Genomic DNA, 72,089 nt, shown 5'->3' on the forward strand with positions numbered 1-72,089 from the left:
ACTACAGCATGGGATTCTACAAAAGGGGGTTAAAAAGATTTTTTCTAGATCGGCAACCCGCGCATAATACCTCTGGTATTGCAGGCGTTCAGTTCAGGCTGCGGTAACCGCTTACCATCAGGTGGGCCGTATGCTTGTTTACCACCTCAATGGTATAAAAAAAATTAATTACGATGTTTTCTAGAGGACTCGCAGAGGTGGACCTCGTATTGGTCCGGTTGTGACTAAATTTTGACCTTATATTGAACAGAAACAGGCTTCGTCACTGACAATCCAATTCTCTCATAGAAGTAAGGTGTTAAATACGTCTTTTCAGCCAACTTCAAAAAGAAGGTATCGGTTGTATTCTTTTTACGTGGCCTCATAACTCCAACAACTATTTATTTATTTAACTCTTTATTGTTAAAAATAAATAATGGCATATACAATCCATTGCAGACAACCTTTCGTTAAAGGAGAACAGATAGAAGGCATCACTATTAGTACCTTGGGTAGGTGGCGCAAGACAGTTCAAAACCGATTTAAAAAAATATACTTTTCTGTTCCCATAGTATTATCAAAAACAGTCCAGTAGTTTTTAAAACAAAATAACTGGATTTGCCATAACTAAAATGGTTTTTTTTTTTTTGGGACACAATCTTTAATTAATTACGTTATAAATTGTACTGGCAACTTTATCCCTCAAACGGATCACTACTAACTCTCAGGAATGACAACGCATGTGGGGTATATGGGCGTAATAAAACATTTTGTGAAGTCCAGTCCATGGTGCTATTTTAATAAAAATAATAATCACGAGGTGACCGAAATATGGGGGGTGGCGTCCATTGAAATCATGCCAATCGTTTTGTCGGTGAACGGTCTTATCCCAACCAGTCTGGAACAACATCTCAGACGGTTGGCATTCCGAGGCGGCTCACTCCCGGGAAAGATGCAGAAAGCAGTGTTCTTAGATACTGCCCGCATTGTACGCCGGTTTCTCTCCCTGGGGCCCTGAACCCCGGCCGACTGTGCTTCTGCCGGGGGTTAGTTGCCATCTCCTCTCTTTAAGAGAGGAGATGAGAATTTGTGTAAAAATTATAAAATAATAATAAATTTATTGCCATTCTTTACAAATATGGTACAGAGATTATAATGAGATTATAATTAAATATAATATAAATAAATAAATAAATACGTTGTGCAATACCCGTATATAATAGCAATAGGTACAAACTCAACTTTTGCTGGACCGATGTGCGTTCAGCGCTGATGATTTTATGGTCTTTTTTTCAATGGATGATAGTGGAATGGTAACACCGCTTGAGCTAACGGTATACGCGGTGATAGGTGAGAATAAAAGGGCAGGTCAATTAGCCCATCGTGATGAAAACACATGGAATTCAACACGATAGTTTCCAGGGGGGACCACGTGGAGGTCAACCTGATAGGGTATATTGCTAGCAATGGGACTGATAGTCCGCATTACTAACAAACCCTCCCCCCCCCCTCGCTATTTATGCATCCATTTTACCACTTTGCATCAGCTTATTTGGTATTTCAAGTTACATAAAAAGATTGGTAAGCCGATGGTACCTGTCCATAGGAGACACAAAATAACCAGTGGCTGGAGTGGGAAGTAAAGTATTTTTTATGACCATATTGTATCTGGGAGATGCGTTGGAGTATGCCGTGCATACTATCTTGATTGGCAATCAGCATGCTGGCAGATAAATTATCAATCATGCGCAGCACGCGAGGGCAAGCGCTAAATAGGTAAGCGCTTATCTACTTAATTCATCTATTTTAACCGACTTCAAAAAAGGAGCTTTTTCAATTTAGTTATTTTTTTATGTTTATTACCCTCATAACACCGTCAGTCATAAACATTCTAAGAAGATTGTTTTTCTTACCTAAAAAAATATTCTTAAAATCAAAATAAATTATTTTGCCACTAATGAAATAGTTTTTTTTTTTTTTTATCAAACACAATCTTAAACTTGTGCTTGACAGAGTCTAACTTTTTGTTTTAATTTTTATTTCTTATTCGTTGTTTTAAAAACATTTATTACTTTTTTCAAATACATAATTTTTGGGGAGGAAAAGTATTGTTAGTACTGGAGACTGAGAATCCCATTACTAGCAATAACACAACCAGGTCGACCTCCTCGCGATTCCCTCTGGAAACTATCATGGTTAATTCCTGACGAATTCATCATGATGGGCTAACTGGCCTGTTTTCATTCTCATCTATCACCCTTCACTGGTGCTCCGCCAGCGTATCCCGTTAGCGCAGGCGGGGTAACCATACCATTTACACCCATAAAAAAAAAACCATTAAATGCTAGAACATTTTATTCATACTACTCAAGGTTTCGGCTTTTAGATTTACTGTTAGATTGACTTCCTTTAAATAACCAATAATAAAAAATTAAAACCATAAGCCAAACTGCGGTTGTCAAACTCCCTCCCCCCCCCCCCCCCGTGTAAACTGCGATTGGAACGGCCCCGTTCCCAGTGGCGTAACAATAGGGTGGCAGGGCTCGCAAAATGCCACGAGCCCCCAACCTGAGTATTTTATTTTACGTGAAAAGTTTTTTTTTATTAATAGGACCCCATCAAAAGAATTTGCCACAGGCCCCAAATGATATAGTTACGCCACTGCCCGTTTCTTCAATTTGCACTATCGAATTGGCAAATTCCCCTAGGATTTGCAAATTCGACAGTTTATAGGAGAGACTTATGTTCAACAATGGATAAACAAGGTATATTCTTTATTGCACTTGTAAGTTACGTATAAAATAATCTATTTATGAATGTTGTGAGCAAGGGTGGACTTATCTCTGACAGAGATCTCTTCCAGTCAACCCAGTAAAGTGAGAGATACCGCGTTACAGTACAAGGTACTGTAACGCGGACCCCTAAAAACGCCACCGCGCAACGACCGCGAGTAATTCCCCTTTCCGATCGTCCTCCCCGCGCGCGTCGCCCTCCCGTGCCCTACCGTTTTTTTTTTTTTAATGGGTGATAATGGAATGGTAACCCCGCCATGCGCTATCGGGATACGCTGGCGGAGCACCAGTGAAGGGTGATAGATGAGAATGAAAACAGGCCAGTTAGCCCATCATGATGAATTCATCAGGAATTAACCATGATAGTTTCCAGGGGGAACCGCGAGGAGGTCGACCTGGTTGGGTATATTGCTAGCAATGGGGCTGTCAAACTCCATGCTAACAATCCTTTTCCCCCCCACCGTCTACCGTTAGCTTAGCGGCGCCGACGCCGCTGGCAGTTACGGACCGGCTTTTGGGGCGTCTCTATATGACGCACCGACTCGCGCGCTTACGCCGGGAATTCAAAATGTAATTCCATTTCGATAGTAAACGTATGATGTGAAATTTATGGTGTTTCTATTCGATGCCCACACACTACAGTACTAAGACGAAACATCTTAGTCCCCAAGTAGCCCAAACTAAACTAAATAAGTTAATATTATAATTAGGATACACTTACGCGACTCTGCGAAGACCAGAAGTGGGATGCTGGAAGACAGAGAATACAACATTGTACAAATATTAAAATAATTTATAATTTAATATTATAAATGTAAAAATTAATTTATTTCCTTTTAGCGCCTTGACGGCTTAACCAATTTATGAAATTTGGTATACACGAAATATGTGGGACGAAGAGGGATATAAGCTACTATTAATTCCGACCAGTAAATATATCCTGGCCACGCGGATGAAGTCGCGGGTAAAAGCTAGTGTTGTGTTAGTGAAAAAACAACAATTGGTATCTGTATTATTGTTTATAAGGTCTGTATCTCGCTATGGATATCTACCAATGAAAAAAATAACTATTATATATATTTTCATATATTACTGTACATATGCAAATAATAGTTTTTTTTATTTATTTCACAAATGTGTCAACGACTGTACAGGTCAATGTACTGTTTCTGGTAACCTGTAGACGCCTGCACCATCAGAGGTGTCAGGTGCACGTTCTCGACATATAAAAAACCATAATACCTTCTTTTTAAAGACTGTATTCTATAGGGTAAGCTTCGTTAGGGAACTCACTCCACATTATTCATAAATATACACACAGACAATACCTTATAGTTACTTTGTAGTGAGTAAAGAAGTCTTATTATACGATTTCATCTGTCACAGATATACAATCTGTGGTGGTAGCCGCAAAAGATTTTTTTTTTTTTTATTTTGTATCCAAAAGGGTAGTCGGTAGTTCAAGTCGCATATCATACGACAATGCAGCACTTATTGCTCATTCTACGATTAAAGATTGTAGTCCACAAAAACCTCGAATTTCATTCTGACAAAACCAGGCATTTTGATTTAAAAACTAAACAACTGAACTGATTTTGATAAAATTTCTATTAGACGAATCTGCATATAAGATAGATCTGACTAAGTTATAAGATAACAAACTTAAAAACACAAGCAAATTGAAAACCACCTATTCTTTTAAGTCGGTTAAAAACTGCTCTTTACTATGCCGCATGACTTTAGACTTATTAATAATAAATATGGAAATATAATTGTTTGTTGGTAGGTATACGAGTATAACTTAAAAACGACAGAGATATTTTTTTAAATACTTATTAGGACAAGAACAATTTTGAATTTGGATAGAACAATACTTAATTGGACAGCGAATCGAATAGTTACTCTCATTTTAGAATCGAACCTAGAACTTTAATCAAACTACATCATAAACAAGACTATTCAAATAAAAAATATTTCTTCCATCCTGTCCTACTCTAACACAATCACATTCTAAGACACATTTATGTCAACATCAAATAAAACAAGTACTAAAATCTCACTGTACTTTAATATTAAAATATATATTTGGCACTAACCATCCAACTAGGAAAGCAGTTTGCTCGAAGATTTTCCAAATCGTTGGTTATATCTGTATCAAGTGGCTGTACTTTTGTCTCTTGGGTTACATTTATCATAGCCTTCGTTCCATAAACAACAGCATTATGCCTCCAACAACAAGTATTCAGTATAAATAAAAAGGATAGACTATCTTAATCCTAGTATTTGATATAAAAAAAATAATTTCCATATTTGTTTAAAATAAAATTGATAGTAGTATACTGTATACTGTTCAAAAATCATGAAAAGGTCGCAGAGTCACAGGTTTTCTGTCTGAAAAAGTCCATCTTTCGACAATAATAAATACAGTATACTTTCAGACTGACAACAGTTCTGCTCTGATATTCATTTACAGCACAGAGCATCTATGCAGAAATATACTTTGTAAATGACTATGTCTTGTACTTCTGAGTATTGTGAAAAAAAAAGTACAAATACGACACTCCCATCTCTGGTTCATAGTTATTCCAGCACCGTAATAAGACAGCTCTTTTTAACTATAAATCGCAGAACACTAATCTTTACCAACCAGTGTCTGTACAACGCATTATCAACTTTGTGGCTTCAATACATTGAGCTCATTTCCCTTGTACGAGTAAGCTTTGAATTGTCCAATTTTCTTTCCATCTTTATACAGATACATTTTGAAACATTTATCACAGAAGAAGGCCGGGTCGAATGGCACTCTGTCGCAGCCGACGACCACCCATTTGGCGCCGAATTCGGCGCAAGTTGTGCAGTACACCGTTTGGTTTTGTGATATTTCTGTGTGGCAAGGGTACTGGGACAGCTTGAGTGGGTCCGATGCGTTTAGTAACCGGATCTCGGAGAACGTAAACAGGTGTTCGCAGTTACCTTGGTGGACATATACCTGGAATATAGATTACATAGTTAAATTTCCATAAATGCACATGATATTTTAACTGTAAGAAAAACGGGTTTCTTTGACGGTACAATTATTGTTGAAACGTAACCTGACGACTAGGTCTTAACGCATGATAATAGAATGGTAACCCCACCTGTGCTACAGTATACGCTGACGGGGGACCAGTGAAGAATGATAGGTGAGTATGAAAAGGCTGGTCAGTAAGTCCATCGTGATAAATACACTTGGAATTCAGCACAATGGTTTCCAAGAGTAACCACGTGGAGGTGGACCTGGTTGGGCATATTGCTAGTAATGAGACTGGTAGTCCGCATTATTGGCAATCCCCTCCCCCTTTGACGACTAGGTCATGGCACAGCAGTATGTCTCACCTCTGGGTGTCCAAGGCGGATGGGCAGCTCGTCGAGCCTGACGTTCAAGTCCCGACGCGGAAATAGACCGATGCCGCGCCGTGACGCCCACTGTCGCACCGGCAAACTAATGTCACGACAGCCCTCGCGTGTGTCCACGTAGAAAACGTTGTTTATGAACAGGAACCCCGATGGGAACAGCTCCTGCGTATTTAAAATAATAATAATAGCAGTATTCATGTGACATGATAACGACGCAGAAAAAAATGCACATGCCAGATTTTATGGATAATTAGAGATAATTGATGGGGAAAATAATTGTTAATAATGGGATCTAATGACCGCATTGCTAGCTATATACTCTATCATTTCAATCGCCACGCGGTCTCCACTAGAATTTACTTCTGTACCGAAACTCACTGGTACCTCTCCAGCATGTTTTTTTTTATATCACAAAGGTGGCAAACAAGCATACACGTAAACAATCACTGTAGTCTATGGACACCTTCTACACTCTATAGACGCAGGCAGGGCTACCATTCCATTACACATATACCCATTAAAAAAATTAGTACCAAGAGTGGGAGACCAAACAACAAATATGATATGAGTATATTAGTATGTTAGTTATATTGTACTACAGGCTAATTTTGTTTATGAAAATAAAGTTATTATTATTATTAAAGTATATGCATCATTTAGAACACAAACTTACACAAAGGTACTAAATGTGCCCTGACCAAGAATCTAATCCAAACCACAGACTGTGCAGTAGTGATGCTACTGTGATACAATAGTCGTAAAAAATAATGTTACCTTAGCAGAAGACGGCGGTAAATTGTCCGGTCGTTCTGAGACATCGACGCGCATATCAATGTCGTTAGGGCACACCATGCGGTCTCGGAGAGCCGCAAGCTTCTGCCGGCCCAGCAGCACTACGTCACAGCTGAGCAAGAGCTGCCGGCGGCCGCACTGGAATATAATTGAAATTCATTATATCATAACAGCCTTTAACTGTCCACTGCTGAACATAAGCCTCCCTCTTAGGAGGTTTTGCTAGTAGTCGTCGCGCTTGGTAAGCGGATTGGCAACAGCAATTTGGCTTTGAAGATGTTCTAAAAAGGACGCTGCTGTCCATCCCTCGCCCTCCTTTAATCGCATCTTACGACACCCACAGGAAAGATAGGAGTGACCTCTTCTATGCCCTATTCTACAAAGCAAAAAGTTAATAATTGGAATTAGTATAATATAATCTATCTCAGCGCCGCATTGCACAAAGGGTATGCAATAACAACTATTTGCATAGAAAGCAACCAGTAAATAGGATCCTATTCTGTACCATGCTCCAATACCAAATCAATAGTCAACCAAAATAAAAAGAGATCTCAGTGTTGTTAATTTCCTTAGTACAAATTAAATAATATTATTACCAAATTAATACCAAGAAAATGTATTTAGAAATACCCGAGTGAAATTACGTAGTCGTAAAGTGAACCTAAGTTACACAGCAGTCTACAACGATAGTGGGTCTTAAAAACATATAAAACAATATTGTACTTACCATTTTCTCCTTGGGGCTAAAAGCGAACGGTCTATATATTCGTATACGGTACAGCAGATCCTTTCCAGGTTGCAATGGTTCTCCCAATGTTACTGTCATATTCATTTCATCATCCTTAAAATGTGAAAAGTCATATTAAAATGTAAAGATCAAAAAAATATATTTATTAAATCAAATTACACAGAATATTTTTTTTTTTTTTTTTATATATTTTTTCTTTATTTGAAAGTGCACCTGCCTGATTCAATTAAATCTTATGATTGCCTAACTTTGTAGTAGTTACTGTGTGCCTAGCGTTTGATTAATTAAGGTTATTTGTATGGTACTTGACTTTTTAAAAATGAAAAATAATTTTAAAATTTTTGTTCTATATCCAATCTCCATTTTATTAAGGAATGATTAGATCATTGAATAAACAAAAAATAAATACAAACATGAGTTCTGCTGAATATATTAAATAGGGGCTATAAAGAACAAGAAACATAGTCAACTGTGAGACTACCAGGACAAGGGATGCTCTCCAGTATAGCCTAAAACAGAAATGGAGATACAGGGAGATGTAGCTAGAGTTAAGGATACAAGATGGACCCATCAAATAACAAAATGGCTGGGCCCTACAGGTAAAAGATGCTTTGGAAGAAAAAGATGGGTTGACAAAATCAGAAAAGAATTCAATTGTTGCTGCGGATTGAAATGGATGGAGTATGATGGAGAAGGCTTTTACTCATGTGGGATTTTACACCATAACGCAAAAAAAATCTTTAATATTGAAAAATTTACCCTTAAATTACTTTACAAGTATGAAAAATTAAGCTATAATAATAAAACAGACATAGTATTATTTGTCAGAAAAATCTGACTAAACTTATTTGATCAGATTGATATCATCAAATTTGCTTAATGAAAAAAATAAACAGTAACCCAAACCTCTTGCATCAGCGGCATCATTTTAATTCCTCGGTACTTCATCTTTTTGAGATACAAATACTTAAAATCACTATCCAATCTGCGCTTTTGTTTTTTCAGAACACACAGGTTGGGCTCATCCTCGTTACTGGGTTCATTTTTGCGAGCCTTTATCTCCGATGCACTAAGCCCGTGTCCAGGATGATTTGTTATCATCATAAGTTCCTTTCCTGTTTTAAGACGATCTGGCCTGAAACAAATTGGTATCATACTGTTCACATAGTCCAGCCTTTCCCAAGGTGTAAACGCTCCCTTGTGGGCGCTGCAGGTCTAAAAGGACCCAGAAAAATAAATAATTAATTTACAATATTATTGATTAATTTAATTTGAAGTAATAGTGGTTTTTAAGTAGGTGAAAAAATGGGGGCGCTAAAAATTAATTAGTTTTCAAAGTGAGCAGTAGACAAAATAAGTTTGGGAACCACTGACATAGTCTATTATCTCAATTTACAGTGATTACTTCAAAGCATTGCAGCAAGCAATGCAGACCATCTACATAGGATAGGTAAGCTGAAGTGGTAATGGGCTGGTTGCATAGCTTGAAGAACCAACAACTGAGAAAAAAGGTTCTCAAGTGGCAAACCCATATGGGCAAACACAGTATAGGACGCCCCGTCACCAAGAATGACAACCTCAAATGCATTGCAGGAAATCAGCGTATACAGGTGACTCAGAACTGTTATTTAAGGCAGTCTGTGAAGGAGGCCCATATTCAGCATTGAACAAATAATGGCTGTGATGATGATGAGATGATTGTGGTCTGCATTTAACACAGGTAAACAAATTTCAACTACTGTATCCATTTAAATTTATAATATTAAAATTAGTACTGTAACTTAAGAAACTACAGTTAGGTTTTTATGAATAAAAATCTTATCTCATTTCATTTCACTTGAAATGTCAATTCTTTATAGATAATAAGGTGGAATAATACACATGGCGATGCTAATGATATAGAAACAAGTGTCCAGTAAAGAAGAAAAAAATAAGAATAAAGTCTGATCAGTTGGGCATCATAAAAAAATTATCCAGAATTAACCACAATGGTTTCACAAAGAGGAAAGTTTGTGGAAGTCAATAGCACTAGATAACTAAACTAAAAAAAAAAGAAAAAAAAAACATTAGAGAGGGGAGAGGGATTGTTTATGAGACCCAACAGCCCCATTGTTAGCAATATACCCTGGTCAGTCAGCATATACTTGTAGTACAGTAAGTTTATTATAGCACCATTTTTACCATTTAAAAAAAAAGGTAAGCGCATCAAAAAAAAGTCAACAATAGAAATCTAATCCAGACTGCTTTAGTGACTCACTACTACTTTAGTGAATAACAAATCATTTAGTTAAAGACATTATACCCAGCTTAAATCTAATAAAATTGAGATTATAGACTTCATCTTTAATATCATCAATCACAAATCAATATCATTACTACAAATTGTTTTTTTAGCAGCTAAATCACTTGCTCTTTAATATACAATTACCTGCAATAATCTGCTATGTCCTTAAACTCTTCATCTCCCAAGTCACATCCAACAAATTCCCTTATTTTATTATTCTGAAACTCTGGAAGTTCAGCCTTACTTTTCGATCTACCATAAATTGGTAAATAACTAAAGGCAGCAGGCAAATTCTTTGGTATCAATGTTCTGCTGACCATGCTGTCATTTATATGATAAATCTTAGGTCCTAAATCTTCACCGTAGAAATTATTTTTTTTAACTTTATGTAAATCTATATCCATATTTGTATTTATCTCAGCATTTGATCTTGTATTACATTGTACAGGCTCGTGCTCTGGGATGTCTAAATGAGATACGTTATCAGATTGTGATATTCCAGCAATATTGCTCATGGAGGGTTGGTTTTCATCAAAATTTCTAGTAAGTGGAACAGACGTAGTTTCATATTGTGATATTTTACTAACCAAATCTCGATTACTAAATTCAGAAGCAAAAATCTCAACTTCAGACTGAATTGCATTTGGTAAATTATTTACTATTGTAAAAGGTTGTGAAACTGAACTACTGCCGGTTGACTCTTCAAAATTTTGTTCACTGTTCTCTGTTATTAGACGAAGATTTGTACTTTCATAATTACTCTTTTCAGCCATCTCTAACTCTTCAGTATTAGTTACTTTTAAATTTAAAACAACTCATTGAAATTATTATTCTGGGAAATTCCGAGTTCCGAGAGGTTAAATTCATTTCTAAATTAATGAATGAGTGATTTGTATCCTTATTAATTCCATTCTTTAAATATTAAATTTAGACGCCTTACTATTTTTCAAAAATATATAAAAAAAATTAATAATAAAAGTTTAAAATTATATAAATAACTATAAAAAAATACAAACATCACCAAAAAACCACAGATTAGACAGACTATGTCCAAAAAAAAAAACAATCGTGAACAACTCAGAACCATAGAACAAGGAATTACAAATCTATTTCGAAATCTGTGCTCAGAACGAAAAGACCACAGATTACAGATACTAGAAAAACGCATTGTATGTCAATTCTAAGGCGACATTTCTCTAAACTTAAAATTTCAATTATATAACACAGCGAAACCTTTTGGTAAAGACTATTTATTTATTTTTATTCATTCATTTATTTTAATATATTTAAATCAAAATTATTATAATATTAGTTTATGATGGTGCATGAATCAATAATTTCGGAAATTTATCAAATTTAAATACAAGGTTAAAAACAAGACTAAAGAATTAAGGGATCAGAACCGGTACTGATACTATAATTATATTTGCCAACTTTGCAACATCAACTCTTCATGGCTATAATGCGATTACGGGAGCCGATTTTGAAGAGCAGTTTCTCTAAATTTATCTCCTAACTTAATATTTTAATTTTATAAAATTACTGCTTCATGTACAATGTATTAGAAATTTAGTTCATACTAGCCGTTAGAATAAAAATTTCGCTCTTGGCCGTAAGGGGGAGTATTGAGGGGCAATGCCCTACCTTAAAAGGCCTAATACCCTACCCTAAAATGAAAAACCCGATAAACTATAAATTAAACAAATTCTAAAAAATTCTTTTTAAAATTATTTAAAATATCATAAAATGATATAAAAGGTAAAATAAAAACAGGATTGAATCGAAAATTGCATTACTTTCTATATTTTGCTGACCGTATAACACTAACATTCTTGTGTTAGTCACAAGAAGAATTGTATTTGTATTGATTTTAAATTACATTTTTGTAATAATGAGCAGATGATGAAACACTGGATCGATTTTCTTCAAAATTGCTGTATAATGTCGCAGATATTTCATAATTCTCGTACACGCTGTTAAATCAATTGGAATTACAAACTTCTTCCTTTTTGAATTTTTTATAAAAATACTGAAACATGCTTCCCATCTTTTTATTTCATACCAAAGAGAGAGAGAGACTCTTTGGTATAGATGATACCTAGTATACCTAGAATATTGTAATTTCTTATAAGAATTACAATATTCTAATTAAAAATAAGATCGTTCAAATGTAAGTTGAATTGGTGCGTCGAAAGCTCTGTACATAATATAATACCTAAATCTGTTACTGTTGTCATAAAACAAAACTTTATTACATGTAAGTAAAATACGATATATACAAATGTATTTATTGTGTTTTCGTTTTTATGTGTGATAGATCCCTAATAATAATTAATCTAGTAGGCCTGTTTAAAAATGTTGAGTTCGCGTTTTCATCTCTTAACAAGTCGATAACATTTGCAGTTGTTGAGATATAACATTGTGACAGACAGATAGACGGATGGACAAAGAGACACCACAAGATTTCCTTTGTACTGTTTTTTGTTAACGCATCTTAAAAAATTGATGATCTTATACAAATTTTCAGCTTCTTAGGAGTTCAGTTTCCAAAAAAATATTAAATTACCTACATGTTTTTTAAGTGACAGTGAAGTGAAAGTAAATTGGTTACTGTAGATCGCCCTTTGATAAATCCATGTTGATCTATGATAAAGGGTTTGTTTAGTGCATGATAGAGTTGTCTGTGGACAATTTTTTCCAAGGTTTTAGCAAAATGACATAAAATACTAAAATATGTCTACTTTAGTACATGTAAATATTTTTTTGTACAAAATCAAAATGTAGTAAAAAAAACCTATATTTTCTTATTTCTACAAATTATTAGTTTCTTAAAAAGAGGTTAAAAAACTGTTATTGAAGCATATCTCTTAAAGTCGCTTATATGATGAACCTCGATTGTAGCTACAACCCTGATTCTACTGTGATGTCATAACGATTGAATTTTTAATTTTACAGATAGGTTTAGAGAAATGGAACAAGGAATTACATAGGAGTGATAAAATTGGCAATTCATAGTGGCATATTCATAGGCTAAATGTTATACGGCCGTATAACCCTATCAAATTCAGATACAACCTGCTTGCATACTTTCTACATAAACTGTGTTGAATATATAATCTAGTAATTTAAAAATCATCATTGACAAATAATTGACATATTAAACATTTACTACACACTAACCAGCTATAAATTGAGAAAAATAGCAACTGATGATGTATCTTTCGTCCTCTTTTTACTAATTATATTTGCATAAGAAGAAAGGAGGCAACCATATGATTTACAGTTTTTATTTTATGAGTCCTATGTAATTCCTTGTTCTTATAGAAATGACACCTCAGAATCAACTCTAGTGGCGAGTTCAGAGTTCCAACGTCAACTAAAAATTTTTTAAATTATATAAGAGCCAGCACTGTCTTTATATTGATGACACTGGAAAATAAGTCTATGTAAACATCTGTATTTACCAATTTCATAAAGAAATAAATATTCATTATGTTATGCAACTAGTTATTTACAGAAATATCGTAAAAATTACCGCATCGATAATAAAAGATTCAAATACCTATTTTATAATCAAAAATTTTCAAAGTCAATGAACTGGTTACATAGAGTTACACAAACATTATCTTTGATGATTTCGACGCGGGGCTGATTTTTTTATTGAGACTTTTGAAATTCTGTCAACATTTTAAGATTTATGTTTATGCCATGTAGTTTCATCTTCAAAACTTCATAATAATTAATATATATTTACTTATATTTGCAAATAATATTTATTAGTTTTATTTAAACGTTTGTTATTATGTTAACATTGTGGAATTTATTTGAAGCGACATTATTATGTCTTAACGCAGTATGTGTATTACACGAAGAACGATTTATGCAAAAAAGTAAGTTTATTAAATCTTTAACCTGTGGAGGAGGATTGTTAGTAATGTTGACTACCAGTTTCAATGCTAGCAGTATACTTTGTCAGCTCAATCTCTCCGTGATCCCCCTGGAAACCGCTGTGCTAAATTCCAGATGCATTCATCACGATGTGTTAATTGATCTGCCTTTTCATTCTAACCCATTATCCCTTACTGATGACCTCCAGCATATACTATTAGTGCAGGCAAGGTTACCATCTATTCACAGCAATTCCATTATCATCCAAAAAAACCTTTAACCTCATTAATTTTCTTAGACAATCCAACTTATCACATTAAGTGGCCAGAAGGTGATAATGGTAGTATGTATATGTAAATTCTTTGTTATTTAAAAAGTATGCTATGTATTATTGGCATGTGAGTGAATTTTGTATATGTAGATAACTACTAATTGACTTAATAAAAAAATAGGAGCAACTGAAATAATATATGTGCTCCGTTTCTATATATTATTATAAAATATTACAGTTTCATTTACAAAACATATAAAATGAACCTTTTTACATAGATACTTGTCTACTGTGCTAGCTTCATTGTATATGATTCTTTTCACCCTACTGCTGCTACTGTCGCCCAGTGGTAGAAATTCGACCATAACATATATTGTAATAAATGAATTTATTTTGGTTATGTTTTCCATTCAATAAACTATAGACAAAGAATATTAATCTGTTCTCAATTTGACCACAGACTTTAACAATAAATAAAAGAATATATATGCATGTGTGTGTCAAATACATGGTAGTGTGTGGAAAGTTTTTTTTATTGATGTAATGTATTTTTATGCCTAATTGTAAAAAAATACAATCATACAGTCCACACAATTTTTGTAAAAAGGAATACAAAGTTTTTACTTCTCATACTAATATATTAATTGGTATAAGAATTATATAATTTTTTACTGTTAAATGTTAATTTTACAATAACAGTGTGTAAAATTGTATTGTGTAATTTCAGTGGGATGGGGAGCAAATCGTCCAAATCAGGGTTTTGAAGACCAGTCGTCTATTAAATTTCAGATATTAAACTTAGTCAGATCTATAAGGACAGTAACAAGAAGTAAGTAATGGTAAACTTTTAATAGTTTTAGAATTTTAAACAGACATATAAATGAACATATATAATATGAAAGGGCATATTTTATTCAAATATATTTTGTAAGTATGATTATTTGAAATCAGTCATTTACCTTCTTAATAATATCATGCTGTTTGGTATTCAATGATTAAATTCCAACATCAACACAATATTATTTATATACCTAATGTTGATTATAAACTGAACAAGTTATTTAATGATATGTGTCAGAAGTCCAATATTATAACACAGCAATTTCTAAAGTAAGATCCGTGAAACCTAGGGGTTCTGCAAAAAGTCACTAGGGTTCAGCGAAATTATTTATACAGTGAAACAATTTCATTCATTTCACATGAAATATTAAACAAAACTATTAAATACTATACTTTTAAAATATTCCTAATAAAAGCTTTTGTTTTTATTTAAATTACAGTGTTTGAATTATTTTGATTTGGAATTATTTGATATGGGGTTCCATAAAGTAAGAGATATTTGATGGGTGTTCCGTTATCTTAAAATTTTAGGAACCCCTGCTATAACAAACACCCTTATAATTAATTAGTGAATGCGTAATGTAATTTTTCTTTATTAAATTATACAAATGAACTTTACACTCTACATTACACTAGTGACTGAATTAATTTATTCAGTGCTTGTAAACTTGGGAAATTAATGTTCTTTTATAATTTTTTTTGTTTCAGTTCCATTGATTCTTCTGAACATATTGACGATAATATTTAAATTATTACTAGGATAAATTACAGAAGTATTCATTGTCTATATATAAATACACTTTTAATCATGTGTAACATTATCTTGTAAGACTACATAACAAAATATAAATTTAAATTTAAATAATTAACTGTGTAATCATTTTTTATTTTATAATTTACCATCATTTTCTTTAAAAGTACCTTTTCTCTGTCTATGGTGTAAGCTTATATTACATAGGTATAAGCATTCAATGATAAAAATCTATCAAAAATATAACGGCTCCGGAATGATAATAAAACCATTTTTTCAGTGTCGCAAATAATTGAATTAAAAATTTCCTAGATCTATCCTTAATCTATGAATAACAACAAATACTTCATACTTAAACTGTCAAAATGTGGCATTACATAGGATAAATGCTTTCTAATCCGAAGATTTAATGGATCATCAAGACGTCTCTTATCAATTAATATCGCCTTTGCGAAATAACAACATAAGAGATAATTGGATCTTAGTAGTAATTTCAGTTCCTAAATTATTCTGAAGGGGCACTATCAACAACTACAATAATTTTCGTAAATTTAATACTAGAAATTTAATAAATAATTCAACACACAAAATCAAACTAAAAAAAATAATATGGCTGTCTAATTATCTTGTCCAGTCATGTTGAAAACGAGTAAAGAAAATATACGTTCCTAGTTTATGGTACAGAGACCGCCATATTTGCCAAAGACAAAGGCCGGTCTTTTCCGCTCGAAGCGTCTGTTGTTTCAACGCGGAAAATTGGTAAATGATGGCAGCAAATAATTATTTTGGGTTTACTCATGGAGGAACCCAATATGGGTAAGTTTTTTACATATTATTTGCAGTAAAATATCAATTTATATGGTACATTAGTTTTAAAGTATATTTGATTGCTGAGCTATCTCGTCCTCATGTTTCTGATCTAGTCAAAATGGCGTCTAGTCTGTATTGATCGAATTTATTTTGCTATTCGACTTGTTTTTACCTTCATTATTGATATGAGAGTGTATTTTTAGTGCGGCGACTGCTGGAGCGGCATATGGCGGTCAAACAGGTTACGCTGTAGCCCCAGCAGCCACCGCTGCAACTTATGGTACACAGCGTGCCGCAGCCACTGGGTACGACACTGCGTATCAGGCTGCAGCAGCTACTCAAGGTATGTTTTTTGATGATAAATGGGTAAAAATCTCGCATTGTTTACATCACAAACAGGCCTAGATGTTTATAAACTAAAAATACACCTACTTGTGTTTTTACGTAGTTATCCTTCCTTAGTTTTCTAATCGATAGCACTGCGACACGATTTTACATAATTGAATTACACGGCAATCCGTTTATTCACTATACCACAATTTAATATTTATGTTGAGAGCTATGATCAGTAAATGCGCCTAGTTATTCTGTTGTTTATAAATTTTTGCTAAAATTGTCGAAAATTTTTATCACTCGTGTAATTAGCTAACCAGTCACTTAATAACAATTGAATTAATTAAAGACTATTTATTTAGGGCTTTATATAGTTCATGTAGGTATCTGGATTTCTTTAGCCTGTTGATTTTAACCAATGCCTATTAGTTGGCAAATGATCAAAAGTTGTGTGAGATATATGTATACTTGCTATAAGAAATAATATCAAATTTATCATTTGGATATACTGAATTTATCCCATTTTGAAAATATTTATTTGGTTATTATTTTAATAATGTATTTAAAATGATGATAGATGAAAAGTGAGGTTACTTGTTAGATGAAAAATATTTATACTCGTATATGATATTCATTGTTTACAGTGGTCATGAAATAATTCAGTTGATTTAATTAAACAGTACATCAAATTTGTGCAAAAAAATTCTATTTTGTGTTTATCAGTTCTGCCATAATTATGGTAAATTGGTCTTAGCCATTACGTTATATTTGGAGTAGGGTAAAACATAGTAACTTGTATCTATGACTAATGGAACAAATAGATAATTAAATAAAATTGATATTTATCATTATTTATATGAGATAAGATTTTATAGTTTCAAACAAATGTAAGATTATCTTGTATACATAAATATATGGAAAAGAGTAGCTGTGAAGTGTCTTGCGCATTTATTTTCAGCACATCGCTATATTATAAACACTACAATAGAATTGTAAAAATTGACTATTTAAAAGAGTTTCTAAACAAAATAGAGAGTATTTCTATTCTATTTTAAATAAATCATGACACATACAATGGTCCAAATGAGAGGCTAATTGTGGAAATAGGAATTCAATGTACAAATAAATCATGAAGTAAAATTATTTATACCTGTGACTTTGTCTGGGTTCTGGCCTATGATCGGGATATGTTCACTGACTAGGTAAAAAATAACTTTTGTTCTTTTCCATCTCATAGTATTTACCATTCATATTTTATACCATTTTATAGTCATTTGTTAAGTTTGTTAAGGCATTGGGAAGTAATAAACAAATACTTTCATATTTGTAATATTAGTAAGGACTTGGAAGGATACTATTTAATGATATATACTTAAGACCGGGTTTAAGTAATTTTTTGTAATATTTTGTTGTAATTGACACAGAAACATAGCAATGGACAGGTAATAACTGAGCTGATCACAGAAACACTATAAATGATATTGAGAAACAGATTGAAACATTCAATCAACTAATTGATTTTTTATTTGTACTATTGTTAATGGACATCTTTTGTTCTAACCTGTTATTTGTTTATACAGTAAACCCTCTATATAAGCAACTCATTTGAACCAATTACAATAAAAAAAGTTTCTTATTGGGAAAAGTTATTTATAGGGAAAAAAGGAGTATAAAAATACCATCTGGAAAATATTTTTATATATTGCTTTTACTAACTAAGTTGAGTAGAATAATTAAAATACAAAAAATATTGCTTACAGAGAGCTTGCTTATATACAGGGTTCACTGTATTTATATTAACTTCTACTGAAACGGGCAATAGTTTTATATACATTTGATTTTTTATTTTTTCAATATATAATACTAGCTTTTCCATTGATTTATTTATTTATTTTATTTGGGATAACAATAGCTTTTTACAAAATTGAATACATATTACATTGCATTTACTACATGCTAGCCAATTATAGTTATCCACAGTGCAAAACATAAGCACTCGTTAAGGGAATAAAACCAGAGGGAAACTTTGTACAAAAGTCGATTGCTTGAGTACCTCTGTCCCATTTGTGTTTCTACCATGAAGCAGTTGTGTTTGCATGGCTGTGTTTCGATTTGAAGGGTGGGATACGGTGTTAATTTATAGGGTACAGAGGAATAACACCTGAGTCCTCAGGAATAACAACACATGGGGGTATCATGGGTGAAACAGTGTGCTCTGTTATGACCATGGTACTGCTCATGTCTATAGGCGACAGTTACCACTTTCCATCAGGTGGGCCGTCAGCTTATTTGCCATTCTAAGTCGTATAAAATAATAATAATAACAATAGTAGTATGGTGCATCTGCTACAATGTTCGCACTGTCTGTATAGTGTGTGAATATTACAAAATTTGATTAAATCAAATATACACAGTATAGTCTAGTTCAAAGTCCTAGCAATGCTTTGACATTGATATACAAAATGTTTCTCTGATTGAAATCAAGTTATCCAGGACCAGGAATAGGTTATCAAACAATGTGGCACACGATCTCAAGATCTGAATATGTCTATTGCTATCTATTCATATTTTGTAAATAAACTTAACATTTTGTTTTAATGTAATTAGTCATAGAGTAAGTTGATGGGAAATAATATCAAGTCACACTTGTCCCCTATTGGGCTAGTTAGAAACAATAGAAAGTCAAGTGTTCCAATTTAGATACAATCACAATAATACGTAGATTATATATTATTAATATAAACAGCTTAACTGTTGTAATTCTACTAAATATTATATTAAAAAAAAGTGCCAAGATTCTTTTTTTTTTTAAGGGAGTTGACAATGATTATAAAATATATCTTTTCTTTACCATATTTATAATAATTAGTATGAAACTAATTTTTATATTATAATTTTTAGTATATCTCAGCTTGGAATTTAATTCATCAAGCTATTAAGCATAGACATCGCGCATGTAGCAATGGACATATGTTTGAATAAGATATAGGTAGCAAGACGAGGTTTGAGATGTTACCATAACAGATGTTTATGCAGCGGCGGCGCACGCGCACGCTCATGCGGCGGTGGCGGCGGCGTCGGCGTACGACGCCAGCAAGAGCGCCTACTACCAGCAGGCCGCCGCCGCCTACCCAGCCGCCGCGCCGCCCCAGCCGCAACCCACCTACGACGCTGCCGCCGCCAAGCCCGCCTACTCCACGCCCGCCACCTACACGCAGGTATTGCGCTACTCTACTCCACTACACCGCTCCAACACTACACACTCTGTGACCTTCCAATGTGATTAGTAGCTCCATTGCTAGTGATATACCCTGTCAGGTCGATCTCGTGGTTCCCCCTGGAAACCATTGTGATTGATTTATTGTTATATTCGTCACGGTGGGCTAACTGACCTACTTCATCCTCACCTATCATCGCTCATTAGTGACCCGCCAGTGTATACTGATGGGTTTACCATTCCATTATCACCCATTTAAAAAAAAAAAAGACCTCCCACTGTTATATTTGATAAAATGTTTTGAATTATTATTCCGTTTTAACTGTAATAAAGCTGAATATTGTTTTTATGAGAAGTTTGTCATTAAAACGTTTCCACCGTGAAGCAGTTGTGTTTGCATGACTGTGTTTCGGTTTGAAGGGTGAGATATGGCGTGAATTTACAGGGTACAGAGGAATAACATCTGAATCCTCAGGAATGTCAACGCATGGGAGGTATCATGGGCGAAACAGTATACTCTGTTATGTCCATGCTACTGCTCATGTCTAAAGGCGACTGTTACCACTTTCCATCAGGTGGACCGTCAGCTTGTTTGCCATTTTAAGTTGTATAAAACAAAACAAAACAAATATTGTATTGAAGTTGATGGTTGTTGTACTGTGCATCTATAATGAGTCGTAGAACACAATCGTGGTGCAGGGCGGCGCCCGCGCGGGCGGCGGCGCCAAGGCCTATGGCGGCGTGTACACGCACACGCACTCGCACACGGCCACCACGGCCGCCGCCTCCTACCCCGCGCAGCCCTACACCGCGCCCGCCGCGCAGCCGCCCAAGCGTGAGTACAGTAATCCTGGCGACTTGTATTCATCTAAAATATGATTCTCAGGTGTGGTCCCGGCATAAAATTGGCTACCTTTTCCTTTCCTGTGGGTGTCGTAAGAGGAGGCTAAGGAAACTTAATGGGTGAGGGATGGGCAGCAGCGTCCCACTGGAAACATCACCAGAACTGGGGGGAAAGGGATTGTTAGTAATGGAGACTGAGAATTCCATTGCTATCAATATACCCAACAAGGTCCATCCCTTGTTTCCCCTGGAAACTATCATGGTTAATTCCTGATGAATTCATCATGATGGGCTAACTGGCCTGTTTTCATTCTCATCTATCACCCTTCACTGGTACTCCGCCAGCGTATACCGTTAGCGCAGGCGGGGTTACCATTCCATTTTCACCCATCAAATAAAAAAAAAAACATCAGTCCTAGTTGCAGTTGCCAAATGTGGTAACTACTGGCAAAATCCACTTTATGGGAGATGCCTATTTTTAACAATCGACAGTTATTAACCGATATAATAATGATCCTTATATCTCTCTTCTAGCTTTAACATATATCATAATATCATCCTGTTCACTGCAGTAATTGCCACACTTGGCAGGCAGATTGGCAATCGCAGTTAGGTTTTTAAAAACGTTTAAAGAGGGACATTGCTGCCCATCCCTTATCCTCCCTTAGTCGCCTCTTACAACACCTATGGAAAGGAAGGGATGGCTTAATCTATGCTGGGACCACACGGAGAATCATTTTAACATTTATATTTGTTGTGTATTGAATGTTGTAAACATACTGAACTGATATTTGTTTTGTTGATATAGAATCTGCAAACAGAGGCAATACTGCGTACGACACAGCATTGTATAACGCAGCGACAATGTACGTTGCGCAGCAAAATAAGACTGGAGGAGGAGGGTGAGTTTATATATTTTTAAAAAGCATATACAGAGAACACTATATAAGCACCCTCTCTATAAGCAACATCCTTTGTATTTTATTTATTCTATTCAGCTTAATTGGTAAAAGAAATAAGTGAAAATATTTTCCAGACGGTAAGTATTTTTATATTCCTTATTTTTCCTGTAAGTAACTTACCTCAATAATTTTTTTTTTTTATTGAAATTGGCTCAAATAAATTGAGAGCGATCATTGTATAAAAAAATCATATGAAGGTGATGTTATTTGGTTTTATATAGTTTATGTTTTGTTATATAGTGGTTGGAAGAATTATAATAAAGGTGGAGTAGGCGCCGGGCAACAGCGACGCCCGAAGCCGCCGCCGAAGGCCCAGCAGTTGCATTACTGCGACGTCTGTCGTATATCCTGTGCTGGTCCTCAGGTATGTCTTATAGATGTCTTATATCTTTTACAGTGATTTTTTTTGTATGGATTTTGCTTATCTTAGTATCTAATATTAAAATAAGACCTTTTAGGTCTATGTGGTAAAACTTATAATTAAAAGTATGATTAGTGTTAGAAATGACCGATATTTCATTTATAAAGTTAGGTTTTGGTATCTTGACGACAATAAACAAAATAGATTAAATCTATTTTAATTGGGTGTATAAATTTTAACAATTTAATAATTTCTTACTACTGTTAGGGGCCTTTTGTTATGAGGAAATATATTAATTTCCTCTTATTGTATTGCTTTGGTGGCTTTTTATGTTATTATGGCTTACTTTTATTTCGATTTTTTTTTTTTTTATTTGAATTTGTGTATTGTATTTTGTTCCAGCCTATTTCATTCTCAGGATGTAGTAATTTACATCCTGAGAATGAAATAGGCTGGTAACATGTACCGTTACGCTAGAGCTACATTTGAGCGAATTTTGGTCGCATATTTTGGGCAATGAAATGTAATTGTTTATAATTTACTACTGGCTGTTCCTCTGTGCGGAAAATGAGTCATTATGGTGGTTGACCTCGTGGAATGTTTACGACCGGTGTTTGTTTAGTTGTCGTTACATGGATTTTTGTATTGAGGGAAGATAGGTAATTCCGAATTGCATGTCTTCTCTTATGTCCGCTACATTTGGACGATAATTCACGTTGAATGCTCGTGACGGTGATTGGAGGTCAGCGCGCTGATGATCGAACAGACTCCGGTCGTTAGTGTTCTGTGGCGGTATGTCGACGGACCGATTTGTACAAAGGGTTTGAGAGTAGCATATTGTAGGCAATACAATGATCAAAGGTCGGCACAAAGTAGCAAGTGAGTGTACTGTGTGACGAGTGGGCGGGTTGTGGCGTGTCGGTAGACGTACAAGGAGCACCTGGAGGGGCAGAAGCACAAGAAGAAGGAGGCGGCGGTGAAGCTGGCGGCGGCGGGCGGGGGCGCGGGCGGTGCTGGGGGCGGCGGGGGCGCGGGGCGCGCGGGCGGCGGCGCGGCGCTGCGCTGCGAGCTGTGCGACGTGACGTGCACGGGCGCCGACGCGTACGCGGCGCACGTGCGCGGCATCAAGCACCAGAAGGTCGTCAAGCTGCACACCATGCTCGGCAAGCCCATCCCCTCCACGGAGCCCACCAAGCTCGGCGGTGGTGAGCGTTCTACACCTCCACACCATTACATCACTAGTTTACAACTGATTTTACTGCACTCTCAATTATTTTTTATTTCTTAACAATCTTTTAATAATTTTTTTTCCTCCCACTGATCATTTTATTCTATTTTATTTTTACATATCGTATCTTACTCATTCACAGTTGTCGTAGTTTCCTTTTCGTTGAGTATGTATCAGATATGCTCTCCAGCGGCACCGACGTCGTATGGAGAACATATTTGTGACCGATGACCCGCATCTGTGCTGATCCCCCCTGATGCCACAATATCATATCTGTATCACGACCGCGACGAGTTGGCAGTTAGATTGTTGTACCAGTCAAATTTTCTCCACGAAAAGTAGCGAAAGTATAATATTATGGCACACGGTACAGATATGGAGTATGTGCGAGTCTAATGGGCCTTTTTTATACCGAAACGGACCCGATTGGTACGATTTGAAAATAGAGGCGATCTCAAAATTCCAAAATCGAAAGATAGTTTTGTAGAAAAGGCTCAGTGTAATTGTTGTCGCAACAACCGTCCGACTTGTTTGGCAGTCACTAAGAGGAAATTTGACTTTTCCAATCTATCAGCCAAAAAGACGGTAGCCGGGACGCCCAAGATCGCATTCGTGGCTTCGGGGGGGCTTAGTACAGTGGCGAGCACATCGACCAAAGAACAAAAACCACCCCAAGGCGACAAGGACAAGGAGGGAGACGAGAAGGAGGACGAGGGCGAGACAGAGCCCGAAGTGCAGCCGGTGGGGCAGGACTACATCGAGGAAATCCGCGGCGATGACGGCAAGGCGCTCAGCTTTAATTGCAAACTCTGCGACTGCAAGTTCAATGACCCCAACGCCAAGGAGATGCATATGAAGGGCCGCCGCCACCGGCTCCAGTACAAGAAAAAGGTATGTGCTTAACTTTTATATTTCAGTTCAGCCTACTTATTGCATATATATGAAGTATCATGGGGTGTAAGAGTATTAAATGTTAGGTCTTCTCTCAGGTTATAGAAGGATACAAACGGTACATTGGCTTGCAGTATCTACTAGTTTAACTTTACGCATCTCGCGATTTCGACGTGCTCGCATTTTTTATGTTTATTGACGTTGTTATCCCGCGATTTTTGTTTTTGGTAGATTGATATTGTATTTCAGAATCTCGCTAGATTGCTAAATACTCGAACTGCTATTTGTAGTCAAAGCGGATGTGTTTTAGTGTTGTGAAAAAAAAAATACGCGGTTAGAGGGTTAATAATCTCGCCTAATGGTTTAAACAAACATTGGACATTAAAAAGAAATATGGTATGGTGAAGTCTGCATCTTATCTCTAGTTAAATAGTTCATTCTATTATATTTAGGAAAATATTTTTTTTATTAAATTCTTTATTAGAATAAGACCCAATGATTATTTAGTAAAAGGTTTGAGGCGCCCGTCGAGCCTGGCGGCCGTTCATGGCTGCCAAGAGATCCGGGCGCCGCATGATTACAATCTTTGATGAGGTTACCACACTGCTGTCACCTCAGTGTTGTTGTACCGAGATGTAAATAAAAAATGTGAGTCGTGGCGCGCAGGTACAACCGGACTTGGAGGTGAAAGTGAAGCCGTCGATGCACCAGCGCAAGCTGGCAGAGGCCAAGGCTCAGCGGCTTCTGGTCCGCGATGAGATCTGGGCACGTCGCCGTATGCACGAAGTAAGCAATATCGTAACTTGTATGTAGATTTAAAGATGAACATCATTGCTTAGTGTAAAATATGTGAAATAAGCCTCTCTCAGACATTGGAATATTATATTTAAATTATTTATGAAGATAGTTTTTTCACTGCTTACATAGTACACAATTGTAACAAATTTCAATATGGCACCTTAGATTTTTTTTATACCATTTAGAATGACAAACAAGCTGACGGCCCACCTGATGGAAAGTGGTAACCGTCGCCTATATAGACATGAGCATTACCATGGACATAACAGGGTATACTGTTTCGCCCATGATACCTCCCATGCGTTGCCATTCCTGAGGACTCAGGTGTTATTCCTCTGTACCTAGTAAATTCACGCCATATCCCACCCTTCAAACTACTACTCATCTGTATTATATGGTATTGCTCACCACTTACCAAATGTAAGAAGATCAAATCAGTGGGCAACTGGGTGAAATGGTTAGTCTAGTGACAAAGTTTTACGCAAGGCTTATGGGAATACTTTCTATGTCAAACATATGAAAAAAGCACCAACTAAATGTTGTAGTGAATGAATATATAATATGGTTTGTTCAGCAGGGTATGGAGGAGGAGGAGCGCGGGTACTGGGAGGGAGGCATGGAACCGTGGTGGCCACGTGGACCGTTGCCGCCCCACCATCATCATCACCATCATGTATGTTATTTGCCATATCAGCTAATATCAATTGAAGAACCGAATTCCCTCTAAAATAAAACTTGTTTTCGAATAACGATACACATTTTTTTTTATCATTTGGGAAGTGTCCAAGCACGCAATGTACTGAGCTGAGTTTGTCTCATTTAGGATTTATAAATGTCTAATGAATCATTCAAAATTTATAACACTTTGGAACAATTTTCTTTTTTCTGTTTTGAATTTTAAATGCAATGATATAGATTTGCATTTAGATATACGTTAGTTATTTTTTTAGATTGTATATGTAATATATATCTTATATATAGATATACAATTTTTTTTGATGGGTGATAATGGTTTGGTAACCCCGCCTGCGCTAACGGGATACGCTGGCGGAGCACCAGTGAAGGGTGATAGATGAGAATGAAAACAGGCCAGTTAGCCCATCATGAAGAATTCATCAGGAATTAACCATGATAGTATCCAGGGGGAACAGTGAGGAGGTCGACCTGGTTGGGTATATTGCTAGCAATGGGATTCTCAGTCTCCATTACTAACAATCCCTTTCCCCCCTAAATATACAATATGTTAGATATACAGCATTAAAAACCTTTAATTAATACTCCCGAATGCTTTTCATTTATGAATTGAATGTATAGTGGGGCTTAGGGTTATTACTAGGAGTGAGCGTGGTTGATGGCACAGGGTATGGGCGTGCCGTACGGGCCGGTGGGGCGGCGGCCCGAGACGTCGGACGACCGCCACGTGGTGGCCAAGCACGCGGAGATCTACCCGCCCGAGCAGCAGCTGCAGGACATCCAGCGCGTCGTGTCGCACACCGAGAAGGCGCTCAAGTCGCTCTCCGACGCACTCGCCGACCATGCGCGCCCTAAGGTACGACATGTAATCTATTTGCTTTAATTTCTACACTTTTTTTTATACCATTGAGGTGGCAAACAAGCATACGGGCCACCTGATGGTAAGTGGTTACCGTAGCCTATGAACACCTGCAATACCAGAGGTATTACGCGTGCGTTGCCGACCCCGAAGAAACCTCTTTACCCCTCTTTAGAAGAACCCCATGCTGTAGTCTCTTAGGAAAACCTCGGCAGGGAGCTCATTCCACAACCCGAGTGTTCGTGGGAGAAAACATATCTGAAACCGCTCAAACCACTATAAACAGTGGAAATATCAGTTTATAGACATACTTGTCGCTTTAAATCCAGCTATTTGCAAAAAGATCTTAAAAAGTACTGTCTTATAATATTGTATATCATACTGAATGCTGGTCACAGCACCAAGTTATACCAGTTTTAAATATTGAGTCGATTGATGACTGTAATATCTGTTAGGTTTATAAAATAATAGAATATTCATGTATTTACTAAAATTTTGTAAATGAAATTTGTTACAATATATATGTTTATAATATATAGGTTCCTGTATATGTTCCTATATATTATATATATGTATAGGTTCCTGTGTGGCCCACCATAGAATAGGCCACCCCCTGTCCTTTTTGTAAGAGGCGACTAACGGAGAGAGAGGGATTAGTAGCAGCATTCCTCTTAAAACATCTCCAAAATCTAATTGCAGTTGTCAAGTACTACTTCTAATCTTGGCAATTACTGGCAAAACCCCTTAGGGGGAGACTTATGTTCAGCAGTGGACAGTTAAAAGCTGATGTGATGATGATGATGATGTTTATAGATTTTAATATTAGTTCTTTTATCATAATCCGGTGTATACATGTGTCACTGTCACATGTCACATGTATTGAATAAAATTTTGCATTCATTGTTTATAGGCACAGGCTGGAAATAAAGCACAAAATGACAAGAAAGATGACAAACCTGAAGGGAAGGAAGATGGCCGTGACAATCAGTTGTGAGTATTTTTCTTTTTTTTTGTTTTATTTCTAGGCAAAGAGGAAAATATTTAATTTGTATTTATATTTTTGTGGATATTATATGGGATACGCTTATTAGTTCTAAACTGATTTAATTAATTAATTTTACAATAAATAGTACTATCATGTTGGTTTAATATTAATTTTATTGCAATTATCAGAATATAATGCATTGATGATGATGATGATGAATAAATACACCTAGTATTTGAAGCGATTTATGGCACTAGGGTAAATAAAATAGATAATAATTTGAAGCGTTGATGTAATATAAATTTGATGTTATGCGTTGAAGTTTTGTTTTGCGAGTCAGTTCCAATTTTGAAAACCTGAAAGGTCATGTAAATTTCTCCTGCGCTATGATTGGCGTTCTCGCGATGCCGTGATGAGCGGCTCTTGTTACTGGTTGATGTTGTGTGTGATTATCTATTAATAGCTTAGCAGTCGTCCATTGGTTTTACCGCTGAAACCGCTTCATTATACGCAGGAGTGAATAAATTGTTAATGCTTTAACATGCATCCTTTTATAAATCTTTTGTTTGCAACTAAATTATTACAAAAGAATTAATAAATCACTGAACCATCACTTGTTTGAGGTAGAATGGTAATTTGAGATGAAACCATCTATAAAATTTATTAACACTTATCAATATTTCCTTTGTTATTATATAAACTAGTAAATAACAAAGCATTCATGAATGGCTCGCCCTACAATAATTTAACAGTGTTAATAATATGCAACATATCAAATATTTTTTATTTGCTAAAGTTGCAAATCAGCAAACTTCAATATTATATATATATTAATGTTGTGACATTATTTTTTTGCGCTTGTTTTGTATTGTTTTGTAAAGCATTTTATGGTATTTGAAAACAGCATGCAGCACAAATATAATTACATGCTACCTGAAGTGAAAAGAGAGAAAATTGAGTATGAAGATAGAGATAGAACGTGAGTCGAGATGGATGATTCATAATATTTGTGGCAAAATTTTTGATGATCATAACATTGAACTGGTCATTACGAGAATTTAAATAAATGAGAATGTTAAATAAATAAATAAGTTTATGGTAATAATATATTCTAATTAAATTATACTTATTGAGTTATTTGCATCATTATAGTTGCATAATGTCTCTGATTAACTTATAAGAAATTTTGTCGAGGACATTTTTTTTTATCTATCCATCTATCCATTTAAGAAGCTGCGCTCTTGTCGGTGGAGCTCTTGCCACTCACTACGATTTTCAGCGAGTCTCTTCACCTCTTGATACGACACGACACCAACTCCTTCCTTGATCTGCCTGATGTAACTATGCCTCAGTCTCCCTCTTCTCCTCCTTCCTTATATCTTACCTTCTATTATAATGTTCACAAGTTCGTCGTGTCGTATCAAGTGTCCTAACATTTGTCCCCTTCTGTCCTCAATAGTTCTAATAATTTGTCTCTTTTCCTTAACCCTAAGCATTTATTTTTTTTATATTGATTAAATTTTCAACATCCAAGTAAGAGCTCTTCTCTTCTAGGTTTTGCAATAATTAGGATTTTATTATATTTTTTATGTATTTTTTTTTATTTCATCAATTTTCCAAATGTTTTTACATATATTAACAATGTATTAATACATACACAATTAAAATTCTCGTGGTTGCTAGTATTAATAGTTTTATTAGTACATTATGTTGCTTAAATTAGAAAAATGTTCATTAAAATACCAAATACTGTAGAAGTTCAACTAAGTAGAAGCAATAATCATAGTGTGTAGTTAGTTTTTCATACATTTAACATTTTTGCAGATGAATATAGTTAGAAATCAAGGATTTTATGATACCAAGATAGTGGTAGAATAATAATTAAGTGGTAAATTTCTGGCAGATAATTTGAAAGTACGATGTATGTAGTTTTTATTTTATCTAGTGTTGGCTTATTGGGCTTTAGTAATAGGTAGTACAATTTGAATGATTTATGACGTTCTCGAATAATTGGAGTATGTTCAAATGCGATGCGAGTCGTTATTTTAGTTGCAGTAATCGTATAGAATGCAGTGTCCGCCTAATGTTGGTCGCCTAATCGTTTCATATATTACAAATTTTTCATTATGCCTAATTACATCTACCTAACGATGCCAATACTCAATGTTAATATATACTCGTATAAATATCTCGATTTGGTGATTACATTTTAATTATTGTTGTTTTATTTGTTAGAATTTAATTAACAATTTGTTACACAACTAATGAAATGAATGTTATTTGAATTCTGATAGATCTTGTTTATATTTTACTAATATGCTAGTTTGAAAAAAGACAATGTTTAGTGGTTGTTTCCATTGATTAATAATCCTAGATGAATGTTTGTGTTTTTGCACAGAAAGTGGATTCATTGAATGTATTTTTATTTAAAAAATTGTGGGTCTAAAATGGGATAGATATATTTTTTAAATCAATGGTTTTATTAATATAAGGGTAATGTTAACATATGAAACTGATGTTTATTAGAGATCTGTTTATCTCCGTTGGCACTTGATTTTTTGTCAACCAGCTCGATACCTGAGTCTTGCTGTGTTTCGGTTTGAAGAGTGAAATATATTAATAATAATAATTAATAATAATAATAATAAGCCTTCCAAAGTCCAACCCCGCGTCCGAGCTTACCATCTAGCTCACGTGGAAGGCGGTCACGCGTATAAATTAAACCTACGCGGCTAAAGGGGCAATGGCAAAAATAAAGATGGCGAATAATAATAACGGAGAGAGTATAGGGTCGCTGCCCGGGGGTCGCCGGGGCGCGTCTACAACTGGCGGTAGGCGCGGCAGAATGCGAGCCAGCCGACCGGCCCCACCACCTGGCCGGTCCGACCCCTCGCCATCGACATCAGCTGGCTTGGCGCCGGCAGGGCCGTCACAGGCCCAGCAATCGGTGCCCGCCACTGGTGGTACACGTCGCATGAGGTGGACAAGAGCCATGAATGAGGACCTCATGCGTGCGTTCTTCAGGGCTACAGGGACAGAAACAGGCAGAACAGGATACCGGGCAGTAATGCACCGCGAGTTTCTGCGTCTTTTACCGGATCTAACCGTCTCGGAACAGAACCTAGCCGACAGAGTTCGGTACATACAGCGCTCTGGTATGTTTAGCGCGACCGAACTCGAACGATTGCGAAGTGAAGTTGTTCCAGAAGCAAACTCCGCGACCGTAGAGCAACCCATCTCAGACGTGCTACCTAGCGTAGAGGTGGTTGCCGAAACGCTTTCAGAAGCGGATGCGGACGGAACAACTTCCCAGGATATAGAGCATATGAGGAGCATACTAGAGGAGGCGATTCTAGAGATCCGAAGAACTCCCCTCGAAGAGAGACCGAAGCTTCCCCGGATATATCCAAATGTGGCGACGCGGGATGCCATTGAGGCCACAAATGGACTGCTGCCCCAGTACCTTGAGGGCAGCGGTGACCTGGGAGAGACGAGTTCAATCCTGTTTGGCGCTGCGTTGGCAGTATGCCGATATACCGGCGCAAAAATGCCCCGGGCTGGACGTAATATCCAAAGGGATAATATGAAACCAGCCTGGAAAAGAAGGATTGAACGACGGATCGCCCAGGCCAGAGTCCTCATTGGTAGACTGCTCTGCTTCAGGGAGGGCAACACACGCCCGAGAATTATGCGCTCCGTAAAAGAGGCCTTTGCTGGGACAGGTGTACGTCTGTTCCAGCCGGACTTCGGGCACAAACTTACGGAGCGCATAGATGAACTGAAGCAGAAGATCGCTGCATGGGGGAAGCGACTCCGACGGTACTCTGAGAGGGTTGAGAGGTATCAACAGAATCGCCTCTTTATGAGTGATCAACGGAAGTTTTATAGGAACTTGGAGCGCCCAAAACTACAGCCCACAGGACAAAGACCCGAAACAGCCAATTTCGTCGCCTTCTGGAGACAGCTGTGGTCTGAACCTGTGGAACATGAGGAGGGCGCATGGATGCACGATGTTGAGGAAGCATGTGCTCGAATAACGCCGATGAACGCCATTGCCATTACGGAGGAAGACGTGGTTGCCGCGATCCGTCGGGCTCCGAACTGGAAAAGTCCGGGGATCGACGGATTGCAGCACTACTGGTTAAAGGCGTTCTCGGCCAGCCATGCGACCTTAGCCGTGCAATTCCAGAGTGCCCTCGAAAACAGGACGCTCCCGAACTTCCTTACAACCGGGATCACTCATTTAGCTCCTAAGACGGACGATACCGCGGATCCATCTAAATATCGCCCCATCACTTGTCTTACGACAATATATAAGACGTTAACATCCGTTCTGAGCGCTAAGATCTCTCGTCATGTGTACGAGAATAAGATCCTATCTAGCGCTCAGAACGGATGCAGGGGCGGTAGCCGCGGATCGAAGGAGCTGCTCCTCATTGATGCTGTCGCTGGGCACGTGGTCAAGCGGAACCGTCGGAATTTCTCCGCCGCCTGGATAGATTATAAAAAGGCGTTCGATTCCGTGCCCCATTCATGGCTCCGGAGGATACTCGAGCTGTACAAGATCGACGGTACAGTTCGAGTGTTCTTGGAGGGATGCATGAGGCAGTGGACGACGATCCTGACTATCCAGGGCGAGCGATTGACGGATACCGCTGACCGGATAGAGATAAAGAGAGGAATATTCCAGGGCGATTGTTTGAGTCCACTTTGGTTTTGCCTGTCCCTGAATCCACTCAGTACTTTACTGGAGAATTCGGGGACTGGATTTCAGTATCGGAGAGGAGGTACACGAGTGTCTCACCTTCTGTACATGGATGACTTGAAACTGCTAGCTCCGAGCGTCGAACGCCTGACGGAGCTGCTAAATATCGTAAACGATTATAGCAGCTCTATTAGGATGGCGCTCGGAATAGACAAGTGCGCGGTCCTCCATGTGCAGAGGGGACGGGTCACTCAAACTGAAGGGATCGCCACAGATCCCTCTAATATTAAAACCCTCTCCGAGGCTGAAACATACCGGTATCTGGGCATGTCACAAAACATCGGTGTGAAGGAGACGGATATGAAACAGTCAGTCCGCGAGGAATTTTTTGCGCGCCTTACAAGAGTACTGAAAAGTTCTTTGTCGGGCGCCAATAAAATCCGAGCTTATGACGGCTGGGTCATACCCGTACTCCTTTACACTTTTGGCGTGCTCAGATGGTCTCAAACCGAACTCGAAGCCCTGGATCGGAAAGTCCGCACAACTATGACCCTCCATAGAATGCATCACCCGAAATCGTCAGTCATGAGGCTGTATATCCCGCGGAAAGCTGGTGGTCGAGGCTTGTTAAGCGTTAAGACCATGCACAACCGCGAGATTGACAGCCTCAGGACATATTTTCTGGAGAAAAGAGACGAGGGTTTGCATAGAGAAGTCATAGAATGTGACAAAGGATTCACCCTCTTTCTCTGGCTAAAGAGGACTGGCGAAAACCCGAAGTTTTGGGTACCTCTCAGCGGGAGGCCGTATGGAAAGAGAAGGAGTTGCACGGAAGGTTCTTCAAAGCCCTTCACGGGCCGTACGTAAACACGAAGACCTCCGTGCACTGGCTACAGTTCGGTGATCTCTTCGGAGAGACCGAGGGTTTTGTCTGTGCAATACAGGATCAGGTGGTTAAGACGAACAATTACCGAAAGCACATTCTGAAGGATGGCACTGAGGACATCTGTCGAGCATGTCGCCATCCTGGAGAGTCACTCAGACATGTGCTTTCGGGTTGTTCAGCTCTTGCCAACACAGAGTACTTGCACAGGCACAACCAGGTAGCCAAAATACTCCATCAAGAGCTAGCTCTGAAGTACGGCCTCGCGAATGAGAGGTTGCCGTACTATAAGTACGAGCCACAGCCGGTCCTCGAAAGCGACAGCGTCAGGCTCTACTGGGACCGATCCATCATCACGGACAGGACTGTTCTTGCGAACAAACCTGATATCGTGGTGATGGACCGGGCACTTTCGAGGGTGTTTTTGGTGGATGTCACCATACCGCATGACGAGAACCTCGTGAAAGCCGAAACCGAGAAGAAGAGAAAATATCTCGACCTGGCTCACGAGGTGACCGAAATGTGGGGGGTGACATCTACCGAAATCATCCCAATCGTTATGTCGGTGAACGGTCTTATCCCAACCAGTCTGGAACAACATCTCAGACGGTTGGGATTCCGAGGCGGCTCACTCCCGGGAAAGATGCAGAAAGCGGTGCTCTTAGATTCTGCCCGCATTGTACGCCGGTTTCTCTCCCTGGGGCCCTGAACCCCGGCCGACTGTGCTTCTGCCGGGGGTTAGTTGCCATCTCCTCTCCTTAAGAGGGGAGATGAGAATTTTGGTAAAATTTAAAAATAATAATAAATTTATTTGCTTTAAATAGGGTATGTATCGGTGGTCTTACATTACATAAAGTTTCGTGCCTATTTAGCCATTACAGAATAGCATGCAAATGTCACATTTTGACAGGAATTGATTAATTTAATTTATGCATCGACAACTATATTAGATATTTATCTATTCTTTCTTGAAAAATTCGTCAACAGAGTAAAAACTTTTGCTAAGTAACCATTTACGTAACACAATTTTAAATTTATTTAATGGAAGTTCCTTTATATCCGTAGGTATATTGTTAAAGATTTTCAAACACATCATATAGGAATTTCTTAATAAACGGCTAGTTTTAGGAATTGTATTGGTCACTAATTTTTTAGGGTATCTTGCGCTTCTTTGTATTTGCTCTTTTGCTTCTGTAAACATGTGCTTATTCAATTTAACAAATATACCTGCTTCAAGTATATACAGACTGGGAACAGGTAATATATTTAGAGACTTAAAATAAGGCCTACAAGAAACATCAGGTGCAATATTACATATAGCACGTATACAACTTTTTTGCGCGACTAGAATTTTCCCAACATCAACGCCATTACCCCAAAGTAGCAATCCATATCTAATCATGGATTCAACATATAAAAAATATGCTGTAATAGCAGTATTTTTATTGGCTATCTTGGTTAATTTGTAGAGTGCAAAAGGGAATCTTTTAATCTTTGCACATACCTTTTCTATTTGTTCTTTCCATGTCAATTTAGAATTTATTGTTAATCCTAGAAATTTATTAGAATCCTAGAAATTTATCAGAAATTTATTAGAGATTATTGGGGTCAGAGGGAAAGCCGGTTTCAGGCAAGGATGCATGGAGTGTACCGGGCGCGCGGTGGTCGCAGGCGGGTGCCGGTCCGCGTCTATATAAAGCCGTGCGTGCGCAGGTTCTCGTTCGTGGGCGAGGGCGAGGCGGCGGCGGGCGGCGCGGAGGGCGCGGCGGCGGCGGCTGCTGGGGCGGGGACGGCGGGGACGGCGGGGACGGCTGGGACGGCGGCGGCGGCGGGCGGGCCGCGGGCGCTGAAGGGCGTGATGCGCGTGGGGCTGCTGGCCAAGGGGCTGCTGCTGCGCGGCGACCGCGACGTGCGCCTCGTCGTGCTGTGCCACGACCGCCCCACCGTCACGCTGCTCAAGCGCGTCGCCACCGACCTGCCCGCGCACCTCGCCAAGGTCAAGGTACGACCGCCCGCACGCACGCACGCACACACACACACACACACACACACACACACACACACACACACACACACACACACACACTATGCAACATTTACATCAAATTTATACACAAATTTTGTTATAAATATCATTTCTCAAATTAAAACATAAATTTGCAAATATTTCAGTGAATGTTGAAAACTAAACAGAAGTGTGTGTTAAAAGAAATATTTAAACGTAAAAGTAGCCGGTGCCAAAATAATGCAGCGTCACAATAGTAACGGATATAAAGACATTTTTATCATCTTGTTTGTGTCGCATTTTTAACAACCTACATGATGTAACAGTTTGAAGACACCACCACCGTACGTAACAGATATTTGTATTCGTGACTATACCTATATTTATATCGGCATAAAGTTAGCTATCGTAATTAGACGATCTGCTGTAGAACGCCGATACGTCAAGTTGTATGCAATTTGCAGTTCAGTCACCATTACGCCAGTCAGTTATTACGCTGGCTTAACACCGCGGAACACTGACCCTGTTTAGTTGTTGATTTTTTTTTCTTTATATTTTACGAGCCTAAGGTGAATACTTCTCGGTTTGAATTGTCAACTACCTTAAAATAGCAATATTTTATTGGAAACACTGCTATTTTAAGTTAACAAATATTTTTATTTTTCTACATAATTTCTCTTGGCTTCAACACACTAGATCGAGCGGTTCTCTAACATCAGTATTTCTTTCCGGAAGTAAAGTCCGGAAGTGAAAATTTTAATTTGTATGTATTTTTCAATGCAAAATCATAATAAAATAAAAAATATTGTCAAAAAATATTTAGGAGTGGGTCACCCCTATCATTGAGGGATATGAAAAATAGATGTTGGCCGATTCTCAGACCTACCCGATATGCACACAAAATTTCATGAAAATCGGTAAAGCCGTTTCGGAGGAGTTTTATAACAAACATCGCGACACAAGAATTTTATATATTAGATGTAATTTTAAAATATGTATAAACATCTAATATCAGAAGCTGTAACTTTGATACATTTCTTACTGTCTCAATATTTATAAATATCGACTTTGATATAATAGAATAAACATACAAGTATTCTCTTTGGATAGATGACACTGTGTGATAATTGTTCAGAACTATTTACTGTTATTTCTCCCTTCAAGCAACTATCTTAGCATAACTATTGTTCCATATACTGGGTAGTGTATCACCACCACCATCACCAGAAGGAGACTTTGTACAAAAGTCGATTGCTTGGGTACCTCTGTCCCATTCGTGTTTCAACCGTGAAGCAGCTGTGTTTGCATGGCTGTGTTTCGGTTTGAAGGGTGGGATATGGCGTGAATTTACTGGGTACAGAGGAATAATATCTAAGTCCTCAGGAATGGCAACGCATGAGGGGTATCACGGGCGAAACAGTATACACTGTTATGTCCATGGTACTGCTCATGTCTATAGGCGACTGTTACCACTTTCCTTTAGGTGGGCCGTCAGCTTGTTTGCCATTCTAAATTGTATAAAAAAAAAAAGTGTAATTAAATATCCAGTCACTTAGTAATCGCTTATCATTAGTCGGGTTGCTGTTAGTCATATTCGGCGAAAATTGTAAATATGCGAGGAGTGGCATGAAGCTATGTATACATGGGCAGGCCCCCGGCGACGATACGAAGTATAAAGTGGAACTGCTGCCGGCAGAGGGCGCCGTACAGGTGTCGGACGGGTCCATCAACGTGCTGGTGAGCCTCACGTCGGCCGTCATGCGCGAGCCCGCAGGTGAGTCCGCCGTACGCTCGACGCGATCTCGACGCAGCCAATTTCACTCATAAGCTCACCCGTGCCGAAATACCGCAGAAATGGCGGCGCCACTGTATATTATTCTCATTAGAAAACATTCAGGATATGTTGAACAGTAAATGACGATTGAGTACTAGTCATTGAACATTATGTGTCTTGATATATCTGTTGATAATTAATAAATATTGTGTGACCTTACCACGTGGGGTGTGACAGGAGCTTATTTCTGCGGTACTACTGCATGTACCTACAGTTTCTGTGTTGTTCTCAGCTCTGTGCTGCTCTACCATTGTTTTGATGATTGTACCCAACGATGCACGGATGAAATTGGTTGTCGAATCGTCAGTAATATTCCCGTACGATCGAACCAGAACAAACTATCTAATAAGGGAATAATTATACTGTATTTCTATATATTATATGTTTATCAAATATATTTTACTGAATATATTTTTTTGTTTTTGCATACTGTGTTGTGTAATAAAAAAAAAAAAAGATAATTTGTTCAAAGTTACGCCCGGCCGGGCACTGTGTTGAGTGCTTATTTTTAGGTGTGATTAGGGTTAGACGAGCAGCGAGAAGAAAAGGATTTTTGATCATCTATATATCACGTGCGCGTGCGCTTAGACTCCGCAGTGGTATATTCAATCTACTGAAACGGAGCAAACATAGCGTCCAATTAATATTTTATGTATATATTTATGTATATTTTTCCGTCGCTATACTTGTCAAATGTAAATGTACGTAGGACGATGCTACGTTTTATACATAGAATATATATGGTAGTGAGTATGACGGCCACGGCGGCCGCTCGGTGGGAAGCGGAGGGCGGGTCGCCGCGCCCCCTGGCGGCCCGCCGGCGCGGGCGGCCGCGGCCGGCGCCGGCGGCGGCGCGACTCGCCGCGACTCGCCGCGACTCGCCGCGACTCGCCGCGGCACAAGGTCGCGTCGCCGCGCGGCGCCGGGCCCGTCGCCGTCTAGGCCATGTACAATGTTTGCCCCGTTTTCGTCGATGTTTTGATGGTCAAACACCCTTTGTGTTGTTGTCGCTAGAGGGTGGCGACATAAAGCGGGACGACAAGGATGTGCTACCGCGGCAGAAGTGTTTGGACGCGTTGGCCGCCCTTCGGCACGCCAAGTGGTTCCAGGTACATTCGCCACATTATCACCGGGCGCGCTCCCGCCGCCAGCCGCGCTATCCGATACATTACCAACTTTTAACAATATTTTACTTGGGAGCGCGCACCTTTTACTTAGTCACATGTTTGTTTTTATTTTATAAAATATAACGTAGCCTTTTAAGTTTTTAACAAGTTGTAACATTCGAATTTTGAACTCCCATGAACATGTGGCTACGAGTGCTTCTCGTGGACTAAGCTGCGTTTCCCGCACTTTGGTAGCCGGTGATGGGAGGATCAGCGATGCGTCCGGAAACGCAGTTTTAGACTATACCTGCCCCCCAAAGAGCGACTCACATTTATTGCTCTGTTTCTTTCCGCTTCAGTAACTGTAATCCCTTGTTAACTTTTGAATCGAGTAATCGTTGAGGTTGAGTTTGAGAGTGGAGCAATAAATCGGGCGCCCGCGCCGCAGCGGCGCGGCTGCCGGCCGCCGCTGACCACTGTGTGTGCGTAGGCTAGGGCGGCCAGCCTGCAGTCCTGCGTCATCATCATCCGCATCATGAGGGACCTCTGCCGCCGCATACCCAACTGGACGCCGCTCAACCCATATGTGAGTTGACGTTTTATATGTTCATCTATTGGCATATTGGTTTTAATACTAACATTTTATTTGGGGTCTGCATGCGAACTGTATTCTCAAAATACTTTAATATCATATAAGGGCATTAAATCAGATACTTCAATTTGATATTCTTGTATGTTGGGGAATGTTAAAATTAATAAAGTTAGTGTAGAAAACAGAATCACTGGTGCTGATGTTACAAATAGTATATTGGTTTATTTTCATGATCTTTTAAGTGTCCAGTACAATAAAATGTAGCCCTCTAAATATATAATCTCGTATTACTAATATTATTATATTCGGAAAGACTTGGCTTGTTGAAATGAAGACGAATGGGCGAAGGGTTGCTCGTTCGATCTCGGGCTGGTGAATTACTGTTGTTGTGACGGTACACGCGTGGGGCAGGCGATGGAGCTGCTGGTGTCGGGCGTGATGCAGTCGGCGGGCGCGGCGCTGTCGCCGGGCGAGGCGCTGCGGCGCGTGATGGAGGCGGTGGGCGGCGGCCTGCTGCTGGACCACGGGCCCGGCCTGCGGGACCCCTGCGAGAAGGAGCTCGTCGTCAGTACCGCCCACATTACCACTTCACACTCACACTATACAACATTGGACTGACACTACAAATTTTACTAATTCATGAAATTATAACCAGACCTCTGCATATGAGAGATAATTAGGAAAATATATATTTCTCAAACATGCTTGGAAATGTTAGCATTATTTTGACAATCTTCTTAAAGATATTTTAAAATTGCCGTACTGGTCAGATACATGCGGGCAGCGGCCGGCAAAAGTTGTATGAAAATCCATATCTGTCGTGTTTTGCGGCCAGATAAATTACTTCTCGTATATAAACTCATATCTGTCCTGCAATTTAAAAATGGAATGATCTTTTACTTCGAAACATGGCTACTATCGAGGTAACTAAAACAAAGTTTTAAATTTCGAATTGGCTTGCAAATTGAAAGCTGTTTATTGAAAAAAAAAAAACAAAGGAACATTGTGGCGCGTGAAAAATAATTATTGTTCGTTATTCGTCATTGGACTTAAATAGTAAAATTGTATTTTTTATTTCCGCGCATTATTTGAGAAAAGTACTATACAAGCTTGGCCACAGCTAGGCATTGATGGACTCACGTATGTGTTCTTTGGCTATGCTTCGGCCCACATTTGCACGTTCGTCCATCAATGCCTCAGTTGCTGGCCGCAATGCAATAATGTACTATAATTTCCCATAGGTTACGATTAAAGTCTTGAGTATGGTATAATTTAATTTATAAATTCCTAACATCTACCTGCTAACTTGCTGCATTTCCACGCTGAATAGCTATAAAGATGTGCTGACCAAAGTATAGGCCAGCTTTCTGATTACCAGAGATTTCCACCAGCCGGTTAGTTTCCCAAAATGTTTGGTGATTATACAGTCAATAAATATATATTGGTCGTAGTCAAAGTCAATAAATACGTATTCATTGTAGTTGGCATTCCTTTGTTACACATTTCGAGTGTAAAGAACTATATATGTTACTTAAACATCTAATTTTTATTAAATTTTAGTTCTTTTGTAAACAATATATAAATTTTTCGTATACACTTTTATAAAAAAATTTTATTACTTATTGCACATCATGAAATTTTGATGGACATCCCATTATTGCATTCACATTATAACATACACATGCACACGTTAGGGTAGGCAGAAACAATGGTATCACATAGCATTCATAATGAATGTTTCAGGATGCTCTCGGCAATCTGCCCCCACAGAAACGTGAAGATTTAACTGCGTCAGCACAACAGTTCCTGCGACAAATCGCATTTAGACAGATTCACAAGGTATATATTATAATAGCTTAATGCACATTTAATACAAGTATTAATAAGTTTTCATAACAAATAATACACCAACCTGAGAATTTTGTTTTTCTTTTTTTTATGGTATAAAAATGCAATGTTTAATCCACCGTATACATTGGCGAGTTACTAGTGAGTTATAGATGAGAATAAAGTCAGGCCACTTGGCCCATTGTGACTAAATTAACTAGAATTTAACCTCTATGATATCTAATATCTATACCATTTTGTGACCTCACGTTAACAGTATATTGCTAGAATTGGGACTACTAACTTGTTCCTATTGCTCTATTACTAACAATCTCCACTCCTTTGTAATAATGATGTAATGTGTACATAACCGTGCGCCCTCTGGTGGCAGGTGCTGGATATGGAGCCGCTTCCGAAACTGAAGCACGCGACCGGCGGCTGGAAATTCCCCCGCAAGCGCAGGCGCTCCAACACCGACACGGAGGGAGACCAGCCTAATGGTAATACTCCTTGCATACTATATTTTTTTATACCACTGAGGGCAAACTAGCATATGGCCCACATGATGATAACCGGTTACCATAGCCTATGAACACCTGCAATACCAGTAACACATGCGTTGTCCACTTCGAAGAAACCTCTACCCCCTTTTTTAGAGTTAATTTGACTTGGAAACTATAATACTTACGGCATTTAATATTGTTTACGGCCACTATTCCTTACATATTTTTATTTTATAGTAAAATACTATGAAATATCAAAAAAATAGCAATGTAATATACGTATTAAAACTCTACCGCGTAAGGTCAACGCTACAACCATACGAAAATTACCTACGAAGAAGCGCCATTGAGCGCGCGTTATAGGTATCACGCGTCGTTTGCGCGGCCTCAAAACTAAGAATTATCAATTGTGGTGCGTTTCCGATGAGAAAATATGTAATAGATTATTCTATTATTATGCATTTATCAGAATCAGCTGTTTTCATTTTGGCCAATCTGTCCTTTGCACCATGTATATATTAGTCTTCAGGACGGGTGCAGCATGAGGGCGATGTATTGTTTGGCATTATAATAATAATATACGACTACTTACATGATGAGACTTGATGACGAGTCGTGAGACGTCGCGATGTGACGGTGAAGCGATGCAAGCCACGAGTTATTCGTTGCTACGTTGCTGATGTCGCCACACGCGTTTTCATTGACGATATGGCAATCTGATTATATCGAATTACAACAACAGCCTAAGTTGGGTAATTTCAAGGAATTATTATTTCTTTTTCAATTTCAGGCGAAGGGAAAGTGGTCAAGACGGAGGAGAAAATGGACGCGTCCGAGAATAGCGCGAAAAAATAATTTTAAACAAACACGATCTGCCCTTTTCACGTAAACTACTGCGATGCTGCGGCAACGGCAACGGCAACGAGCCCTTTAATTACGTAAAACACAGAGGTCTATCTCGACCCGCAAACGGTTGTCGATTCTGATCGTATGCACTAACTAGGGCCTTTCTAAAAATAAACTGATATACTTTTATTTACACTGCGCAGAATTTGAATATTTTACGACGTTTGTATTCGGTGTAAGTTTGTACACATTTATTTTCGGTCACACAAACTAGGTAACGTTTACGCGGTGATCTGTCCAAAATAAAAAGTAGTCCCAAAATATTAGTAGAGTTTAAAGTTAGGAAGATTTTTAGATTCTATACTGTGTAATCTAGTATTAATTTATGAATGACAGACAGGGATAGCACGTGATTCGAACAATGGGTGGAATTGCGTAGATAATGTTGTATGTATGGATAATAGGGATTGTAAGTTTTTTCTTTTAACTACCTTAGGTTAACAGTATTTTCATTTGAAGTTTAGTTCCTTGGGCGCCGCGCCCGCCGGCGCGTGCGCAACTCCGCATAGTGGAGCTATAATTTAAAGAATACTTTGTTCTATATTAGATAAGATGTATATTTCTAAGTATCTCTTATACGTCTACCAAGTAGGTAGGTGTTTGTATATGCGAGTATTCCATAAAGAGACGAGAAACTTTTTTGGAAATCATTTATATATAATATATTTATGTCAAAATAGAAAGACTTGGTGATATGGCGATGTCGATTCTGGTAAAATAAAATTTAATGCAGATTTGTTATAGGACACTTGTCAATTTTACCAGAAGCAATCACGGTATGACATTGCCGAACTCGGCCACGTGCGATTCGTGAATTTGACGCGGAACTGTAACCAGTCAAGGGATGTTTTGTTGTAGTGGATTCCAAATTGTATTTTAACCTTACTGACTTATAATTGATCTGACACGAACAGCACAAATGAAACTTGTCTGGTGTGGAATACTTCAGGATGCGGTCGCTACGTGTCCACGCTACGTGGAATATAAGTGATCTAAAAATATTATTTATTAGATGTCGGCTTCCCTGTATAACCGGAGCCCTTAGATAGATATTGTAAAAAATAAACAGATTCGACCTTAGTATCTATAAAAATGCAATCTTTGTTTATCTATAAGACATTTTTATTTTCATTTTGTACCCTCTACGAGAAATTAACTGTCAATAAAGATAATGGCAAAATGTATACTTGTTTTATTTTAATGTATACTTGTTTTATTTTACACGAATAAATTTCTCATAGATGTCCGGCAATCTTTCCATGAGATACACACCCGGTGTATATAAAAATGTAAACAATTGGGAAAAGGAGTATTGATTTTGCTGTAAAGTTGAAATTTTTTATAATCATACAATGTGTACGCTGAATGAGAACATTCAACGTCATGAATGTATCGAATTATGGCGACAGTAGGTGTATGGATATTGAACAAGACACGATAATATGTTCATAGCTAAAAGGTTATTTACTAAGTATAAATTAAAAATTCAATTATTACATACCTACGTATAATTTTTATATTCTAACACGTAAATAATTTCTACAAAGAAACAACTTCCATTAAGGCAAAATAAGTCATTTTGATTTAAAAACTACTGAACCGATTTTAATGAAATTTCTATGGGACCAATTTGTAAGCGAATACTTTTAGGTAAAAAAAATCCAAATCGGTTTATAACAGTCGTGAGATTACAAACAATAAAAAAAATACAACCAAATAAACAAAAATCCCTTTTTCAATCTGGGGCAGCGTTAATGGCACTCGAGAGCGCCCAACGATCAGTGCTGAAGGTGACGTTTAAGAAACCCTTTAGATACCCTACGACTGCTCTATATAAGGAAACCAACATTCTGTCTGTGCGAAAACTACATCTTTAAGGTGTCCTTAGTAATGCACCGCTTCACAATTAATAGTCTGCATTATCCCAGGCTGCTGGAAAAACGAAACCCTACTGTACACCAAACTTGCGTGAAGTCCTACTTCGCTTCTCGCTCACCACTGTTTGTTTTCTTATGTTTATAATAGAATATTAACAAAATGTAATATCATCCGATGTTCAGTGAAAGAAGCAAAATTAAAAATACGTAATTGGCTGCAATCTCTAACTTATACACATACAGAGGATCTGATAAAACCTATTGTCTGAAATATTTATTGAAATGCAAGCATACTATACGAGTACCTACATAATATCTACTACACATGCGCGCGCGCTCACACAGCAATTATATATAACTATCCAGTCACTGTAACAGGAATATCTAATTTATAAAATTGTATATAATTTAACCCTTCTTTACATAATGATGGCAATTTCCATCATAACATTGCATGGCCAAAAATAATATAAAAAAATAAGTTCACTTTGAGTTGACCGTGTCTAGATGCCTTTTTAATGTCCATCGCAGAAAAAAAAACATAGCTGTCACATTCATTTCTTTAACCATTTTTCCTTTAATTTTGAACATGAATTATATCATCTTGATTTAATTCACCAATAAAAAAAAACATGCAAAGAAGGGTTAATAGGTCCCCCAGATATAGGCTCGAACCATATGGGGACCATGGTTAAGCGATTTTATAACTCACTATATTGAATAAAAATTATTATATGAGCATGTTTCGCACTGCAATATAGGGTATGTAAGGACGAATGTAGCGGCCCCCTTCATTCGTACTTAACTTTGGAACGTATTGGCGTTGCTTTATCTTAGGTGTCTATTACCCGCTAAGACTTATCGGCGATAATTCTTAGTCTTGATAATTTATCACGATGATGGCCATTATTTTTTAATGACAATACTGTGATATTATTATTTAAATTAATATTATAATAATGACAAAAGATTAGATTTTTGTGTGTTTGCTATGGATAAACTTCGGTCAGCGGTACTTACAGACCTATATCACTGGCTACAATAACAGCCAAGGTGTTCGACGGTTTGCTTGACACGCAACTTAGACATCTAAACCTGCATGACCTTCAGTTTGGGAAAGGGGAAAGGGATTGTTAGTAATGGAGACTGAGAATCCTATTGCTAGCAATATACCCAGCCGGGTCGACCTCCTCGCGGTTCCCCCTGGAAACTATTATGGTTAATTCCTGATGAATTCATCATGATGGGCTAACTGGCCTGTTTTCATTCTCATCTATTACCTTTCATTGGTGCTCCGCCAGCGAATCCCGTTAGCGCAGGCGGGGTTACCATACCATGTTCACCCATCAAAAAAAATACCTTCAGTTTTGCTTCAGACAGGGAGTGTCGACTGAATCGGTCATTTTTTGTCTCAAGCATACGGTCAGATACTACACAAACCAATCCACTCCAGTCTACGCATGTATTTTAGATCTAAGCAAAGCTTTTGATATGCTATCTTATGAGCTCCTATGGAGTAAACTTAAAACTACGCTACCTACAGAATTAAGAGATTTTGGGCACAAAACCATTATAAGTTATGAGCCAGTTTTGTTGGCGGATGCTAAGTATACAAGTACCTACATAAAATACGTGATATTGTCGAAATTATACCTACATACAATATTCACGTCAGTGTTGGGCCTTCAGAAGTACCTATACGAAAATTGATGAGCGTTTTTATGTTAGAAAGTAAACAATGTATCACTACAAATCACCATTTTGTAGTTAAATCAAATCAGCAACAGTGGCACTTGACAACAGTTATGATACAAATATAATAAAATATTGGTATACTAAATGTAAAGATGCTAACAATATGTCTTTTAAAGAATTTCACAGAAACTACTGAAACTGGATTGATATATATATATATATATATATATATATATATATATATATATATATATATATATATATTATCAACATAGTTATGTACCTTTCAACTTTATCACCATTAGCAACCTATTGCGACTCACTGCTGCTTATAGGCCCTATTTTTCTTTGTGCTACTTTTCCCTGTGTCAGGCTAATCTTGCCAGTGGCGTAACTATACCATTTGGCACTTGTGACAAATTCTTTTGATTGGGCCCTATCATTTATATTCAAGTAAAATAAAATACTCAGGTACAAGGTAAAAACAATCTGAGCTCGCGGCCTGTTGAGCCGGGGCCCTTTTGGGTCGGGGGCCCGTGGCATTTTGCCAGCCCTGCCACCCTATTGTTACGCCACTGAATGTTGCCTATGTATGATGGCTCTTTAACTAAAGGAACAATAAACATTTTTCATCAAAATCGTTTCAGAAGTTAAAAGGATTTTTTATGGATGATAATGGAATGGTAACCCCACCCGCGCTATCGGTATACACCGGCGGGGCACCAGTGAAGGATGATAGGTGAGGATGAAGTAGGTCAGTTAGCCCATCGTTACGAATTCAACAAGAATTGTTCACGATGGTCTTCAGGGGGAACCACGTGGAGGTCGACCTAATAAGGCATATTGTTAGCAATGGGGCTGTCAAACTCCATTACTAACAATCCCTTTCCCCCCAGTTAAAAGGATTAGAACCTAGCTGTTTGTTTATAATGATCAATTGAATCATATGTATAATATTTAAGGTTCATACAGTACGTATAAAAATAACACAAGTTTTTTTTTTAAATGTAATACTGATAAAAACCAATTATGTTACTATAAAACAAATTAATTATTTTTTTAAATAATGAAATTGTGTAAATTAAACTATGTTTCGGAGAATATTAAATCCTACCTCGTAACATTTTTTTTTTTTTTTTTACAATACAGGGGGCATACGAGCATGCGGCTCACCTGATGGTAAGTGACTACCGCCGCCCATGATCACCCACAACACCAGCGACATTGCAGGTGTGCTGCCGGCCTTTTAAAAAGGAATATACTCTTTTCTTGAAGGTTATGTTGTCGTATCGGTTTGGAAATACTGCTGCTGGAAGTTGATTCCAAAGAATGGTTGTGCGTGAAAGAAAGTGCCTTGAAAAACGCACGGTGGAAGACCGCCACTGGTCCAGATGATTGGGATGAAACTTTAGTTTGTGGCGGGTTGTACGGTGGTGAAAATCAGTAGCAGGTATCAATCCGAACAATTCCTCAGAACACTTCCCATGATAAATTCGGTAGAAGATGCACAGAGATGCAACATCTCTGCGCAGTTTCAGTGGGTCAAGTCGGACAGTAAGGCGTTGACTATCGATAATTCGTGCCGCCCGACTTTGAATGCGGTCTAACGGAAGGAGTAACATATTTAATTTATTGCAGTGATATATGTAAAATCTGGAAACGTTTTAAAAATTACCTTTTAAAGAATACTGCGGCTTAATTGTCGAATCGCACTACTAAATCGGGCGAAATAAGACATTGTTGGCAGTTTGTATATATATTTCAACTATTACAGAATATTTTCTTCACAATAATAATTTTTTGTACAGTGATGATGATAAAAACTGCTTTTGTTCAATAAAATAAAATGCAACACAAGTATAGACGTATAAAAAGGTATCCAAAACAATTTCAAAATCATTAAAGTAGCTGGAACTATTTTACAGGTAATATATTTACAACAAACGTACAGCACTTTTGCTGCGAGTCTTTACTCGCACGCACATTATAACGTAAAACAAAAAAAAAATCTATCCCGATATTTGCATTTTATTTCCTTGAACTCACAATTTAACGACGATATAAAAAAAAAAACATTTAAGTACAATTTGCAATATATTCTCTATCGAACACAATAGAGAACTGTAAAAAAAATTATATTGTTTCAAAGTTGGCAGTGATAAAGTATTGTACCCAAACTGCATTAATACGGGCCACAAACAGTGTTAAATCTAATTTGTATTTAATAAAAATCGCATGAAAATGGCAGATTACGCTATTGTTGTTAACTGAGTGCATAGTCTATGTAGGATACAAAAAAAAAAAAAAAGAAATATGAAACGAGGATCAGTGAGGTTATAAAACCCGATATACATTAAAATCAGGTTTACTTTGCATACTTAGGCCCGACTATGTAAACTCTAGTCTTAATATCTTCAACGCTAGAGGCATATTGAACTAGGCGAAATATGCAAAGTAAAACCTATTACGATTCGTGTAAGGAGGGCTTTTTAACACCACAGATAATATTCGGAATTACAATGTATTTGTGTTACCATAAATAGAGAACCGCCCCTTAGATAAGTGGCAAATGTGTAGATACATTTTCGTTAGCGAGCGCATGAAAAAGAACATGGCGCCGGACATTGCTGTCTCATTGTATCTCGTACATACGGCATCGTAAACGTATCTATCGATTATTATGTACTCGTCTAGTGGGACGGGAGATTTTGTCGATTATTGTTTGTGGCCACGTGGATCACTTGCGTTAATTTTGCTGCCAAAAATATTTATTTATTTAATCAAATATTGCTATATAGCGCGATTCAGTCAGGCACAGGCAGGTCGCATATCAGCTCGCGGATTCTACTGTAAGTATTGTAAGGCGGGACTGTAAACACTGCCCACTTATGCTAGGCGCAAGAAGTGGTGTCAAGCACTGGGGTTGCGATAAAGTCCACACTTTTAACGGTAGAACGTTCAAGAATTTGCAATCTGAAACTGGATGGTGGCATTCTCTGAAGCTAATATTTACGATGTGCGTACAATCAATGCGTTCGTGCCTGTCTGTTCTAAAAATTGAAAAATTCTACTGCCGAAGATTTGGACAGTAGAAAACATTTAGCACCATGTCTAACATAGAAAAAGCAAGCCAGCTGTTCAAGGTGTTGATATCACAAAACAAACTGTTTTCATGGATAGGAAGGTGCTATGTTAGGAACTGGTTGCAGAGAGTGCCGCGCGGTCATTTTAAAAGCTACAAATTCATGATGGGGCTAGATTGTAAAATGATCGCGGGCGATAAAAATACCCCATAGATCATAAGCGAAAATGGTGGTAGGGTGGGGTTTAGAGCGAAAAGTGCTGCTGTTGATGCACGTCGTAAAATCTCACAGCCGCTGTTAACAATGTTGCGAGTTTACCAATTCGTTGCACGAACGATCACACAGGTTTGCTTATGACGGCGAATGTTCGAGGCAGATGGACGCCCAAATAATTTAAGTAAAAACATGCAATAGTCCTAGGTACAAGTCAAAGTAAAAATTTTTTAAGATTTTTCATTTTGTATATTTTTTTTTTGTTTGTTTTTAAACTTTTTTTTTAATTTTTTTGTAGTTTTTTCAATTGTATTTTTTTTCTTGTTTATTTATATCTTTTTTTTATATATTTTTTCAAAATAAACAGTTTTTGAGACACTTTCCATTATTACTCTATTATTCAGTTTTCTTACATATATATGTATATTTATATATATATATATAGCTCGTTTTTAAAAATTATTTATTGTACTTTTATTATTTCAGCGCGGCCAAGTGCCTCTTATGTAAAATCGTTATAAAACTTATGCGTATAAGATAGCCAGGCGTGTGTACGTCGGTGGTCATCGTGCTTGCGGGCTGTGCGGTCGCGGCCCACTATCGCTCGCCTGGCGAGCTGTCCAATCCGATTGGAACAATTTCGAGTCTAAACCTTTGATAGCAAACTTAACGATTTGTGGCATCGCTTGAAACATATCGGTATGATGCCATAACACCAGGATACTATGATACATACGACTAAGAGAATCTAAAATAAATTACTAGTACATTTACAGATATAAATTTAAATGCAATAAACATTCCCAAATATACCACGTTACCTGTCGAACACCAATCAATAATTCATGGGAGATCTACACTGCTTACACGTTCGACAGTTTGAACAGTTTAATATGAGAATATTTAAATTCGAGTCCACATTATACGAACAGCGAGTAGGGCACCTGTGAAATACTTTACACAACTAATGTCGGACACGCACGTTACGATCGTACTGCTCACACTAAGCTAATAGTAGTTCGTAACGTGTGCGGCCGGCAGTAATTCGCTCGCGTTACGTGAACCCAGCAACAAACACGAGAGTGAGTTTCATAGTTTGCGTTAATACATAAAAGATATGTGAATAACATTTTACAATAGTAACCTCATATTGGAGGCATAAAATCTGGACTACACTCCCGAACGCGACACAGAATTCCCATATTAAGCGAGAACAAAAATGATACATTCTTTGCCATAGCAAAGATATGCTTATTAATATTTATATCACCCATATAGGAACTCCGCGGGTTGAACCGTCAGGTATATTTACATGGCATATATACCTACGGGGGCGCTAGGGCAGGCGCCCGTCTCATAAGGCAACAAAACAATTTAGCACCATTCAAATGTATTACTGGAGCGAGTTACACTAGTAGCACCTTAATACAGCATCACTACAAGCTAGTTTAGTAGTAGAGGGACAGGAGGCCGCCGCTGCAGGCGATCCGAGCGGATACGCCGCCGCAGGCCCGCCGCCTGGCTGCATCCCCACACACGACGCACTAACTTCGTAAACATTCTTTTTTTTTTATCATTTACTCATTGCTCACCACAAAAATACTATTTACATAAAACATACGAACCCTAAAACATTCCAATATTAATATGCTTTTTTTTTTGTTAACTTCCATTCTTACCGTGTACAGATTAAATAACTTATAAATAAACAATATGAACAATAAAAACGTATAGGACGCGGCAGAGGCAGCGCTCGACCCGACCCTCAGTCACTGGTACGCAGGGATTCACAATCAACTATGCAAGTGACGATCCACATACACGCGAGGCCCGCCGGCGGCGCTTGCGTCCCTTCGCACGTACTAACAAAAACTTATAAGCGAATGGGCGCAAACGACCCCGCCCGACGGTGCAGTCCACATCAAAATACGATTAAAATAATGTAGCAAAATGTTTATAGACCGATTTATATTACAACTACTAGGGTTTGACACCTAAAGTAGTAACAGGTACGAGCGCAGATAAATAAGATATTTCTTTCAAAATCTGATCATGCACCTGTGACAAATTTAGCAACACAACGTGAACGCCACCTGTGGGCGATCCTACCGGTGTTCGAATACGTTTTGGACTAATTTTGATGCGGACCCAGTGTGCGGCGGCTCGTCCCCTACTACGTCCTGCTAATACGAGTCGCGGTCGGACACTATTCAGTCTTCACAATTACAGAGGTGTGAGTGATGTTTTTGGCAGCGCTCCATTACATGCAAGTTTAAATTCGAAACGTGTACAGTTTTCAAACGTACATTTATCTCGGAAGTTACGCGAACATGTTCAAGTCGACACGGAGAATCACTATTAGTCCTATAGACTCGGCCGGACGGGCTCGCCGCGATCCCTAAGCAGCAAAGGACCGCTACTACCTCTGTTCACGAGCAGGTACGAGAAAAAAATATTTACAACACCGGAAGTGGAGGAAAGGAACGCGGCCCGTCCGGACGGGACCCGTGTACGTGGACGCGCGGCTACCGAGGCGGCCGCTACCGTCACTCGGCCACCGCGAACAACGGAACAACAATTTGAAAACTGTCACGGGCAACAATAAATACATAATCTAAAATAATATTACTCAACGACATGGCACTATGGAACGTGAACATATAATAGTCATAGTGGCGTTTGTCCGTGGCGGCGGGCGCGAGCGGTCATCGGTCGGGCGCGGGCCAGGCGTCGGCCAGGCGGAGGCCGGCCGCCAGCCGCTGGTAGCTGCTGCGGAACGTCGCCACGATCTTCTCGAACGTCTCCGGGTCGTACACCGAGCGCGCCGTGTTCGACAGGTCGAACGGCTCTGTAACGGCATGCGTACACGTTAGTATAACATGAGGATCATTCACGGTACAATCTGCCTAAATTTCAGTGAAATAAATAAATTTTTAAATTTTTGGCATAGAACAGGTTACCCTTTTCTTTTCGAGTGAGGAGTGGGCAGCAGTATCCCTCTTAAAACATCTCCAAAGCCTAATTGATGTTGCCAATTCGCCTGCCAAGTGTGACAACTACTGGCAAAATCCCTTCAAGGGGGAGGTAACCTCGTCTGCGCTATTGGTATACACTGGTACCTCCAGTGAGAAATGATAAATGGGGATGAAAGCAGGTCAGTTTCTTCATCTTGAAAAATTCAACTAGAATTAAACACAATGGTTTCCAGGAGGAAGTACGTGGAGGATGACGTGATAGGGTATATTGCTAGCAATGGGAAATGTAGTCTGCGTTATTTTTAATCCCTTTCCCCCTATTATGGCTGTGTCATTCCCGTGTAGAATAGGTTACCTCTTCTTTTCCCCTGGATGTCGTAGGAGATGATTAAATGAAGGTGAGAAATGGGCAGCAGCGTCCCTCCTAAATATCTCAAAGCTCAACCTATTTCCGGTAAAAGCAGTAATGTTCTCACTTTGAGAGCCACGCTTAGTGTATAGCGAAGCGTTTCCTCATAAACCGGGAATGTAAACACTAACCTACACTTTTGTAAACGATTCCAATCTATACTTATAATAAATCTGTAGAGGTCAATTCTGTACATGAAATATATTTCCAAAATAACTATCAGCGGGTGATTAGTGATCGATACTGATGCCAAAGATGCAATCGGTAAAATTTTTGTCTGTCTGTCTGTATGTTCGTTATAGAAACAAAAACTACTCGGCGGATTTTAACGAAACTTGGTACAATTATTGTTCATACTCGTGGGCAGGTTATAGTATACTCATCAGTTCATCACCTTCGACGCAGAGCAGCTTCCAGGGCCGCGGGCGCGGCAGCGGCACGCGGCTGCCCGCGCGCACCGACACCGCCATCGTCGCGTACCTGCGCCGCAACCACACGCTACTGCACTGCACACTCACTAAACCATCTAGTCTTTTTTTTTATACAACTTAGTAATGGCAAACAAGCTGACGGTCCACCTGATGGAAAGTGGTAACCGTCGCCTATAGACATGAGCAGTACCATGGACAATAACAGAGTATACTGATTCGCCCATGATACCCCCCATGCGTTACCATTCCTGAGGACTCAGGTGTTATTCCTCTGTACCCAGTAAATTCACGGCATATCCCACCCTTCAAACCGAAACACAGCCATGCAAACACAGCTGCTTCACGGTTGACACACGAATGGGATCTATGAAACACGATAGTCTTACAACACCTCGCAACATACTCACTACTCTTTTAAATCTCCATTAAAACGATTGCATTTCAATACAGTTTAATAAATACATAATAAAAATACTTGGGTACCTCTGTCCCATTCGTGTTTCAACCGTGAAGCAGTTGTGTTTGCATGGTATTTTTATCTAAAAGGATATACTTACAAATTCTTCCCGTAGACATTTTATCAAAATAATTTCAATAGTTTTTAAATCATAAAATAACATGTGTTACCACAAAAAAAAATCTTTTAATATTGAGCAAATTTACAGTTTCCTATAATCCCTTCTTTGTATAACTTTTTATATAGGTACACAATTAAAGAAAAAATATTTAAAAAACCAAATTTAACAGCTATATATTTTTTTTCTACAATGAACATTAAAAAGGTATCCAGACACGATCAATTTAAAGTGAACTTGTTGTTTCATACAATTTTTGGCCATTCAATGTTACGATGCAAATGTCCAGCACTATGCAAAGAAGGGATATATTAGTTTATACTAGTGTGTACTGACGGGAAGTCTGCGTAGTAGCGCAGCATGTTGAGGAAGAGCTCGGCGAGCGTGCAGCGGTTGTGCGGCCGCGCGCGGGCCAGCTGCGGCGGCGGCAGCACCGGCGGACTCGTGCCGCCTGCCGGCGCCACAACCAACCAACCAACCGTCACATCACTACTCGGTACATACATGAAAACCTCGCATCATGACCTCCATGTCCGTTCACGCTAACCACCAAACTGCTCAACTAATTGAAGTAAAATTTTCTTTCTCAAACACGCTTGCAAATGTGTGCATTATTTTGACAATCTTCTTCGAGATAAATCAAATATTGCCGTACTGGCCAGATGCACGCGGGCAGCGGCCGGCAAAAGTTGTGTGAAAATCCATATCTGTCGTGTTTTGCGGCCAGATAAATTACTATGTAAACTCATATCTGTTTTGTAATTTAAATATGAAATGACCTTTTACTTCGAAAAACTTGTTAGTAATAGGGTTAACGGGGCTACCATTACTAGCAATATACCCTATCAGGTCGACATCCACGCGGTTCCCCTGGAAACCAGATCGGGATGGGTTAACTGACCTGTTTTCATCCTCATCAGTCATCTATCACTGGTGCCCCGCCAGTGTATACCGGTAGCGTAGACAGGGTTACCATACCATTATCACCTTTAAAAAAAAACCCTCATTGGTGTACCGTTAGCGCAGGTGGAGTTACCATTGCATTATCATCCATTTAAAAAAAATAACATTCATATAAAAAAACAACAAACAAACTACTAGAGGGAGACTTGGTACAGAGTGGTACGTTAGTTTACTACTATTACTGTGTTTGTGTTACGTATTAATGTTGCGTTGGTTTCGTCATTTGGAGAGGATGGATGAAAGAAGAATTACGAAAGAGATTTATCGAGCAAGAATGAATGGAGATGTCGGTAGGGGCCGCACTAGACGACCAAATAGGCGACGTGCTGAAGAAGGGCCAAATTAAAAGTACCCGTAACCGGCGAGCGTGTATGAAAAGATTGATGAGTGTGGAGGAAGCGAAAGAGGTCTGTTTGAATCGAAGCATTTGTCGTTCCATTGTTCCTGCCTACCGTAACGGGAGACAGGCGTGACAGATATGTATGTATGTATGTATGTATGTACTGTATGTGTGTAATGTGGTCGCAGCCGTACTCACACTGCAGGAAGTGTATGACCATGAGCGTGAGCGAGTAGGAGGACAGCGTGCGGCGGCGCGCGTCGTTGATGTCGTGCGCGCGCGCCCACAGCTTGGCCAGCGCCACCAGCGGCCGCACGCGCCAGTCCACTGCCGGCGTCCACACTGTTGCAAGCGGCTGCACCACACCACCCGGCATCGGCCCGGGGGCGACGGGTGCGTAAATGCTAACAATACCCTAACAGGTCGACCTTCACGCGGTTCCCCCTAAAGACCCTTATAGATAATTCTTGTCGAAGTCATCATGGCTGGCCACCTGACCTGCATTCATTCTCATCTAACACCTTCCACAGGTGCTTCGTCGGTGTATACCGATAGCGCGGGCGGGGTTACAATTCCAGTTTCACTCATTAAAAAAAAACACCACCCGGCATCGGGGCTGGGGGGGAACGGATTGTTAGCAATGCGGATTATCCATCCCATTGCTGACAATATACCTTAACAGGTCGACCTCCTCGTACTCCCCGATTATGTATGTATTATATACATAATCCTTCGTCTTGAATAACTCTCAATAAAAACTATGTTAAGTTACAAAAATTATGTTACATAAGCATTCAGAAACCACATAGGTTTATATTAATACTAAATACTATGTTTTTTTTATACAACTTAGAATGACAATCAAGCTGACGGCCCACCTGATGGAAAGTGGCAACCGTCGCCTATAGACACGAGCAGTACCATGGACATAACAGAGTATACTGTTACGCCCATGACACGATTATTATTGCTACACATACTTTTGGAGAAGTTGTTGAGCAGCGTGGTGTTCTTGATGCCGACCAGGTTGTTGCAGTTGAGGTCGACCTGAAGCCCGTTGCGCGGGTCGCGCAGCTTCAGTATCGGCACCTTCGCCTGGATCAGCTCCGCTTCTTCAAAACAAACATTCATTCATTGTTGGCCACAAAAGAATATCAGTGTTTTGCTCTATTGAAGGCAAACCAATAAACTGAGCTGTGACCATTTTGTGAACTACAGTTACGTGTATGCATTAAGTCCGCTTTTTGTACCAAACATTTTGTAATGTGGTCAATAAATAAATAAAAAAAAAGCGCCGTGTAGTCCTTGCATAAAATGGATCCTCCCTTCTTATCCTGGGAGTGTCGTAAGAGGCGACTAAGTGAACTTAATAGTCGAGGGACGGGCAGAAGTGTCCCTCTTAAAACATCACCAAAGCTAACCTGCCTGCTAAGCATGGCAACCATTGGAAAAAAAAAACCTTTATGGGGCAGGCCTACGTCCAGCAGTGGACGGTTAACAGCTGATTAATAATACAAATTAACAAGAAATAATTGTAATTGTTTGTATTTATAATAAGTTTACTATTGTAATCTTTTGGAGGAAACAATAAAGAGTATCTATCTATCTAGAGTAAGTTAAATAATTAATTTTATAATATCACATCTGTTAAATAATTAAGCGGAAAAATTATGATATTTACGTATTTATCACAGTGCTGACGGTGGAGAAAATTAAAATAATATTTTTCATAAAAACACGTTATTCTTACAAACAGGCGTATGTATTTTAACTGCCATCAATCAATTTAATTCAGAATTGTTAAACAAAACCGTGTTATTGTTAATACAAGTGTCATTTTACATAGAAATTGTGTTCCGAATAATGTGGTGTTGGTACGAATCGTTTTTAGAATAAAACTGTATGTCCAATATAAAATGTATTTGTTGTTTGCATGGCTACTGTTTATATTATACAGCTACTATGTATACAGCTGTGTCATGTGGGGTACGCAATCCGTAATACGTCAATTGTGTTTATTAAAATTTAACAATTTTCTTCAATGATCGAACTTTATATAATAAATCGGTCAAGAGGGTAGTAGAAATTGTTGGTAAATAAATATTATATTCGCCGTGTGGTCCCGGCATAGAATGAACCACTCTTTCCTATTCTGTGGACGTCGTAATAAATAATAACTTTACAATTATAGATCTTTATCTTATAGATAATAATTAACTTAAAGGTAACAACATTGGCTTGAGGGGGGAAAGGGATTGTTAGCAATGGAGTTTGACAGCCCCATTGCTAGCAATATGCCTCATTAGGTCGGCCTCCACGTGGTTCCCCCTGGAAACCATCGTGAACAATTCTTGTTGAATTCATCACGATGGGCTAACTGACCTGCTTCATCCTCACCTATCATCCTTCACTGGAGCCCCGCCGGTGTATATCGATAGCGCGGGTGGGGTTCCCATTCCATTATCATCCATTAAAAAAAATCACTGGCTTGAACTGGGCACATAACTATTTATGTTATAAGACTTTCATCAGGCCCCCTAGATAAGTGAGAAATTAAATTATAGATAGAATTGTATTGGTTAATGTTTGCATGGGATAGAACAAAACTTTGAACATGGCCACGGGGTCATTCTCACGGGGTCACTGTGTTATTTGTCTGAATATATATATATATATATATATATATATATATATATATATATATATATATATATATATATATATATATATATATATATATATACACACACACACACACACACACAAATACATACACATACACGAGTATAAAGTAAAAACATTCTACAGAACTAATTAGGCAGTATTATCACTTTCTTTCAAATACGGAATGTCTCATAAAAGAAAGAGACAAATGTATTTAAAAAGTAAAATAGGTCTAGGAGAGGTTTGAGGTAGAATATATGTGCAAGCGAGCGCCGCACCTAGTCCGAAGTCAGCAGGGTCGAAACTCTTGATGTAGGTGAGTATGTAGTTGAGATGCAGCAGGGCGTGGGCGCGCGGCTCGAGGTGGTCGAGCGGGCGCACGTACAGGCACAGGTCCATGTCCGACGAGTCCAGCGCGAACCCGGACATCGTCGAGCCCACCACGTACAGCCCGTACCGGGGGAATATATTCTGTAACACATACATTCCACGATTCATACCTGATAGTTCATGGTCATTGGTCCTTCTTATCGTTATTTATGAACTAAACGAGAACCGCTTCATATCGAATAAAAAAAAAAAAAACATTTACAAATAGTATATTAATGTAATTTTAGTATGTATGTATATCAATAATTACTAGTACCGCATTCGAGTATTCTGACACTTACCTATGGTTGACTGGGAGAGAATGCTTTTAGCATTAAGTCCGCCATGTACACATATTTGTACTAATGAATAAATAAATAAAATAAATATATTTATTTATTCATTAGTGACATTTGAATATATTACACTATACAGTAGCTATGTTTTCTATATGTACTTTTTTTTATGGGTGAAAATGGTATGGTAACGGTAACCCCGCCTGCGCTAACGGGATACGCTGGCGGAGCACCAGTGAACGGTGATAGATGAGAATGAAAACAGGCCAGTTAGCCCATCATGATGAATTCATCAGGAATTAACCATGATAGTTTCCAGGGAGAACCGCGAGGTTGGCGACCTGGTTGGGTATATAGCAAGCTATGGGATTCTGTCTCCATTACTAACAATCCCTTTTCCCCCACGAGACTAGGGTCATACTAATACAAAAAGAAGAGTTTAGCGACTCCGATCAAACTGTTTATAATTACTCTTCTCAATCCAAAGGTTGCCTGGCTCTTCCAGGCCACTGCCCATTGTTTTCTTAGTGTAGTATTTTCTTGTAATTGTTTATATTTATAATAAGTTTACTATTGTAACCTTATGGAGGAAACAATAAAGAATACCTATCTATCTATCACACCGTTCTTCAGCAACTTTTTCATCTTACCCTTACATTATAAGCTGCAGTAGACTGAATCAGACACCCTACACGAAATAATCTTTGGTACAAATCTACACGACAGGTATTTACCAAGGGGAAAGGGATTGTTAGCAATGGAGTTTAACAGCCCCATTGCTAGCAATATACTCTAATAGGTCGATCTCCACGTGGTTCCCCTGGAAACCATCGTGAACAATTCATGTTGAATTCGTCACGATGGGCTAACTGACCTGCCTTTTCATCCTCACCTGTCATCCCTCACTGGTGCCCCGCCGGTGTATACCGACAGCGTAGGCGAGGCTACCATTCCATTGTCATCCATTAAAAAAAAAAACAGGTATTAGTATGATCATTGCGTTATATTTTAGGATCAGGAATGGCAACGCATGGGGCGTCATGGGCGAAATAGTATAGTGTTATGTCCATGGTACTGTTCATGTCTATAGGCGACGATTACCACTTTCCATCAGGTGGACCGTCAGCTTGTTTGCCATTCTAAGTTGTATAAAAAAAAAAATATTTACCCTAATATTGACATAGAGATATTTCCAAAGATTCATCTTCCTCCTGAACGTCTCCTCTGTCTGCTGTGACTTGACGAACTTATCCCAAATCTCTTGTGATAGCGTATCCCATTTTGAACCTGAAACAATCAAAACCATATTTAAAAATCTGTACTAGGTTAAGTATGTGTGCATTGGGGGAAAGGGATTGTTTTTTTTTTTTGATGGGTGAAAATGGTATGGTAACCTCGCCTGTACTAACGGGATACGCTGGCGGAGCACCAGTGGAGAGTGATAGATGAGAATGAAAACAGGCCAGTTAGCCCATCATGATGAATTCATCAGGAATTAACCATGATAGTTTCCAGGGAACCGCGAGGAGGTCGACCTGGTTGGATATATTGCTAGCAATGGGATTCTGTCTCCATTACTAACAATCCCTTTCCAGTCCCATTGCTAGCAATATACTCTGTCAGGTCGACCTCCACGTGGTCCCCCTGGGAAACCATCGTTTTTTTTTTTTTTTTTTTTTTTTTTTTTTTTTTTTTTTTGCAACTTGATCGTGTTGAATTCTAGGTGTGTTCCAGTTCCAGGGCTAACTGACCCGTCCTTTCATCCTTACCTATCATCTATCACTGGTGCCCCGCCTTTGTATACCGATAACGCAGGCGGGGTTACCATTCTACTATCATCCATTAAAAAAAAAGTATGTGAGCATGAAGAGCGACACCTATTGATGGAATGTGATAAGAATCGAAGTAAAAGGGAATAATTTTTAAAATCATTTAACATTCATAAATTTGATGTGGGTATTGTTCAGAGTATAATGCATGCATAAAAAAAATGCTCCTATTGTCAAAATTGCCTTGTGCTAAAGTAAATTATTTAGTTTTAGTTGTGGTATTAGATAATCTGTTTAGATATTACAGGATTGACGTGTTAAAAAAAAAATATAAATTAAAAAAAAAAAAGCGAGACAGCAACGTTTCGTGGGTAGTTATATATCGTGTATAAAATATATCTACAGTGGACAGAGGTGCCCAAGCAAACTATTTTGGTACAGTCTCCCTCTGGTAGAAGGTAAGGTAAGGACTGTATTTCTATTCTAACAGCACAAGGACAGTGTTCATGCTTTTTTTTTTGTACAACTTAGAATGGCAAACAAGCTGACGGCCCACCTGATGGAAAGTGGTAACCATAGCCTATACACATGAGCAGTACCATGGACATAACAGAGTATACTGTTCCGCCCATGATACCCCCCATGCGTTGCTATTCCTGAGGACTCAGGTGTTATTCCTCTGTACCCAGTAAATTCACGGCATATCCCACCCTTCAAACCGAAACACAGCCATGCAATCACAACTGCTTTACGGTTGAAACAAGAATGGGACAGAGGTGGCCAAGCAAACGACTTTTGTACAAAGTCTCCCTCTGGTAGAAGGTAAGGTAAGGACTGTATTTCTGTTCTAACAGCACAAGGACAGTGCTCATGCAAAATTATAACAAGGATGTATTTAATGAACGCTAATAATTTTAATTGAAAGAACAATGCTTCAGGTGTTTTGTCTACACATGTCTAATTATTCAAACGTGTGAGCAATTCATTCTGTAGAATGACATTTTTTTTTATATATATACAATTATGTATTTAAGCAATATTGTGTATTCGTTTATTACGCACGTATTAAATTAGCATACAGAAGTAAACAGGGCCAATCCAGTGGAATATTACTGTATTATAGCAACATTTCTTTTCTACTTTTTTATAATCTTTTTAAGCTCTATACATGCCATATATATACCAGAGTCTAGAGGGAGACTTTGTACAAAAGTCGTTTGTTTAGGCACCTCTGTCCCACTCGTGTTTTACTATGAAGCAGTTGTGTTTGCATGGCTGTGTTTCGGTTTGAAGGGTGGGATATGGGTAGTGAATTTAGAGGAATAACACCTGAGTCCTCAGGAATGGAAACGCATGGGGGGTATCATGAGCGAAACAGTATACTCTGTTATGTTCACAGTACTGCTCAAGTCTATAGGCGACGATTACCACTTTCCATTATTCCATGGGCCGTCAGCTTGTTTGCTATTCTAAGTTGCATGCGGTACCGAGCCCTTAAGTCTAAGACGAGACTTTGCCTCCCTTTGTGTGCTCTACCGCTTGTATAACGGATTGAGTTCCGAGAAATTGTTCGAAATGATGCCTACAGACACTTGTCAGCTCATTGCTTGCCATCGACAGGGAATTCATCCTTGCATGATAGAATCTAAATTGGTCGTGTAAAGTATGGTATCAGAGAGGTTATCTCACACGAAAGCTCAGGCTGTGGAAAAAGTTCATTGCCGAGGTTTTATCTACACCCTTAGTGTTGTAAGCGTCCAAGGGATTGTTATTTATGTGAATTAGCAGTCCCATTGCTAGCAATATACGCAATCAGGTCGACCCCTAGATAATCCCCCTTGAACACCATCGTGCTGAAATTCTCGTGTATTCATCATGATGTGCTAACTGACCTGTCTTTTCATCCTCGCGTATCATCCCTCATTGATACCGTTAGCGCAGGCGGGGTTACCATTCCATTATCATCCATTTGAAAAAGAGGTCATTACATTCCTTACCTACTAAATCAATCCAAGCGTATGCTACTCACCGTTGAGCAGATCGTCCGGTGTGAATTTCACCTGGAAGGAGTAGGACGAGTTGGGGTACCGGTCGGGCAGGACCCGCCGCTGCCGCGTGTGCTGCTCGCGCCGCCGCGGCCGCCACTCGCGCGAGTAGTTGCCCTGCTGCGCTGGCCCGGTGCCCGCGTTGTTACGTTCACGTGATGTGCCTTCACCTATTCACCACAAGAACAGTAGGATATAGCAGTGAAATTACAGAGTACAGAGAGGCATACCGTCTCAGTCCACAGGAATGGCAAAGCATGAAGAGTAAAATTGGCGACACAGTATACTCTGTTATGTACATGGTACTGCTCATGTCTATAGGCGACGGTTACCACTTTCCATCAGGTGGGCCGTCAGCTTGTTTGCCATTCTAAGTTGTATAAAAAAAACTCAATTGTGTGTAAAGGGACGAGACAATTAGAGATGAACGGAAATATTTTTAAATATAATTTTGGATAAATGGACGAATCCTATCAGCCTTTAACTGTCCACTGCTGTCCTCCCCCTTGGAGGGCTTTACCAGTAGTTGCCACGCTTGGTAGGCGGATTGGCAACCGCAGTCAGGATTTAGAGTTGTTTTAGGAGAGGGACGCTGTTGCCAATCCCTCACTCTCCCTTCGTCTCTTACGACAGAACGGACGGGTCATATTCATATTCGTAGGACTAAAGGTCTAAATTTATCAAAATTATTCAAAATCGTATTGACAACGCTGTTTGTTTCTTATAAATAAATAACATGCATAACAATTGTGTCGCACAAAAAAAAAAGTTTAATTATTTCAAAACGAGACATTTTGATATAAAAACAAAAATACTGAAACGATTGTGATAAAATATCTATACAACTAATCTGTAAGTATAACACTTTTAACGATAAGGTCGCCCATTGTTTGCTCACTATGATTATTGCTTGTACTTGTTTGTATCTATAATAAGTTTACTATTGTAATCTTATGGAGGAAACAATAAATAGTATCTATCTATAACCATTTAGATGGGGGGGGGGGGGGGGGGTTGTTAATAATGCGGACTACTAGTTTCATTGTTAGCAATATGTCCAAAAAGGTCGACCTCCATGTGGTCCCTCCTGGAAACCATCGTGCTGAATTCCAAATGAATGGGCTAATTGACCTGCTTTTTCATTCTCACCTATCATCTCTCACTGCTGTCCCGCCAGTGTATACCGATAGCGCAGGCGGGGTTACCATTCCATTATCATTCATTAAAGAACCATTTAGATACAAAAAAAAACCAAATCGATTTATAAATTACGGCTGATGAGTTCTGAGGCAACAAATATAAAAAAAAATACATTCGAATTAGGAACTTCCTTTGTTTCAAGTCGTTTAATATCCGCGTCATTTTAAATTGAATATTTATATCGACGTAATAAAATTGCATTTCCTTATGTCAAAGCGATCTTCACATTTTAAATAAAGAACATCAATCATTAAATTTTGCATTCAAATTCGTCACGGACCAAGTCACGCGCGATATTTAGGTACATGAAAACATTTGTATTAGTGACACAATTCGCACTTTCTGAGTAGAGAACACGGTGACGTGAAAAAAAATTATCGCCTCAAAGTGGTCTCGTGCGTTGGATAGGTTATGCATGCCTTGTAGTTAGGGCTGCCATCACTTAAATTGTCGACACCGGATAAACACGGCAAAACACCCGGACATTTGGGCGAAATATGGTTTTTTCCCCGGACATTTATAAAAAAATATTTTTTGTAACAAAAATAAAAACATTCTTATATAAAAAACAGGGTTATTGTGGATGAATTGGTAGCTAAGATTTATTTCAATTGATCGCCTACCTATAAAAAAAATTGATTTCCCTTGACAACAAAAGTGTCCGAGTTACACCCCGGACACTTTTCAAAGACCCCTGCCGGACGGCCCCCGGACATCCTTCAAACTAGGACAAATCCGGGGAGTTCCGGACGGATGGCAGCCCTACTTGTAGTATGTATAGTTTGCAAATATGAACAACAAACAAGGGACTTGGTAACAGAACTCCTACTGCCAATTATAAATGTTATAAATAAAGTCGTGGACGGCTTATATCTATATCTACAAGGGGAGTTTTTCAGTAGTCGCCACGTTTGGCAGACGGGTTGGCAACTGCAGTTAGAGATGTTTACCATTGTTTGTATTGTTAGAGATGTTAGTTACCGCTTTTAGAGATGTTTTAAGAGGGACGCTGCTGCCCGTTCCTCGCCCTCCTTAGTCGCCTCTTACGACACTCACGGGAAAGGAATGGGTGGCCTATTCTATGCCGGGACCAAACGGAACGTGACGACATGTGCATGGATGGGTTATTTTATAAAAAAAAGACATGAAAGATATTTTGGAGCGAGATGCAACTGTTAGTAGTAAAGATTACCGCTCCTATTGCTAGCAATAAACTACGTAGTTGATTAACCATGTTAGGGCTTCTACGCAATAAACGTCTTGTTTACGAAAAAAAAAAATTGGTATGGTAAAATTCCGCATAATCTGAATTGCGTTACGCGTTACGTTAATATTTTTAATGAGGGTATATATATAAATCTTTAATTTTATCTTCACTTAAACTTTTCAAAAAACTTTTTTGTCGCTGTTCGTGGTCTCTATCTGATGGAGAGCCTCTAGGTAGTTGTCTACACTGGCTAATGGATCATCAGGTTGCCTTCCATCCGATCCTTCTGGAAACACATCGTGTTTAATTTCTAGTGAATTCAGCACGACAGACAAATTGATCTACCTTCGATTTCACTTATTATCTCTTTCTGTTAAATAAATAAATAATTTAAGTTAATCCGCCTTGGGGGAGGGGGGGGGGAATTTAATATCCCCGTTTCTAGCAATATACCTCCCTCTCAGGTCGACCTCCACGCGGTTCCCCCTGGAAACCATCTGTCACCAGAAGGTGAGAATAAAAAGACAGGTTAGTAAGCCGATCGTAAATAATTCCACGAGAATTCACCACGACGGTTTCCAGGGGGAATCGCGTGGAGGTCAAATGGGGTTGTTAGATCCCATTGTTAACGATCCCTGTCCGATTTGCCTCGGAGACTTGCAGCGGTTACCTTGTACTTTGCAGTGCTAATAATAATCTATTGCATTGACAACAGTAAGATCTTGAGACACTATAAATATAAACCTATTAAGCATTCGAATAGTCAACTCTTAGACTATTATCTTAACTTACTCAGTACAGATAAAGTGTATTGCGTCATAGTGACAGGCGACCGAAGCTGTATACTTGGCCACGTAACAACCATATCTCGCCGTGAGTTATTTTATCATAAAATTTTGAAGTTTCCATTTACAGTAGGTAGGGCGGAGGATTGTTAGTTATGGGGACGTTAATCCCAATTGCTAGTTATATTCCACGTCAGGTCGACCTCCACGCGGTTCCCCCTGGAAACCCTCGTGATTAATTATTATTAAATTCGTCAGGATGGGTCAACTGATCCGACTTCATCGTCACCTATCATCGCTCACTGGTGCCCCAGTGAGCGATGATTGGTGACGATGAAGAAGACGATAATCCCCATTGCTAGCAATACCCTATCAGGTCGACCTCCACGTGGTCCCCCTGGAAACCATAGTGTTGGATTCCAGGTGTATTGATCACGATGGCCCAACTGACCTGTCTTTCCATCCTCACCTATCATCTATCACTGGTGTCCGGCCAGTGTATACCGATAGCGTGGGTGGGGTTACCATTTCATTATCATAGTTGTATAAAAAAAAATCTATTAAAAAAAAACTACAGTAGGTAGTCGGAGGAATAACGTGATAAGAATGAATGAATATTTTACTTTTATTTACAAATGTTAAAGGTCTACAAACTATAAGATTATTATTTGAGGAAAACAACAACACTCTGTTTCCGAATATATGATTTTTTTTTTATTTCAGTTTTCGAAAGACCTAAGAAAAGTCTTAGCTTTTCGAGGTTTACAGCCAAACAGAAGTTTGTTTAAAATAGTAATATTATAAGCAAGCTTTTGCCGTGTGGTCCCGGCATAGAATGAGCCACCCTTTCCTGACCCGTGGGTGTCATAAGACACAACTAAGGGAACTTAATCCAACCGCTTACCTTCAAGTGGACCGTATGCATGTTTGCCACCTCAGTGGTATGAGGGGAAGGGATAGTTAGTAATGGGGAAGTTAGTCCCCATTGCTATCAATATACCAGGTTGACCTCCACGCGGTTTCTCCTGGAAACCATTGTGACTAATTTTTCGTTCACTGACCTGCCTTTTCATCTTTACCAGTCATCCTTTATTGGTGCCCCGCCAGTGTATACTGATAGCGCAGGCGGGGTCATCATTCCATTAAAAATACCCTCAGTGGTATAAAAACTTGTTGGTACCTCCCTCTTAAAACATTACCAAATCCTAATTGCAGTTCAAAAGCAAGATGGCTATATCTGTGGGTAAAGGTGTCCCAGACGGACTGACAGACTGACTTTTAGATAATACCTATGAGGCTGGCATACTCAATCCGGTGTACTAAAGCCTCAACAAAAATTTCTTTTAAAAAAAAAGTTGCAGTTGCCAACCCGCTTGCTAAGCATGGTAACTACTGGCAAATCCCCTCTTTATGGAGGAGGCCTAAGTTCAGCAGTGGACAGTTAAAGGGCTGATATGATGATGAAGCAAACTTTAGTTTTCTACAAATGTAGAGACAAGAATGATTTTTGCTATATTTATAGTTGAGAGTTAGTAATAATTCTTTACATGGTAGGTAACATCTACAATGTTTTCTGTTTATCATATTTGCACAGCATAATTTAAAAAAAATGCGAGTAGAGGAATTGATTGCAGATGACAGCTAGTATATTTATATATGTATATTTATATTTGTATGTATGTATTTTTATTACATATTTGTATATTTATGAATACATAAATATACAAATATGTAATAAAAATACACAATAAACAAATAATAATTTGTTTAATGTATTCATGTATGTATATTTATATATTCATAATGTGCAGTAGTTCTCTATTGTATGTGCTGTAATTTTTTCACCGCATAATTAAAATTTCATGATTATAAAAAAAGATTTTGGCCTCAAATATAGTACTCCTATAACAGCATAAAAGGACCAGCCTATTTCATTCAGCTTGTTGGTAAATAAGCAATGTTGAAGAGTAAGAAACTCTTAAATGGCTGATGGATTTAATTTAAAATTAATATTTCGATGAACAATTGAGGGTACTTCTTAATTATAATTCATTACAGTGAAGACTGTTTACATTTCTTATTTAAATAATTATTTATTGAGAATTTAATGTTATCTGTACTGTGGATATCAGTCCACATTTTTTATTTTTAACCACTATCACTGTTAGTCAGAAATTGTGACACTGCTTTATATTTAAGCTAATCCACAGACTAAATTGTTGCATTTATATATATCAGCCTTTTTACTAGCTATAATTACATCTGATTAAGACGTATGGTCTAAAATTTTTGGGATTTCCTTATCCATTAATATGACATCGCTTCCATTCCATCTATAAGCAGACCACTTATAATTTAGCTATGTATGCTCTTCACAGATGGGAATGCATTACTACTTGTTTCTAGAAGTTTCAGGGCTATGTTGTTGATATGATATTGAAGTCTTTGCTTGTATGTCACACATGACTTGTTTATTTCCTCACTCACAGTTGCATAAATATAATAATGATATTACAATTTTAACTGAAGATGAAAATCTAAGTATATCACTTTATAAATTAGATAAGCACTACCTGTTTATGTTGGATTTTTTTTATACAACTTAGAATGGCAAACAAGCTGACGGCCCATCTGATGGAAAGTGGTAACCGTCAACTATAGACATGAGCAGTACCATGGACATAACAGAGTATACTGTTTCGCCCATGATATCCCCATGCATTGCCATTCCTGAGGATTCAATTGTTATTCCTCTGTACTTAGTAAATTCACGCCATATTCTACCCTTCAAACCGAAACACAGCCATGCAAACACAACTGCTTCACGGTTGAAACGCGAATGGGACAGAGGTACCCAAGCAATCTACTTTTGTACAAAGTTTCCCTCTGGTATTACATTACTAAAACAATTATGTATTAGATTGAACATTATGTGGGTAGAGAAGAGAATGCCTTATTACTTACTTCAATATACATTTTAAAAGTTATTTCTTATTTGAAAACCAACATGTGAATCTACCCACAACTTATATATTTAGCACAAACTAAAATACATTAAAAATGTTCTAAAACAGGCACAGTTAATAAATACTGGCACACTCACCCTTGTCTGCAGACTTGTTAGATCCAGAAGCATTGCTAGATAAACTGGAGTCATCTGAATCATAGCCAAATGCCCTGTTGTCTGTCCTGTATGTGTGTTGCCTGTCGCGGCGCTGCTGCCACCGCCTTGTTGCGCCCTGTAGGCGGCCGGGCGAGCCGCCACCGCGTGATCTCTCGCCGCCCGACAGCGTATCCATTTGATATTGCCTCTGTCTGTCGCCACCAGGCATCATGTACATAGGTCCCGGGCTAAACTCCCCATTTGCGTGGTACATTACTGGCGCTCCCTCGTTCATAGTATTCTAATTTTCTGTTAACAAGAAACACCTTTATCAAAAATTGCCGGTATACCAATAGTATCCGTACCAATATAAAATTTTCATTGCACTGACCTGTTTTAAAAATGTTAAATCTGATGGCGGACTGACGCTTCTGACCCGCTACTGCGTCATTGTAGGCGTAATATATTAATTAAATTATGGTGCAACGATAAATTGAATAATCTATTTTTCTTGGACCACCGAAATTCGAGACGATTTGAAGTTCGACGTCTCTGCGAAAATTTATAGCGAATTAATCACTGCTTACAATATGGCCTATCACTGGTGTTCACCACGACAACAGAACGAGCTAAAATTAATTCTATGCCGGTAATAATAAATCTACCCACGAATTACCGCAAATGAGTAAAATGTAATGAAAAAATCCGCCATGACATAAAAGAACCCTTTAGCGACATCTGACGGAGCATAACGAAATGTACACGTGATTTTATTTTTTTTTTCGTTCAAATGTTGAAGTTCCATAGCAAACCAGTATTATGCCAAACCAGCATTAAGGCCATTATTAAATTTGATTATTATAAATATTCCAATTTCTGTTGCGTGCAGTAAATAATGAGTTAAAAACTTTATGTGTGTCTTATGGGATCTCTAGAGTCTCATTAAATATAATACTCAGTATTTTAATATTGAATATAGTCACATGACTTTTATTAGCAGTTAATTTATTTCACCTTGCAACAAGCAATTGAACAGTGAAAATTTGACAACTGACATTTCATTTTGACATTGCTAATGTCATCACACGTAACTATTATAATTATTTTGTTCATTTCATACTATAAATTTTTTTATTATAATAGAAAAAATATTTTTCTTAGTCATGGAGGAGTCTAAAAGTTTCAGCGGAAATCTATTTACTCATATAAACTAAAAATATATAGTGATGATTTTGAAAGAGTACGATGTAATCTTAGAAGTGCAAAAACTCAATAGAAACAAAGTTTTGTCATCTCATTGTTTGATTATTAATTATATATAGTGCAGCAATCAACTGATATGTCACATTTTGGGAATTACATGGACGGAGTGCCCGTTAAAATATCGGAAAAATACAAGAGACCACCACGAATAGATTTACCTTATAGCGTTACTGAATGCCCTTTACGTGCTGAGAATGTAGTAGAAAGCGTCAAATATTGCTCCACATTCGAAAAAAATGTACTTTCAAAATTAAAAGAGCTTAGAAGTGCAAAGGAGACGAAGAAAAATGAAAGGAGACATCGACTTCAGTTGCTGGAGGAAGTGAAACAAAAGAAACTAGATGCAATAGCAGCAGCGGAAGCAGAGGAGAAATTGAAGCAGTTGAGTGTATCAGAAGTGTCTTATCCTAGTACTGACGAGATCAGTGCATTGTCCCCCGATGAAAAAGCTGAGCAAACCTGTGATATAACCCCTACGCAAGAAAGTCCAGAATTTTCTGACACTAAAGATGTTGCTTTTCCAATGTGCACTACTGTACCAGAATCTCCCCCAAATATACTACAACCCATACAAGTGCAATCCAATTACCATCAGAACAGTCTATTGGATGACCCTGATCCTCTACAAGAATTGAAAATGAGTGCAAAAATTGCTAAACTGCCACAATATAATTCTAATGTAGATACATTGACATTTAAAGATTTTGAAAATGATACATCAAGTCCTTTTGATAATGTTGAACTTAAGACAATAAATGATATGGAATTGTTAGCACAAGTGTTGCAAAGCCAGAGAGACTCTAGTACGAGTTGTCACCCACAGATCTACGTCCCAGAGCAGGGTTATACAGCAGTCCCTAATTGTGCATCTCAGACACAGTTAGAAGGTATAACATACTTGCCAAATGCATTTGTGGAACAATCTGTCCATGGTCCAAGTATGATGTACTCTCCAGAACATTATGCCGTTTCCAATGGTTACTACGTACCAAGTGATAACTCTTGTGATAACCCTGTACCAATAGAGAATATGAATATGTACATGCCAAATTATCAATATTATGTACCTGCTAATCCATACCCAGCAGTAAATTCAAATTATTACAGTACTCAGTTACCAACTACGTCAGATGTTAACCGTGCACTAAATGGGTCTCCGTATATACCACAGCCTTATTATTTCAATTGTCCTCCAGTAACAATGCAATACTCTCCTACAAGTCCTTACAATACAGCAAAAAATATTGAGAATCAGAATTCATCAGCAACCTCCCAAAATACAATAAAGTCTAGATCTAGAAGTGTCCCTGATATTGTTAAGGAGTTGGATGAAGAGTTAGCATCTGCTAAGCTTAGAGCGAATGAAAGATCATATAATGCCAGTCCTGCTCCAAAAGCCACACCCCAGACTTCTAGAAGTGAAAAGAAGGATGAAAAAAGGAGTAGAAGAAAAGAGCAGTTGCCAAATCCATATGATAAATTGCCTGCAAAGTTACAGGGTGTATGTCAGAAGATTCATGGAATGGGTTTTCCATTGGATAGAGTGGCTAGGGTCTGCAGTCTGTTAGGTGACAATGATAAAAAGGTGAGTTGAGTTAATTTTCTATATATGTATCCTTATTTTTAGAGTTCTTTATATTAATAGTAATACTTTAGTCTTTGTTTAAACTACAAATGATCTGTAAACTATACAATTTTAATATTTAAATGCCTGATAGTTACTTGATAAAACAGCTGTCATTAAACTCATTGGCTTCCGTGCTGAATTAAATCCAGATGCATTTAGCCTCATGAAGCCAAGCTAACTCCTAATCAGTGTAACTAGTTTTTACCCAATTGTTATAAAATTATGGGTAAGTTTACTTGATATTCAAATATAACAAGATCGGTTTTTATGTCTGAATTTTTTATCTATGTGTAGCTTTGTTTATTACTGTCATTTATAGCTTAAAGTTTACTTTTCGTACTTGTCATTACTGTATACACTTTGACGTTACTGTATGCATCGCTGACTGGTCCTAGCATAGAATTATTTATCCCTTTTTTCCTATGAGTGTCATAAAAGGCGACTAAGAGAACTTCAAGTTCGAGGGATGGGTAGAAGCATCTCTCTTTAAAGATCACCGAAGCCTAATTGCAGTTGTCAACCAGCCTGCCAAGTATGGCAATTATAGGCAATACCTCCCAATAGGTGAGGCCTGTGTTTAATAGTGGACAGTTCACGACTGATATGATGATTACTGTATAAGTTCATTTACTTAATTTCATTTGCCAATAATTTTTTTTTTTTTCACTTGACTCTCTAACAATAAAAAAATCTAGCTTACGTTATAGGTATACTAGTATTTTCTATTCCACTTTTCTCTATCATTTATTAATCTGTACCAAAATTTTCTTTTTAGTTTTTTTTAAGTCAACTTTATACTTTTATCTCGTTCATGTTCAACACATTGATTTTAACCAGCCTGTCACTGGTTTTGTCCATTTGTAATAATTAATAATTTTATTTCTTTTTTATTTATTTAGGCTAACAAACAACTGTAAAATAAAATAGATACGAACAAGTATCTGTTATTAATTCAAGCTTAGATAATTTGTACAATTATCTAAGCTTGAATTAAGAACAGACATTACTAGTTACTATAGTTGTTAGCTAATATTAGGCAATTAAGCATATTATAAGTATATATATATATTAATTATATATATAATTATATATAATTAAATTAAATATATATATATATA

General features: G+C 38.2%; 5 protein-coding genes across 14 annotated transcripts in view; 3 read left to right on the plus strand and 2 right to left on the minus strand.

Moving 5' to 3' along the window:
* Positions 1-3,501: 3,501 nt before the first annotated feature.
* LOC113510856 (uncharacterized) lies at positions 3,502-11,044 on the minus strand. 2 transcript variants are annotated; one of them, XR_008252513.1, is made up of 7 exons: positions 10,136-11,044; positions 8,614-8,842; positions 7,687-7,800; positions 6,942-7,097; positions 6,147-6,329; positions 4,868-5,760; positions 3,502-3,521 (listed from the first exon to the last, which is right to left on the minus strand). XR_008252513.1 is itself a non-coding variant. In XM_052892063.1 (6 exons), the coding sequence occupies exons 1-6, from the start codon at positions 10,762-10,764 to the stop codon at positions 5,440-5,442; spliced, it is 1,632 nt and encodes a 543-aa protein (XP_052748023.1). In that variant the 5' UTR covers positions 10,765-11,044; the 3' UTR covers positions 4,821-5,439. The 2 variants fall into 2 exon arrangements, 1 of the variants encoding a protein (XP_052748023.1); XM_052892063.1 differs by lacking the exon at positions 3,502-3,521 and having other exon boundaries at positions 4,821-5,760.
* Positions 11,045-13,637: 2,593 nt separating this feature from the next.
* LOC113510742 (immediate early response 3-interacting protein 1) lies at positions 13,638-15,852 on the plus strand. The gene is made up of 3 exons (XM_026894258.3): positions 13,638-13,881; positions 14,878-14,979; positions 15,699-15,852. The coding sequence occupies exons 1-3, from the start codon at positions 13,794-13,796 to the stop codon at positions 15,752-15,754; spliced, it is 246 nt and encodes an 81-aa protein (XP_026750059.1). The 5' UTR covers positions 13,638-13,793; the 3' UTR covers positions 15,755-15,852.
* A 545-nt stretch (positions 15,853-16,397) lies between these two features.
* LOC113510878 (zinc finger RNA-binding protein) lies at positions 16,398-43,264 on the plus strand. Of its 6 annotated transcripts, none has more exons than XM_052892052.1 (20): positions 16,398-16,557; positions 16,755-16,894; positions 19,909-20,102; positions 20,783-20,936; positions 21,753-21,846; positions 22,147-22,270; positions 23,193-23,472; positions 24,070-24,386; positions 25,053-25,172; positions 25,759-25,857; positions 26,545-26,733; positions 27,647-27,726; positions 35,023-35,311; positions 36,965-37,088; positions 38,163-38,257; positions 38,745-38,840; positions 39,258-39,410; positions 40,590-40,685; positions 41,065-41,173; positions 41,967-43,264. In XM_052892052.1, the coding sequence occupies exons 1-20, from the start codon at positions 16,505-16,507 to the stop codon at positions 42,029-42,031; spliced, it is 2,871 nt and encodes a 956-aa protein (XP_052748012.1). In that variant the 5' UTR covers positions 16,398-16,504; the 3' UTR covers positions 42,032-43,264. The 6 variants fall into 6 exon arrangements, with proteins under 6 accessions (XP_052748012.1, XP_052748013.1, XP_052748016.1 ...); XM_052892053.1 differs by having other exon boundaries at positions 25,762-25,857; XM_052892056.1 differs by having other exon boundaries at positions 20,801-20,936.
* Positions 43,265-47,394: 4,130 nt separating this feature from the next.
* On the minus strand, positions 47,395-68,834 carry LOC113510644 (poly(A) RNA polymerase gld-2 homolog B-like). 4 transcript variants are annotated; one of them, XM_052892069.1, is made up of 10 exons: positions 68,473-68,834; positions 68,082-68,390; positions 61,771-61,956; positions 59,141-59,259; positions 57,586-57,778; positions 55,624-55,752; positions 54,842-54,998; positions 53,677-53,791; positions 52,729-52,814; positions 47,395-51,798 (listed from the first exon to the last, which is right to left on the minus strand). In XM_052892069.1, the coding sequence occupies exons 2-10, from the start codon at positions 68,374-68,376 to the stop codon at positions 51,618-51,620; spliced, it is 1,461 nt and encodes a 486-aa protein (XP_052748029.1). In that variant the 5' UTR covers positions 68,377-68,390; positions 68,473-68,834; the 3' UTR covers positions 47,395-51,617. The 4 variants fall into 4 exon arrangements, with proteins under 4 accessions (XP_052748029.1, XP_052748030.1, XP_026749914.2 ...); XM_052892070.1 differs by having other exon boundaries at positions 54,842-54,970; positions 68,473-68,833; XM_026894113.3 differs by having other exon boundaries at positions 55,624-55,755; positions 68,473-68,833.
* Positions 68,835-69,144: 310 nt separating this feature from the next.
* LOC113510639 (uncharacterized) overlaps positions 69,145-72,089 on the plus strand; it is an 8,975-nt gene continuing 6,030 nt past the window's right edge. The window contains exon 1 of the mRNA XM_026894108.3: positions 69,145-70,929. Coding sequence (XP_026749909.2) covers positions 69,421-70,929 — 1,509 coding nt within the window. The 5' untranslated portion in view covers positions 69,145-69,420. The remainder of the gene's footprint in view (positions 70,930-72,089) is intronic.

Source organism: Galleria mellonella, unplaced genomic scaffold (assembly GCF_026898425.1).
Source record: "Galleria mellonella isolate WM207_F2 unplaced genomic scaffold, CSIRO_AGI_GalMel_v1 utg149, whole genome shotgun sequence".
In the NCBI taxonomy this organism is placed as follows: domain Eukaryota; kingdom Metazoa; phylum Arthropoda; class Insecta; order Lepidoptera; family Pyralidae; genus Galleria; species Galleria mellonella.

Coding starts and splice junctions, on each gene's coding strand:
- LOC113510856 (XM_052892063.1), bottom strand. CDS start 10,764: ATGGCTGAAAAGAGTAATTATGAAAGTACAAATCTTCGTCTAATAACA. Junction 7,801..8,613: donor TGATGCCGCTGATGCAAGAG/GTTTGGGTTACT, acceptor TCACATTTTAAG/GATGATGAAATGAATATGAC. Junction 6,330..6,941: donor TACCGCCGTCTTCTGCTAAG/GTAACATTATTT, acceptor TTAAATACGCAG/GAGCTGTTCCCATCGGGGTT.
- LOC113510742 (XM_026894258.3), top strand. CDS start 13,794: ATGTTAACATTGTGGAATTTATTTGAAGCGACATTATTATGTCTTAAC. Junction 13,882..14,877: donor AGAACGATTTATGCAAAAAA/GTAAGTTTATTA, acceptor GTGTAATTTCAG/TGGGATGGGGAGCAAATCGT. Junction 14,980..15,698: donor TATAAGGACAGTAACAAGAA/GTAAGTAATGGT, acceptor TTTTTGTTTCAG/TTCCATTGATTCTTCTGAAC.
- LOC113510878 (XM_052892052.1), top strand. CDS start 16,505: ATGATGGCAGCAAATAATTATTTTGGGTTTACTCATGGAGGAACCCAA. Junction 22,271..23,192: donor TATCCTGTGCTGGTCCTCAG/GTATGTCTTATA, acceptor GCGTGTCGGTAG/ACGTACAAGGAGCACCTGGA. Junction 37,089..38,162: donor CGTCATGCGCGAGCCCGCAG/GTGAGTCCGCCG, acceptor TGTTGTCGCTAG/AGGGTGGCGACATAAAGCGG.
- LOC113510644 (XM_026894113.3), bottom strand. CDS start 68,376: ATGAACGAGGGAGCGCCAGTAATGTACCACGCAAATGGGGAGTTTAGC. Junction 61,957..68,081: donor TAACAAGTCTGCAGACAAGG/GTGAGTGTGCCA, acceptor TGTGGTGAATAG/GTGAAGGCACATCACGTGAA. Junction 53,792..54,841: donor GGTCATACACTTCCTGCAGT/GTGAGTACGGCT, acceptor TGGCGCCGGCAG/GCGGCACGAGTCCGCCGGTG.